Genomic DNA, 72,089 nt, shown 5'->3' with positions numbered 1-72,089 from the left:
ATCACCAAGAGTGGAGATCTACATAAACACAGGACAGGCATGAGATGGGTCTGGCATGGGGCACAGTCTGCACCCAGCAGAATCTATCATCAGAGGGCTATGGAAACTTATCTAATACGACTCAAAGTATCAGACTGCCATAAGCTGTAAAATGTATTATTTAAAAAGTTAATTAAATTATAGGAATCCAAAAGAATGTAGTATATAAGAAATAAAATGTTTTAATTATCTATGTAATATTTTGCTTCTTATGACTCCAGAAATACATAGTTCTAATCTCTAGAAGGAAAATATTTATATTTTCCATTTCTAATTAACCCTTGCTCCAGAGTCCTCTGTTTCACAAAGATGATAAACAGTGTTGGTCAGTGATTTTTAATGTTAAGATTAATGATCAGTATATATACTATCTGACAACCAGAATATAATGATGAAGAGATCAGATTAATTCCTCTAGAATTATAAAGGTTGTGTGTCCCATTATTTAGTCCCAGTCTGGTGCAATGTCTCAACACTTTAACCATACATTGTCAGCCTAGGTTTTTGGATGACTTACCACACAGCTTCCTAGCTCCTGTGGGCTTAAGTTTATCCCATGTTATTTTAATGTAGGTTTGTGGACTCTCATTTCCTTTGAGGATTTTATAGAAATAGAATTATTACCCAAATTTATTAAAAATATTAGAATCTGCAGAATAGGTGAGGTGGTTGTCCTGAAGCCTATAAGCAACTCCTACAAAACAGGAAGCCATTAAGTGTCATGAACATATATAATTGTGGATATATTGCATGGGATATTTATATTTTCTGTTGGAGATAAGGGGTTTGGAAGTTGGTTTTCATTATAGAAATACTGACAGCAGCTGTATTCTTTTCTCTTTTTTAAGGCCTTATTAAAAAAATAGAGAGAGGGAAAAACCTATGCTTTAGGGTAAGTGGTGAAAATTTTCAGAGCTTGCAGTTTTAGAGAAGCCCACAAAACGGAAGGGGCCTCAAACAAGTTATAAATGTGTTCAAGCTTAATTGCCTTTACAGTTCTGAGATTCACAGCTAAGGCATGGTTTGTCCCTGCCTCTCCTGACCTTCACTTTTAGGAAAACAGATAAATCAATGCCAGTGCATGAAACACTGGGGATGAAACACAAGCAGCCATTGAAGAGACTTGGGAGATTTATGACTTGAAGGTGATTGGAATTTAACGTAAAGGTGAGTTAGTCACTGCAGTGCCACAGGGTTAAAGATTCTTACTAATCTGCTATGGTCAAAACACTGGCATCTGCATCCACTGCACTAATTTAACTTCCTGAATGGCCAGAAGCCAGTTAGCACTTTCCTCTGAGCTATAGCAGAAGCTTGAAGATGGCTATTCACAACCATTATCATATTATGGAAGATTACAGTTGGAACAGTACCTCTACAAGCTTGAATTTGTCATCTGTTCCCTTTCAAGGGATCCCTGAGTAAAGCAAAAAAGAAATAGAATATCAAAACTAGACTCAATTTCAAAGAAGAGAATTGGGAAGCTTAAAACAAGAGAGAATTTTTTTAAATGTATCTGAAGCTAAAAAAATCCAGAGGAAAAGTCAAGCCAAAGAAAAGACCATGTAGATCAATGAAAAGAAATATGAGATCTTTATAGACAGCCAGAGGATCATCGGGCAGTGCTGTCCTCCTGGCACATTCCGAGGTTGAGATAGCTTGTCTTTTCTTCATTAAGTTTCTATTAAGGCATTGTCAGGCTCCAGAATTTTATTAAGCATTTCTAAATTTAGAGAGCAATCAAACTAAAAAATACACAAGAAATAGTGTAAAGAAATAGCAGCCTCATGACCCCTGGAAATTTAGTGCTTGCATCCTGATTCTCTGAGCAGACAATGTATTTGTGTTTTGAAGGATGTTTGTGCTACTTGTTTAAACTAGACCTCTGTTGCATTTAATGCCACATTTCAGGGATCTTCTGGTAACTTGGAAGAGAGTGAAGAAATTGCAGTCTTGCATATATTTTGTACCCATGCTGGCAGGGTGAAGGAGAAGACAGCATTCCTCTGAGCATTCTAGGTTTGCAGTAGCTGCAGATAGGATTTAGGAAAGGAGTGATGAAACACATTGTAGCATTCAGTTCCTGTTCTCCTTATAACACTATCATGTTCAGGATCTGAGCTGTAAACCTATCTGGAATCAGAACGTCATTTTTCCAGGTCAGGCAGGAACCTTGCTTTTCTTTGTAGCATGTGTGCCTTATAAATTATCTATTGGAAGATTGGGTGGTTGCATCCAGAGGGTAGTGGTCAGTGGTTCACAGTCCCAATGGACATCAGTGACAAGTGGTGTTCCTCAGGGGTCGGTACTGGGACCAGTGTCATTCAATATCTTCATTAATGACATAGACTAAGGGACAGAGTGCACCCTCAGCAAGTCTGCGACAACACCAAGCTGAGTGGTGTGATTGACACACCTGAAGGATGGGATGCCATTCAGAGGGACCTGGACAGGCTCAAGAAATGGGTCCATGGGAATCTCATGAGGTTTAATAGGACTGAGTGCAAGGTGCTGCACCTGGAGCAGCCCCCGGCATCAATCCAGGCTGAGGGATGGACAGATGGACAACAGCCCTGCTGAGAAGGACTTGGGGGTGCAGGTGGATGAGAGGCTGGACATGACCCAGCAATTGCACTCACAGCCCAGAAAGCCAAAGGTGTCCTGGGCTGCATCCAAAGCAGCGTGGGCAGCAGAGGAGGGAGGGGATTCTGCCCCTCTGCTCCTGTGAGACCCCACCTGCAGGGCTGCATCCAGCTCTGGGACCTGAAGGACAGGGACCTGTTGGAGAGAGTCCTGAGGTGGGACACTGAATTGATCAGAGGGATGGAAAACCTCTCTTATGAGAAAAGGCTGAGAGAATTAGGATTGTTCAGCCTGAAAAAGAGAAGGCTTTAGATTGACCTAAGACCCCTTCAGGGCCTGAAGGGAGCCTAGAAGAAAGATAAACAGGGGCTATTTTCAAGGGTATTTAGTGACAGGACATGGGGGAATGGCTTCAAACTGGCAAGGAGAAATTTTAGTTTAACTATAAGAAAAAAATTTTTTATTGTGAGGGTGGTGAGGCACTGGAACAGGTCATCCAGAGAAGTTGTGGATGCCCAGTCCTTGGAAGTATTCAAGATCAGGCTGGATGGATGTCTGAGCAACCTAGTCTAGGTGAAAGGTGTTCCTGTCCATGGCAGGGTAGTTGAAATTACATTATCTTTGAGGCCCCTTGCTACCCACATCATTCTATTATTCTGTGATTCTGAAAATGTTATTCAATCCTGTCAACTCAACAAAGTGATCTGAGAGGAAATATCTTTCCTGATCTGAAACTGATACATCTACTTTTGAGGCACCTTTTCTTGTCTCTACTCCTTTCCATTACTCTTTTAACAGTGAGTCTAAGCTCCAAGTGGCTTGAATTTTAAATAATGTGGCAAAACTCTGGCAAATCCACCCTTGTGGCAGCTCCTTTTCCCAAATTTGGCTGCATTTTAAGACTGACCAAATCCATTTTAGATATTGCCACTAGATTTGCTTAGTAGTTTAGGAAAAAAATGTAGCAAAATTATGAACAAACTCCAGGTTTGCATACCCAAGCTATGTGTAATCCATCCCCTGTAAAGTCAATAAAGACAAAGATATCGTTTCTGTAGTCACTGCTCCCAAGAAGGACGGAGGAGCTGAGAGTAAACAGCTGCTGCTCCCATTGACCCTCATTTTTGGCACAGAGGAAGCACACATCAGGAAGTCTCCTCAACAGGGTGTAAAAGAAACATGAGTTTTCAACTTGAGTGTTCCTGTCCTAGTAAATATTCACAGAAGCTGCTGGTAAAATCTGTGCCTCCTCCTGTTTTGATGATGGTTCACAGAGAATGAAGCAACCTTCTCCAGCAGCTCAAGTGTTGTGCATCTTTGTACAGCACAGGGCCATTTAGGATTTACTTGCCATAATCATCCAGAGCAACAAAGCCTTCCAGTGTATGAGGCAGGAGGGAAACTAAAAATAGGAAGGAGATGGGAAGAGACAAGTCATGAGGTCCCTTCCAGTTCTTCAAAGGGAAAAAACTGACAGCATCTAGATATAATTGCCATTTTAATTTCTGTAGATTTTGTTGTCATAAGCCCAGTGAAGGAAGACAGAACCTTAAATTTGTCCTTCTTTCAGTAAAAGTAAGGTTTTCTTGAAGTATATATGTATATTGCTAAAATGGGACATGGAGACAAACTTAGGGTTCCAGTTTTATCTCCAACATGACTGTAAAGCATTTTGGACTGGGTTGACATTGCACACCAAAGGAACTTGTCACCACCAAACAGCACAGCTATTAAATTGGAATTAAACTGTGAAGTGTATCTTTCAAGTTCCACCATTACTTAATAATCCCAAGAATTAAGGGCATTTTTCCAGGTTGTATTAAATCAACCAGAGTGTCATCTATTTTCAGGTCACTTTAGAACTGGTTTTCTCGAATGTTGCTGTAAAACATACCCTGGTAGGACACTTCAGAACTAAAAGCACAAGGCTCTGTGTCCATAACGCAAGGAAAATTTGACTACAAGCCAGTAACAAAGGCCATTTTTACTCATACCTGTGCTGACTGTCCACCAAATCCAATTACCTGGCAATGGTTTACATTTTCAGGTTATGCACACACTACTAAAATGTATGAATGACTCCTTAAAAGCAGGGCACAGCATTTCTTGTTCCTAATTTATTTTCAGTACTGTCTGAAATGTCACTATTTTTTATAACATAGCTGTATATTTTGGTTGTAGGAAAGTACACCCAGAAATATCATTCCTGGAGAACACATTACTGCTGCAAATAGTCATAATTTATAGGATTTCTCACTGGTCTACATTTCAGAACAGGGATTTTGGCACTGAATAGCCTGTGTAAGCACCCAGCACTGACTCTTAGCCTTCTTATGCTTCACCACCATTTCAGCTTCATTTGTCTTGTAGCTGGGAGATCCTCAGCATAGATGGACTGTGTAGTTCATGTCAGACACAGACCCTTGAGGTAGTTGTGGCAAAGCTGATGAACGCACATGAGCAGGTTGATGTGAACACTTTCTTAGGGTGAAACAGCCTGTGGATCCAAAATGCCTTCATTGGACAGGTAAACTCTGCCATGTTCTCCCTCTGGTGTTCAAAGTCAGTTCAGGATCTGCTATTAGGTACTGTCATAGGGATAGGTACATTACTCTACATGTAATAGAACAGTGGTGGCAACAAATCCACAGCTCTTTTTTTAAAAAAACCTTCTAATCTGTTCAAAAAAACAAAGCAAATTATTTGGCCCACACAAGCAGATGATTAACCAGCAGCATTTGTTGTTCAATATTTCAAAAACCTTCATATCTTCCAATCTATTTTCCCCAGAATCTCCAGCTGAAATTGCTTCTTATGCCCCTATTTCACGAGTCACTAACACACTGGTGGCCAGGGATAGATGTGATAAAGTACAGATTTCAGTGTCTTCTGCAATGACCAATGTCTTCATACCCTGTCCTCCACTGCCACATGTAATGTTCAAGAAGAAAAAATCTTTCTTGTGGAAAACAGCATGTCTTCCATGTGGCAAGCCAAGTGGTGCTACTTTTATTTTTTAACAAAATGTTCTGTGCATGTATGTCTGTTCCACAAAGAACACTTCTCCATGCCTTCTCCAAAGGACATTGTCATCCAGTTTGTGATGTCTTATGCTGCCCTGACAGTTCTTTGGGAGAAGCCAGAGACACAACTGTGGGATAGCCTGGGTGCTGCTGGAGATGGACCACTGTTGAAGTGAGACTGATCAGAAAGGAACAATTAAGGTAAAAATAAAACCAACCATGATGTTTTGTGATGGAATAAGATTTCCTAACACTGATTGGGCTGTGATGTAACTTCAGTTTAATTAACAGCTATCTCTCCTCAAGAAGATCATTTAGAGTCTCAGTGTTGTGCTCATAGTCACTGGCTAATACTGAAGAACAGGGGGTTAATTTTTTATGTGAGTGATTCAGACTTACCCCTGTGCTTACAGAACTGACTACACAGTTAGATTAGGCTCTGTTCAGTTTGTCATCCTTTGTTACTGTTTTTGTTGTTCCGGGAAAAGCATCACAGACGTGGGAGAGCTTTGCTGCGCAGTGGGATGAGAACTCTCTTCAAAGAGAGGAACTTGGTAGGAGACAGATTTGAGGTGGTGTGGGGAAATTAGTCACTCTGTTGTCTGGAACACTTCTGTTAACTGAGATTTTACAGATCTTACTGCACAGAGGATGGAAATTTCTTGGTCTCTCAAAAGGTGATGTAGCAGGAGAGCAATGACGTTTGAGATAGCTTTCATGCAAACACCAAGACTTGGCCCTTTCCCCTTACTCATTTGCACATGGTCCAACTTTTCTCCATTCCATTAATTCCTCTACAAGACCAAAATTACTCCCTCTACTAAAAAGTCTTACCTGTGATGATCTTTTCTTATCTCTATATTTCAAATTCTGCTTCTGTATTTTTCTTTCCAGTCCCTCCAAATTTTGACTTCCAGCAGGGCTGCTCCCTGGGTAGGCTGTCAGACTGCTCACAACCCACAGAGCTGCAACACTAGGTAGGGCAAAGTACAAGGACTATCTGGACCAAGCCTGAAACATTAAGGGAAGAAGAAAGGGGTCCCCCAAGCCATCAAGTCCCCACCCACACACCTCAAAAAGGTCTGAAGTGATGGGCAGGTAAGGGGTGCTAAAGGTATTTTTTCTGGTCAGTTCAGAAAAACAAGGCTTTTAATTATCCAGTTTCACAGATACAGATTGAAAAGCAGAGCCCTGATCTCCATTTCTTCCATGTCAGAGGAGGTCCTCACCACTCATTTGGCATCTTACTCCCTCTTTTTCCTTGAACATGCAGTTGCATTATTCAGGTTAGGACAGTATTACATGCTTTGTGGGGCTCAGCTAGTTGAAAGTCCGGAAGCACAAAACTGTGTAGTATGAGTCTCTACCAAGAGAAGATCATTGAGCATCCCACAGACACACCATTACTGCCAAATTCCTCAGTTACCCTCATGCTGGCTTGCTTTTTTGTGCCATCCTTAAGCAGACATTCATTGTGTAATACATCTCTACCACATCTGAGCACCATCTCTCTTCTGGTATAAGAGGAGGCAACTGGAGGATTTTTAAGTCAACCATTATTGTCTGTTCTAATAATACCCTTCAGATTATTTCTGTGACCCAAGAACTTCACAAATATTGTTGAAAAAGTCATCTCTGTCTCTTTCATTTCAGGTACTTTCACCTGATGCAGCATCCTGATTTTATTTGATTTCTGTAATTGTTCTCTCTACCTGTCACCAGTGTTTATATATGTAGTCCTTTTTCTGCTTTTACTGCTGACTGACAAGCATACAAAGCTTACAAGAAAAGAAATTAATATCAGTCACTGGAAGTCCAGTCCCCCACATTTTCCCTTTTGGCTTTTTCTTTAGCCTTTTATTTTTGGGTTTGGTTTGGTGTTTTCATTGGTTGGTTGGTTTTGTGTTTGGTTGCTTTGGTTTTTTTTTGTTGTTGTCTTTAACTTTTTCATTCAGTGCTTAGGTTACAAATGTGAAGAACAAGTGCTTTAAAGAGCAGTAATACAATCACGAGTTTTCTGTGTTCTTATATGTTTTTATCCTCTTGCATTCTCTGTGAGGATTGCTTTTTTTCTCTTTGGTCAGCTTTGATCCCTATGACCTTAACATGACTTGGATAAAACCTGTTCATTTAAGTATCATCCAATTACAGAGGAACTGGTTATAATACAGAGCTTATGTTCAGCTGCTGAAAGTTCCTCATGAATCTTTTTCTTCTAGTCTGTTTTTTTAGATCATCATCCCATGTATGACCCATGCTGTTACCTTGAAAATTTTTGTTGTGGTTACTTGTGTTTGATTTTGGTTAAATCAAATCCATTTTTCATTCAGGAGTTAATAGTTTCAGTTGTTCACCTTAAACAACACTTCTAGTTTCTCAAGGTACTTGTTATGATTTCAGTATAAATCAGCTTTTTATTACAGTCAAGTGAGATGATTCAATTTCCTTGCTGATATACTGAATTCTTGTTATAGCAGGAAACAAACATTTTCTTGGTAAGCTAAATTCATTTTTTACAGTGATGAATGACTCACTGAGCAATTGTTCTTGAATATGGCTGCAGCCATTTTTGAATACTATTTTTCTAAGAGAGGAAGACAATGTTTAGTTTTTTTGGTTTATGGTACAGGCTAGCTTATCTATGAGTATTATTAACATTTAATATTCTCTATAAGAGAACTATGACACCCATACTAATATCACAGGATCTTATTTTATTTCCCATGACAACTAGCAGGACATTGTGATCTCTTACTAGGCAGATAAAGCATATTTGTACCAAAGTGAATTTACCAGTTCACAAAAGAAAGAGTAATACCCATACTCCATTAGCTCTGTCTTGATTACCTTGTATATACAACAGGTCTTTTCCTTCTAAGAGGATACAAGCAAATCCTTACTGTGAACAATTGTGGAGTGAATGACATGAGTTGTCTTGGACTGAAACTTCTCTACAGGGTCTTCAGTATCAATATCTTTTCTCAGAGGCTAAACATTTGGAGAAGGGTTTAAGTTTACATTTTTTATGGAGCAGATTTCCATTCTGACATTTTCTGTGCCAAGACTTGGCTCTCAGAGGAGTCATCCATGCCCCTAAAATGTAAAGCTAATAGCACAGATGCTGACAGATCCTCATTTGTCCCACTACTCTCCTTATACTTTTCCTTATGCATGTGCCAACATGTGCTAAGGCTGAACAGAGCGGGGGAAAAAAGATTCTGCAGCCTAAAAAGATTATACTTGAGAGGTTCTTTCCATGCAAACACATGCATCACTATATGATCTATACACCACAAATGTTTCCATAACTATTTGTAGGATCAGAGCTGTAGAGTCTGGCCGTGATGTTTCAGGAGCACCTGTCAATTTGAAATTACTCAGTTTTAGATTGTTCCTCTCCAGATCTCTTGAATAGAGCTGAGAGGCATACAGTCAGACATGACTTCAAGCAGCTGGGCTGAAATAGCCCAGAGGTGAAGTTTCAAAACTCTCCAGTTGCCACTGTGTATCTAACACAAATGTGACTCAGGTGGAGCTTGCCACATCTCCAAATTTGAAGAACGATGAGCAGCTTTTATTTTAGTAGACAATTTTCAAAACACCAAATACCACTCACTGAAAGAAGTGGCAAGAGGATAGCAGCCATGACATCAGGACAGAGAGAGAAAGGGAAATTTGAACTGTTTGAACCCAGGACAGAAGAACAAGACTGAAGTCTGAGACTGAATGAGGAGGAAGTTAAAAAGGGGACCTAAAAGTAAGGAGATAGAGTTATATGCAGCATGGAGAGAGAAAGAGGAGAAAGGGGCAGCAGAAGTGGGATTTAGACTGGAAATCAGTGGACAAAAAGGCCTTTGTCAACAGGCTTGTCTTCTGCTCCAAAGCCTAAAAGGGCATCTTTCCCCTGTTGTCACAGAAACATAGTTCTTAAGCAAAAATTTCATCCCTATCAAAGCTAATTTTCAGAGAAAATTACATATTTCATACCCTGACAGCCTGGTACCATTTATTCTATTCATTCCAGAGGCTCTGGTTCCATATCCATTTGCATCAAATTCCATGGGATAATGGCATCTGAAGGGAAGCTGAGCAGGTTTGCAATGGGCATTATAGATGTTATCTCTCATCATGGCCCAGTGAACTTTCACATCATTGACTTGTGCAGCAAACACTTCTGTGTATGTAGATGTGACTTGCCCCTGCAATTACAGTACATGTGGAAGTGTCTTTACCATTTTACCAGTTTATTCAAACCTTCTTCTCTGTATCCTTCTCAAGCCCGTCCCCTCTGTCACAGTCTCCAAATCTGAGAATAGGCAAATTCTTATTGTTGAGCTAAAGGAATGACACAAGCACACTGTTGTAGCAATATCAGACATCTCAAAAATAGCCAACAACTCAATTCTAAAAACAGTATGCAAGTCTTTGCCTTATTCAGAGTTTTATCTTGTGTGATTGTATGTCAAAACTGGCAAGGATAATCTTTGTGTGGGAGTATTGTGGGGGTTTTGAATTAAATCATATGAATTCCTTCTTTTTTCTTTTCACATTATTTTTATTTTCCAGAAGAGTAAGTGGAGAGACAGTCAAGCTGGATGGAAAAGGTGTTACTGACTCATAAGGATGAGAAACAGCCAGCCTTAAGAAGGCATTCTGGATTTATGCTTGCTGATTCATAACTTCCTACATACATGTGGGGAAAAAAGTGTGGATTTTGCCCTGAGCTATATTCTGCAGGAAACCCGCCTTCCCTTCACTAAGTGAGAAAATAGTTTCAAAACTGTAGGACTTAACTTCAACTCCCAAAAGATGTTCCCTTGAAAAATGTTTAGAATAAAGAACTGAAAACATTATCTCCAACCACCAAGACCAATTTTCTCTGCTTTCACTGAGAAATTCAAAACTAGTTAAAGCTCAAATTTTCCCATTAAAATATCAGGTAAACCAGATGTACCAATCAAACAAATAGAGCAGAAGAGAGTTGCATAAGGAGCCTTCCTTAGGGTTTAAGGGTTAAACCCTTTTCCTTAGGGTTTAAGGGTTAAACCCATTTCTCCACAAACCCATTAAAGGGTTTGTGGAGAAATACTTTTCCTTTTCCATGCAAATGCTACTAGATCAATATGTCCCAAGCAATTAAATAATATAAGAATATAAACAAAAGCAAGAATAATAAGATAGCAATTAAATAAGTTGTTGCAAATAGAGTTTCATTTCAAAGAGACTTAAAACTCTACTTATATCCAAACAGTTTATTGATTACTTGTGTTTTGTAAAAAGACCCAATTCACAGAGAGTCCAGGTTAAAGTTTTGATTGTAACAACTTTTTATGTCATTGTTCTACCAAGGAGCCCAAAAGAATCTGCCTGTCTCCATAGAATTGGATGACGGAATTAATTGGCTTAGTGAGCAGGGTCTTGGGCTTAGAATGTTGACTGATTCCCCTGCTAAATGGTATCTATTGCAAAAGGGTTTTATGGAAAATGCTTGGCAAGATCCTAAGTGAGATAAGGAGTGACTAAGAGCAATAAGCCACAATCTGGAAGCCTTAGTGAATGAATTAAGTAATTAGAATGATATGTGTAAAATAAAAACAAAAGAGAGGAAGGGATGTGCTGCCTGTTAGCTGCAATGTGGAAAATTGAGAACTAAGGGGCTGAAAGGTTAAAAGAAGAAATTCAAAAAGGAAAGAGTAAATTTTCAACAAATGATTGAGAACTAAAAGTAAATTAAAGGCTGGCAGCAAGTCTGGGAAAAGAGTATATTTAAAAAAAAAAAAAAACAAAACAAAAAACTCCACCAAATAAAATTAGTGCCACAGGATACACAGGATATAAAGAAACCAAGAAAACACTGACAAACTGAATTACTGAAGGTAGCAATCTAGGCCTCTTAAAAATCTGCACAGATATGTATGATACCAACTGAGATGGAGATATTTGGCTAGATGTGCTAATAAGGAAGCCAGTAAAGTCAGTGACTCCGTACCAAACCTGATTAAACAAGAAATCATTACTGATGGCATATTTGGAAATGAACCAGAGAGATAGAATATCACTAAAGTTCATTATTTTAATACAGATGCTCTGTGAGAAATACAAATAACCTGGGGAATCAATCAATGGTTGTACCAACTGTGATGCGAGAGGGCAGAAAGAGCATCTATTTGGTGACAGAGGCAGAAGATTTAGACCTAGATCTTGCAAATTTCCTCAGCCTCCACGAAAATGCTATTCAAATGTTATTGACTCCACCCATTAGATGGCTAAGAGCAAGACTGGGGTGAGGAGTCCATGTTGCCTAGGCAGGGCCTGACAAATTGCAGGGAGAATGTTACAAGTGGCTGTCCTAGCACTGCACTGAGCAACAACCGAATATAATGAACCTAATCCTTGGGACATTTCTGCTACCTCCCCCAAAGTGAGATCTGTTGGAAAAGGGAATGTGAGGATAGGAAAATTAGTTTTCATACATCTATATCATTAAATACCTGTGGAAATCCCCTTTCTGCAAGTGCTCCCACAAACTATTTTGCAAATGCAAGAAACTAAGCCCTGACACTTAAGACTCTGAGTGGTGCCAGGTCTTTATCATTTTGGCCTGACCCAGAAGTTGTGTTCCATGAGACCAATGAACTAATACCATCAAATAAAACAAGACTGTTAGAGGAGTTACCAACCTAACTGAGAAAAAGCACCTGTCAAGATCAGGGGTGCCCTAGCAACTTACTTCATGTTATAAATGGCAGGACAAGAGAGAAAGGCCTCAGGATGCCTCAAAAATCCTTCAGACTGGATAGTAAGAAAAATTTCTTCACTGAAAGCATTGTGTAGACATGGTGCTTAAGGATATGGTTTCATGGTGGACATCTCAACTTGCCAGTGTCAGGTTAATGGTTGGATCTCATGATCTAAATGGTTGGACTTCATGATTTTCCAGCCTATATGATTCCATGAATACAAGTACAGAAGATTTTTTTGTCAAATTCTGGTTTTAATTGCATCTATGTAAATCTGTTATTCACAATCTCTGCCTGCAAGCTAACTGAATCAGGTCATGATTGGCTTGTGGGAATTTATTATTTATTGCTGTGAAGCCTGCTATAAGTTCTGCTGGTGCCTTTGAAGTCTCCAAGGGACTGCATTTTTCTCATGGAGTCTGATAGAGGCTTGGCTCCCATCACCATTTTTGTGAGTAATCTTTTCCCATATGTGGTTACTCTTGGAGCAGCTAGAACAGAAATGATGTTAACGCCATTGAATGGCTTCATGAATGAAGACAGGGAAAAGGATCTGCAATACCACTTCTGTTCCACAGTTTCTCAGAACAGCATTGTCCTTTACAAAGGAGGAAGGAGGAAGATCAGAGGAAAAATGCAAGTTACAGATCAGGTTTGCAAGTTGCCACAATATCTGGGATTGTTCAAAGACGAAGTTTTCTTTCAGGCACCTCTGGCTAAGGAATTATCTTGCTTACTTTCAACACCCCCAATGTCAACAAAGTAATTTTGATGTTTAGTGATTAGCTTGAAAGATGTACAGTGTGCCAACAAAACATTTGAAGTGAACACAGTCTGTTTCAAAAATAGACATGCATCAGTAGTGCCAGATTTCATTAAGAAAACAATTCCTTTATTATGTTAGGAAAAGCATGGTAGTTTCATTTGTAATAAAAGAAAGACTGCCTTAGAGTTTAAAGCTTAATGTATTAGTGTTTATATTACTCCTAAGGAATTGATATTTAGGTCTTTTTCTTGGCTTTATCATAGTTGCTAGGTAACAGAGATGCCTGTGACATGATAATCTTTAGGGATCAAGATGGAAAAAAATTTATCCAACAAAGTATGTGTGAATGATTGCCTTTTTCTCAGCCCCACTCTAGGAAAAAGAGGAGCTGGAACTTTTAACTGTTCTTGGAAGAATGCTGTCAAGGCTATGAACAATTCTTCCTGGTCCCCTCTACTAAAGTTTTAACATCAGTGGAAGTCATTGGAAGAATCAAATTCTTTTCTCATATTCCTTCAAAGTAACTGAAAGCAGCACAAAGGCAAATGACCATCCCATTTGTCTCTCTGTAGTAAGCCCTGGGCTCATGGTCCCCTGTTGTTCCAGCTTTTTTCCAGTCTCAATGGCCTTGTCCCTCTTGCCCACAGCAGTTTCTGAAGTTCCTCCTCTCCTTTGACCATGGGGAAGAAGAAAGCACCAAGGTCAGAGGTCAGGTGGCATGGCTGCATTTGTGCTCCCTGGTATCCAGCTGACAGTTTAGCTTTCAGATTTACAGGTGAGGCAGGCAGCAGAGGGATGCTCTTTTTCCACTGTGCTCTGGTGACCTGTCAGTCACCCATCTAAGCTGATGAAACAGTGCTAGAAGCAGGTTTTAATATCATCAAGCACAAGCCATTAGCCTTAACTAGACAAGAAGAACAGCCTTCAGGGACCCATTGTTATCTCTAAAGGAGAAAGAGGAAATGAAAATGTAGCATGTCTCTGTGGGGGCTGTAGAGATCTGAGTTCATTTCTTTTAGTGCCTTAGGAAAAGAAAACAAGGATGGATTTCAGCTTTTAGTGCTTTGCTACTAAGACTAATGGCTTCTAGTGCTCGTAACAACTATATTATTCTTGTAACAATAAGAATTATTATCTAATAGTTTTTGCATTGCTCTCCCCTTGTGCTTGAAGCTCTGGTATATCTGTCACATGCTTGGTAGAAGCAAGGATAATGTATGGTTTACTTGACAAATTTCAAATTTCAGCTGGCAAAGAGCAAATTCAGCTGGCAAAGAGCAGGTAAAGGGGTAAACCCAGCATTTGGAGGGCTATCCTACTTGTGTTGATTCTGAATTATGTTGTTCCTGCCCCTTGTTCACATGGTTTTCAAAGGTTTTCACAAAGGCAAACTGATTTCAGCAGACATTTCACCACTTAATTTGCAAAGAGATATCAGCAAAATGATCAGACCAAGGCCATCTCAGAACAGTTTCTTGAAAATACTGAAATGTGGATTCCATCATGTCCTTGTAACAGGGAACAGAAGTCAAGTGTATCACTTTTGTTCCACAGAAATAGCAGCGCAACTGCAAGAATTACATTACAGTAACAAAGATTATTCTAATTCAGGTAAAAAGAATTGTATCATTATTATTTTAAAACATCCCTCTAGTGAGGATGTACGTGAGGATAAATGCCCATTTCTTTTGTTACAGTATACAAAAGAAATGGGGCGGGAGGGCTGAAGCCAAATATTTTTGTATTTATACAAATTTTGCTAAGAACCTTGGCTAAATATATATTCTTCTCCTCTAGATCCCCAAAAGTTTTGCTGAAAACACAAAAACAGCTGTGCACATGTGGTTTACAGGAGCTCCAGTCAAGGCACTGCTGGGGAGATATCTCCAATGCTGGATGGCCCACGTGCCTAGGGAATTAAGTGGATGTAGGGCTGCCTCTGCCAAGGTTGCTGGAGGCAGACCTGTAGGCACCAAAATACCTTCTGAGTACAAACCCCAAGGGTTTGCCCTGTAATTTTAAATGCTAATCCAAGTCACTTGACCTCCTGACAGCAAGATGGCAATTTGGGGTTTCATAAACTTTTATCTACATTCTAAACAGTCACAGGGTAACACTGGATGTGGATCTTTGTTTTGTATCTAATAAGTACTGCTGGGGTCTTGGGAGGATTTGAATAAATTTAAATAGGTTCTCAAAAAGTTTGAAGTCAAGAAACTAGGAATATATCTTTATTGTTTCCAAATAAGGCTAAAAATACACAAAATTGTTCCTGTTTGTAAAATATTACTACAGGGTTTTAATTTCTTCCTAGATTAATATAAAAGGATATTCAGTTTAAAATTTCCTATGTGCAATGTTTTATACTTTACCATTAGAAAAGATGGAGCAGTTTTTTTGTATGTGATTTATAATATATTTTTATGCATGTATGGCCCAACAGGATATACTAATAAATATACAGCATGAATCACACATGCACAAGCCACTACTTTTTCCAGTCATAAATATATATTCCCTTTGGGACTACTATTTACTGTCCCCAAACAAAATTTTGTTTTGCATTTGAAAATTCAAATTTTCTATACGTCATCAGAATGACATGGAGTGAAATCCTGAATGATTTAACAAACTGCATAGAGCCATTCAATCTTATTCTCCAGTGTACACCACAAATGTTATCAAATGAAGGTGACAGAAATCATAACTCAAGTTCTTTATGCTTGGCTTGTGGAAAATGATTGTTCAAAGTGGAAAGTCAAAGACATTTGGCTTTTGGCAGAATCAAGAACTTGGCAAGGACTTTGTTTTTTAGGCCCATTATGATATTGAGAAACATATACTATCTCCACAATTGCATCTGGTGATTCAACAAGAGCTGAAATGAACAATAAGGATGTCATTTTGCATCATCTAGAGCTGCAAGAAATGTCACATTTAAGGGTCTGGGTGTTTTCTAAGTATGGAATAGGAGAAGGTATACTCCTGTAACACATTTCAAGGGGTGACTTACACACTACATTTCTCTTGTTTCAATGATGATTTCCCATTTATATCTGCATTATATTTGAGCTATACAGCCACTGTAATTTATTAATTTTATAAAATGTACATTTATCTATGTATCTGCCCAGATATAAAAATATATCTTTCTATCTAGAAGTGTTTCTCTGTGCACAGATAGATAGCCACAGCATCTACAGGATGGCATGCAAACATGTCTATCTTGAGGCAGGCTGAACCATACACATTTTCTCAAACATTCAGATTAAACATCAGAAACCTTGTAGTCTGGAATCTATGGGAACATTCAGTATTTCAAGCTTATAAGAACGCATGGTGACACCAGATCACCAAAGCTTTGACTTACAATTTTTTACTTTACTTTTCATTTGAAATGATTTATCAAAAATATTCAGCACTTTTTAACAATAGGTGTAACAGGTTGGTTTTATTGTTATTAAAAATTGTTCACACTATCTAGTGCAAATACAAACAGTGACACTAAAACCAGATTGGCCTGCTTATATCTTACCCTCATTTTTGCAGGGGACTGGGCATTTCTTACCTAAGGAAGCTGTTAAACAATTCTATATTTGTCAGTGTTATAGGAGACCAGTAATGCCTACGAAAGCTGTTAAACAATTTTATATTCGTCAGTGTTATAGGAGACCAGTAATGCTGGCTGATGGCATTATTCTAAGGGCTGCTGAACCAAGCTATTCAAACCTCCATTCACGGTGGTTGATATCAAAAATGCAATGTTTCAGCTCTATTTGTAATAATTAGTAAACTTTCTGCAATCTTTTTCTTTGGTCTAAATCTTGTTTTCCAATTTTGCACTTTCATGAGCATTTAATACTGGTCCTCATTTTTCTTCCAGGCAATTGAGACCAGTGATAAATTTGCTTTAAGGTTTGCTCTTAAAATCTTACACCTCTTTTTCTTGGGTCTAGAAGAGTCCCAGTGTAGGCTAGATTGCCATACTGGAGTTAAATAGGGACCTGAGGAAAAAAAAGTAATTTTATAGAAAGCAGTGTTGTCTGAAGTAGCACAGGGGTCAGTTACTGAGCATCATACTGACCAATATACTGAGCAATGCTCATCCCAGAAGAGTTGCCTTAGACTCACTTAGTCCCTGCATTGCAGATTAGTGAAGCATAGCAGGCGTGGTAGGTGCTATACCCTAACCTGTGGTAATATTTTACCATGATTTGAAAGACTAGATTATTTCCTGAATTGATCAGAAAAGGCTTTTGTTATCACCTGAGATGCTTTTGTGCATCCATAAGCTACCCTCCTCACAAGGGTACGTTCCCACCTGCAGCTCCATGTGCGGTTCTGTAGCTTTGTGTGTTCTCTGCAATGCATGAAGGGCGTGAAACTATTGGAGTCCAGAGACAAAGGTGATCAGGAGGCTGGAGCACCTCCCCTGTGATGACAGGCTGAGGAAGTCAGGGCTGTTCAGCCTGGAGAGGAGAAGCTTGAGGGGAGACCTCATGGCAACATTCCAGTGTCTGAAGGAGCCTGCAGGGAAGCCTGAGAGGGACTCACATCAGGAACTGTAGTGATGGGACAAGGATTAATGGGTACAAACTGAAAAGGGGAAAATTTAGGCTACATATCTAGAAAAAATTCTTTACTGAGAGCATGCTAAGGTACTGGAACAGGTTGCTCAGGGAGGTTGTGGATAACTCAACCCTGGCAGGGTTTAAGGCCTGGTTGGATAAGGCCTTGAGCAACTTGGTCTAGTGGAAGGTATCTCTGCCCATGGCAAGGGGACTCTGACTAGATTATCTTTAAGGTCCCTTCCAATCCTTAACATTCTATGATTCTATGACCTGGATGGAGGAGACTTTCCTCTTAGACATAATGCTCTTGTTATTGTTCTTTGGTGATTAGTGACAAACTTGTCAATTTGACTTCTTAAGTACCTAATAACAACAGGTCAGCATTCATATGTGATACTGGGCAAAATAAAATTCAGTAAGAAACCAGAAGAGTTTCCATGTTCCTAAGTGGGGAATTATTTTAAGCATTCTGGAAAGTACTTTCACCTTTTCCTTTTCACTTGCTCTAACTGATTTTGTGACTTTCGTTCTCCTAATGATGACCAGAGGCAAAAGCAGATGACAGAAGATTCTCATGTCAGACAGAGCAGGTTCTACTGATCACAGAAGAGAGATATAATTAAAGCCTTATCACTTATAATGGTGCTGCTATTTGTCACACAGGAGAGATTCTTCAACACAGAAAGATTTGTACAGTCCGTTTGTCTGTGTTCAGGGACAAATACTCAACTGTGCATCTGCAGGCAATTTTCACAGCAAGTGTTGATGTCAATTGAAATATGAATGCACCAATCAATAAACTAGCAAAGTCTTGCTGCCAACAGAGAGAAATTTCTGGCTTGAAGGAAGAGAAAAATTATAAATTCTAGGTTATCTGATCCTGGAATTATTTTTATAACTTGCCTGTGATGTTGTAACTTAGGTTATCATTTTCTGATGAAGAATGAGATCGTTCCCACTCTCTCAAGTGTGAGCTTCAAATTAATTCTTGAATTTAAGTAATCCTGCAACTAGTTTTAAGTTTTCTTTGAATTTTACAGGTTTACTACAGTAATGTATTTGACACCAGTTTTAGCCAGCAAGTTCAGAACCTGGAACAGTCAAAAGTTTCTGTTTTGGAGTGGTGGCTTTTGGAGTTTGACTTGCTCAACTTATAAAACTTGCATAGCAAGTCTGTTTAATACATTGTTCTAGTTACCATGACTACATCTAATAAATGTTTGTATACCTCACCAGTGTCTACATCCACTTAAAACCCCTTTACTGACATTTGCTTCCTGCTGCATTTGGCACAATAAACTGAAGTCAGGAACAATTATGATTTTAAAGGAAACAGATATTCCATGTTCACACTTTTGAACCTGTTTTTTCAAAATCCCAGGTGGTTAGAGTAGCACATACACAGTTAGGGCATCCACAATTATTTCAGTCATTTATGGAGCAGCTGGTAGGAGGGCTGATGGCTGATTTGTACCCACAAATGCATGCTCAGGCGAGATTCAGTATCCAGCTTGGTAGTGTTAATTGTGTTAAAGTACAGATTCCTGTCAACCTGGAGCACAAAAGGTTTTATAAGTTCTACATCACATCTAATTATTTTCCCTGGAAATATCACAGTAATGGATACAAATTGAGGCTGACTCTAAGGAAAATCTTCTTTGCAAGAAGGGCAGTGAAGTACTAGAGAAAGGCTGCTCACAGGAATGTGGGCTCTTCATCCCTGGTGGTTTTCAGGAGTTAGCTAAATAGTCATGGCTGACCTGGTCTGGTGGTTGCAACACACAACCACAATGGGAAGGAATACACATGGACCATCAAATCCTCTTCTAAGCAACATTTTAATGGCTTTTTGGCTTTCAAACTTAAGATGGTCTATGGTATGCATTGGATGCTGTAAGTTTAATATTCCAGTACTCTTACATATGCCTGTATGCACATAAGTATGTGTATACATATTAAAATTGCCTGTAGAAACACAACCTGTACTTTTAAAAACACTGGCTATGCATGCATTTTCATTCAAACCTCTGCAGACATGTAGGTCCCAAAACAGGACTTCTAAATATCCGCTTGACGTATGTGTGTGTATTAATTTTGCTCAAATTGTGGTTGTGGCCTCCTCTGGGGTTTGCGAGATGACTCAGGGAAGGGAGGATTGCAAAACACAGAGTGCAGCTGTCAGCAGCAGCTCAGGTCCTCCAGGGTGGAGGCATGAGCATAACCAGCTGCAGCACACATTTTAGCTGGTCCTTCCTCTCCTGCCCAGAAGGAACTAAACATCTGCTGGCTCAGGCGATGGCACAAAGTTAAGATAAGATAAAAGTGTGACACATTTTCTGGGGTTTTGAGAGGTACTGATGCTATCTGTCTCTTGAAATGCAAGACCTTTAAGTTTTAATGTTAGATGCATTGGATATATTTATTAGCACTGGATTCCAAGCCTCCCTCCATGAGGGTAGGATGGTTTTTACAACAAGACTAGATTGTGAGTAGTAGGGAATGCCCAAAAAGGAGCAGCTCATTTAAGCAGCACCAATAAATCTTTGGGTATCTGGAATGCCATGAGAAGGGGAGTGAGCCTCTGTGGAACAAGACAAATCTTCCATTAAGTGAATTTTGCTGACCTGTGTTGATGCCAATTTGTAGAGCACATTTTGATGGGAAGAAATCAACATTTTAAATGAAGAGTTGGTTTTGCTGAAAGTTTTCAGGTACTGCAATGCCACTTGCAGATAATTAACCTTTGAACCACTTGTTCTTTAGTCAAAATCAAATACTGCTGAAAGTTTGATAAAGTCTACTTTAGGAAGCACAAGGAACAGACAGAATTCTGCTTTCAGAATTTCCACTTTCAGAAATATTTACAAGTCTCTAAAGATACTTTTTAGAAAATTTACAGTAAATGAAACAATAACATTTAGCACACTCACTAGTCACCATATTTATGGCCACTGTGTCTATTTAAGGACAAGTTTTGGACTTTTCTTATGCAGAACTCTTCCAGCTGCCAAGTAAACAGAAGTGCAATGCAGCATAAATTTTTTCAAACAATTTCTAGCATTTATTCTTGTAACTAAACTGTAACACTAGACAGAAATATATTGTAAATATATTTGTAAAATTCAGAATTTACTTCCATTGTTCTAAATACTATTTGTTCCCATCTCTAATTCCTTCCTCACAAATCCTTCTGTTTCCTGTGCTCTACTCTCAGCCAAGACATCCCTTGCAAAAGTGAAGCTTGGCCTCTCTGGTGCACACCAAATCACACACCTTTTTGTTCACCTCTCCCTGATCCCTGTTATGTCTGGCTCACTGCCCAGAGCCTGCTCTTTCCCAGAGCTCGGTTTTTCCAATACATCTCACCTACCTCAGCTGGTTTTTGGCAGAAGAGGGACAGTGGGAACAGACAGCTGGCAAATAGCAGCTCCCAGCAGATGCACAGTGCAGGGAAGGAAGGAAATTCTGTAGCAAATGGTGCAGATGGAGCCTGACCTTATTGTGTTCACATGGCCCTGCCATTCAATGAAAAAATCCTTCCCTTAGTCCTGAGCAGCTCTTTCTGTGGTTGCTGCAGACCCAAGGCTAGTCAACATCTCATTGCACAGCTGAACACTAAAATTTGCTTTCTTAAATGTAAGGCTTGCCACAGGTTTAATATGTCATGAGAAAAAATACCTTCTGCATGTGCGAAGAAGTCACCCATAGAAACAGTAAAATAATGTGAAATTGCTAAGATTTACTTTAACAAGTTAGGTAGGAAAGCATTTCAGATGAAGATGCCTGAACATCTCTTTTTTGTTTGTTTTGGTTTTTTAATTAACACTAATTGTTCATTTTTTAATTAGCACTAATTTTTTAATTGCACTAATTTTTTAGTTAACCTTATTGCCACAGATGCTGACAAGCAAGGCACACAAGAGTATGCAACAAATTGTGATAGTAAGTAAAAAAACCATCCAAAATCTATCTTTAAAAAACATGTTGCATCTTCACAAAATTCCCTCTAGGACAATTTATTAAATTATATTTTCTATTCAGTCTCAGCCTACAACTTCCTGTTTACTTGGAATTGTAGTGTGTGATTTATTTCAAGTCTTGGGTTTGTTTTCTTTTCTATTTCTTTTTTTTTCCAAATTGTTTCAATTACTTGTAAAAGCTGATACAGAAGTTCATTCCAAGACTGAAGTTAATGAAGGCAGCAGATCTTGATTCCTTACAAAATTAGAAAGCTGTGACTATGGAAACAAAAAGAGAAGTAAAACCTGAGATTCTGGTTTTCTTCTCTGCTCTATGATGTGATGAGAAATAATCAGTTGAGTGATATCTGAGGACAAATATTTTGTTGTAGCAATTCCAAGACATGAGGTGCCAGGAAACGAGCATCAGACAAGCCCCAAAAGATGACACACACTGAAAAGTAACACCTGCCACTTCCCCAACTTATGTGTCTTGGAGTGCAGCCTTCCAGCAAGTAGCCCTAAGCCATCTATCTGTAGGTTTGTAACTATTGCTTCAGCACAAAACCCAAAATTGGTTTCGGTACTGGCTCATGGAAATACGTCATGACAGCCCTTTAGGCCACAAGTTAATGCATTACCACAACTTATTAGTGTTGCTATTGTCCCAAGCTAGGTTTGGGACTTCATCTCCCTCACACAGCTACTTACATGTTACTTATTGAGATCTAGAAGGTGCCAGCACATTTTGTGATGATACGTCAGCAAGCCTGAACTAGGGTGGCTTTTTTCACCAGCTATGCTTTTATGTTCACAGATTCTTTCATTTTCTATTGAAAACTATGGGCACATACTAGTTTCCGGTGTCCAAAGAACATTATATTTATAGTACATATTTTTTTAAAAATTGTTTAAAGAAACATCATCTCTTAATAGGATAACTCCTCTCGCTCACTTCCCTCCAACATGACTCTCAAAAGCCTTGTAGCATTTCTTACTCTTTATTTGGAAACATCAGCCTCTCATCCTTCTACTTTTCCCTAGAGAACACAGACTTTCTTTCCCTACTCTTTTTTTAATAGGTTGGTTTTTCTGTATTGCTTTTGGAGGAGTCTCCTGTCTCTGTTGCCACAGATAGAAGTCAGCCTCCTCATCTTTAAACCCATAAAAGTTTATATCTATTTGGTAAAGTTGGAGGAATGGTTTAACAGATGAAGTCACAGCTATAAAAGATGAGTCACACAGAGGTGAAATACAGCCCCCACCTCCCCCACATATACCCATGCACACTGGTCATGAACAGAGCAGTTACTAAAAATTAAGCCTCATCACCTACTGCAGGTATGGCTTTGCTCTCCAAACTTCAAGTTCTTCCGAGCTGGGATGGCAGAAACAAACAGCCCAAACCGGATTTTGATCAGTAACTCAGACTCCACAAGACAACGACACAGCTACTGGTTTTTTCTCTATTTTTTTCAGCTAGTCCACCCAGTCCACCCATTCATTCCCTCTTTCCTTCCATCAGCTGTCTTGGTACCTCCTATAAAAGCAACTCTGCCTGTTTCAAATACAGAGTCCATTTATCTAGCTCTACTCTATGAATGCCACTCCAGCAATTTTTTGAAGTCTGACTGACTATACCTCAGAATAACTGGAACAACTTGATGATGAAGTAGAAGTCCAGCAAATGGTCAGCACAAGAACAGCAATAATGTCTTCTCTGGTTTAAAAATCAATTTTTTAGCTTGAGCTATCTTGGAAAAATGCCTGTACTTCATCTTAGTCTAAAAAAAATCCCTAAAGCTGAATCTAGAACTGACAAGACAACAGAAATATCTTCTAAGAACACAGAAAAAAATCTCTGTACATGCTATGTCAGTGATTAATTTCCTTAGCATAGACTTCAACATTTTTCATCCCCCCCACTCCCCAAAAAAAGAGACAAATACTTGTCTTGTAGCAAGAACATACTTTGCTAAAAATGGCCCATAATCATACATTTTCCATTCTTAAAGAGTTTACCTTTTAGATATCTTTGGGATATCTTCTACATGAAGTCCTTTAATAGAAATTACCCAAACACTTCTTCACACTATTTGAACATATTTAATTTCTATCCTTAGAGGGTCATTACCTTAATTGCAGTGTCAGTGATATCTGGAGGGGGCTAAACAGCACACCTCCCTAACTGGAAGCAGCACTGTATGTTAGGGTACTGCAAGGCTCCCCTTGGGCTAATTAACTCTGATTCAGGAGCACAACAGTGTGCTAATAGCTGTGCTGCTGATGGGGTGCCCAAGTAAGGCATACAGAGCAGGTTATGAACCTGTGCTCTCTGGACAAATCTGTAGCATAATTTTTCACTCACACTCCAAAGAAAACTTTTTAGAAGTCTAGGATTGTGAAGTCCTTGGCTTTCCTTTAAAATTCTTTCTCACAATTCCTCCATTTAGTCATGTGTCTTCATATTTAATAGCTACAAATAATTCATAATTTATCCTGTTCTTTAACTGTGATCTATAGGACCAGTTTAGCTTTTCCTAGATAGTATGGTTTCTCCAGTTAATACTTTCCTCATTATTCCATAAAAGCAACTCACATGGTAAAATAAAGAGTAACTTCTGTACAGCATTGAAACATCTTTCTTTTGAAAGAGTTGGCAAAGTATTTAAACTTGTTTCTTTGCCTGAGGACAAGAAGAAGTCTTTCTGGTAAAAGAGCTTTATTTCTCCTAGTTAATTGTTTTTTTCAGCTTGCTTCTGGTAACATCTCAATTTTTTTATTTTCTTTCCTTCTTCCTATGGAGGAAAAAAATCCTATATCTACCCCTTTATTTTCCCTTATATGGTGAAAATTGCTGTAATGTTTTAGCAATGTCTTTACAAACAAAGACATTGCCACCTTTTGGAACCTTGATAGTCTCTTTCAGATGTTTCCTGTTTTCCTATAATAAAAATGACTTGATGTGTTTTTGATTCCTGTGCAGTCTTGTTTTCTGTTAGCACCACCTGGTTTACAGCTACACCACCATGTCATTCCTGAAGTGACAGTCTGCTTGGGCTGACTGGTAGGGCTGAAGTACAAACAGACCACACACAGAGTACCAAAGGCTAAACGCACTGCAAACTTAACTGTGACTACTCAGGGAAGTCCACTCACAGCACATCCACTACCTTAATCCACAGATCATGCTTTCCTTGTACCATTGCTCTTTTTCATTTTTCTATCTTTACGGTCATTCCAGAAAAATTTCAGTGCCTTCCTTTATCCTTTAACATTTGGTTCCTAAGTTGTGATTACAACAATCTGAAAATCAATTTTCAAATTTAGCATTGTTCATAATTTTCAGCAAAGGTACCAAGAACATAGAATGTGGAGTAAAAACAAGACAAGTCTTCTTTGCCTTAATTTTTGCCTTTTTTCTTTTTTAAAATCTTGTTAGCTTTTTAAAATTCATTACAAATTATTAATCCTTTTCTGCCCCAGTTGCCTGAAATGGGTCTTCTCTAACTTCTTTTCTTATCCTGGACAATTTTGCTGCTTTTAAAGTTCTCTTTCATTTATTTTTCCCCACCCTTGAACAAAATTAACAGTGTTAAGTTAGAGGCTAATAGTATTAAGTTAGAGATTTGCTTAGCCATGATTATCTGCTGTAGTCTTGGTTTATTGGGATATTCTTGATCAAAGTCCATATTTTAGCTTTCCTGATGACTTCACTAATATCCAATTATCTATCTAACTGTTTAGAAACAAGTCATTATGTTATCAGCTTGAATGACACTTATTTCCTAGTGTCATAAGTTTTTTTATGGTGGGACTCTGTCTTTCAGTTTTCAGTCTGCTGTTTTTCCACATTTTCTTTGCCACTTATAAAAACATTGTCTGGATGAAGCTGTTTCTTTGGCAGACAAAGAATAGAACATTACAGTGTAAGAAGTGATGTACTTTGGTTATTCAAAAGTTAACCAAGCCCAATTTACCAATCATCATAATGCATAGCAAAAGTTGTTTAAGAATAGCAGAAGCATATGCAATTAATTCAGTGATCTTTCCCAAGGTATCCAGCGTGCTTCTGACAGTCAGCTTATGGGTTTCCTGAGCCAGAGGTTCCATCTAGTAGACAAGACTCTTCTGCAAGGATTTGTCTGATTCTTTTTAGAACTCTTGCAAGCGTTTGCCTTTCAGAGTATCCTGTGGCAATGAGTTCCACTATGCATGCATGTGTTGTCGAGAAACAACATGGCGTGGGAAAAAATCCTTTTTGTGTGTGTTTCAAACCCAGTCACTTAACTGGGTATGCTCTCATTTCCAAATTGCTACACATTTTGAATTACAGTCCCAAGTTTTTCTTCCCTTTGCCATGTATGATATTTGAACTTTGTCCATAAGCTCCAGCTCCTTTTTAAACTCAAACCTTCATCCATTTAATCTTCCTTTATCTGGGAGGAGGTGAATAACCATTTCCAAAAGGCATCCAGGAACACCTCAAGTGAACCTACAGAGACTTTGATCTGGGGACCAATGCTCAGGTTCCAAACACTACCTCAGCTGTAAGACAGATAGTGGTGCCCTGCATCACTCTCTGGCCACCTGTATGGCTCACTTTTAGACTTCTTACCAGCTCAAAAGAGTGGGGTTGCTTTTCAGCTTACCCTGTCAGAGGAGACTTGCAGCTTTAAGCTGTAAATCAGAACCTTTAGCAAAAATTTAATGCAGCACAAGGCAAGGTCCTTCAGATACAGGACATCATTGGAGAGTAAGCAGCCAAGCAAACACTTACATAGTACTCAGCCATCCTCTACTGCCACATTGCTAAAGAAAAACGTGCAATTACTCCAGCAAGCAGTTTTACATGATATGTAGGCAGACTGTCTGTGCTACGCTTTAACAGCCTCTAGCTATAAATAACATTATTAGGAAAGCACATTGCCTTAGAAGGAGAGAACAGAGATAATCACCTTTCTAACTGTCTAGAAACATATTTAGATTTCATGTTTAAGATTAAAAATAGACTCAACAAATGTATTCAGTTTTTGACACTGGGTTAAGCTTCTTAGCCAAATGATACAATTGACACGATAATGCCAAGAGTTTATGACAAGTTTTAAAACCCATTAAAATGCTAGTCAAAAATCTGAAACCTGAAAAGGCTTTTTAATTAAAAGGTGAAAATTAGGGCCATGACACATTTGTCCCAAGAGATAAAACACAGGTGGCTGACATGGCTACTCCCCTGTTGTGTACACATACCACTCTCTCAATGGACACCACAGCCCTGAGCCTCAGACAGCTCAACTACCACAGATTTCAGCCTGGGTTTCCACCCAATATTGAGAATAGTTTATGTAAAATGTCAGCCTGCAAATTCTGTCTGACCTCAAGGGGAACATTCTGCACAAGTCCCTGCCACATCAGGGGTCTTATGGGCTGAAGTCATGTCCCTGCTGTGTCCAAGGATCGGATGGTGCGGTTACTTGGTATGTGCTGCACTGTCCTCTTTCTGAAGCAAAATAGAGAAGCAGTGGCTGCAGCCTAACTCTCACATCTTTCTTGCTGTCACACCTTCAGTTCTTCCTTAACATGGTAGAAAGAAAAACCCTGAGCCGTGTGGCTCTGTTTTTGCACCACTGTGCCACTTCACCCCTGTTCAAACACCACTGGCCCATGGACATGCTGGCCTGCTGTAAAGGCCAAGTGTCTCCCCTGGCAGAGCCTAACCTGGAAAGCCTGACAGCCATTTGGTTATCAGGCATTTCCCCAGGAAGCTGTGTAACCACACAGCATGCAGCTCCCTATGGATAGCCACTGTAGCATACATTCTGACCCAAGAAACTGGATATAGCTTTGTGGTAAGCTAAATGAGCAAGTGTTCACTGAATCCTCATTAACCCAGCCACTCTCCTCTTGCAGTGTGTGGATATTGATGCCACAGCCTTCATCAGTATTGTTAGGATGCACAGAAATCTTGTGACATACGCCATTGAGGCCATTATAGCCCTTTATGTTGTTTCTTTCTTGTTTGGTCCATCATAGCTCCATGTAGCCTCAGAAACAGCAGCATTGCTTCAAAGCCTGCCAGCCAAAACCAGCAGCAGGTGGTCAGGAGGAATTTGGCCAGGCAGATATGCATACCTCTGTGGAAAAACTTCATTGGCCAGAGTTATTGAACTAGTGAAGTACCTATAAAACTAGGTCAACTAGGTTGGACTTCCACTTTCTGTTTGTAGAAATGCAAATAAACAAATGCACACACTGAGCCCTATCACTTTAGGAAATTACAAGACAAGGATGCAACTGGGCTCCAGCCCACACAGGGTATTCATTCACACAGGATACCTGTATTGAACACTCCTTGCTATAAATTTGTTTTGGTTGTTTTCTTGACAGAAGGTTAATCCCACACCCAGGCACTCCCTGTATGTTCTCAGCAAAGCTGTAAAACAAGCTCTCTGACTCAGGAGTTACACACTGAGAGTAAATACACCCAAAGCAATACATCCTACAAGGATATCTGGTGAGGGACTTCATTGGCATGCATGCCCTTGTGTAAGTGCCAAATCCAGGTGAGATCTCCAATGTGGGATACTTTTATAATCTATAAGGAGTATAAAAAAGGTATAACAATCTTTATTTTTGTCTTTATAATTTGATTCCACTGAAATCAAATATTTACGCTTTCTGTTGATTATCACACACTTGCCTTTGCCAATTCACCTACTCAGACCAACTGGTTCTTGACTTTTGTACCTTTCCAAACTTTATAGTAGCTGACCTATTATGGTATTTTATCTCAATTATTTCAAGGAAAGAATGTCCACAAATACAGATGTGTCTAAACAGAAACACTGAAGACATAAAGCATCACCTTTATGTTAATGACTATTTCACATATCTACATTACTGAGTAGTTGAGAATACAAGTAGCATCCAAGTTAAAAACAAAGCTTCATTACAAACTGAGCAGTAAACAGACAGCTGGCTTTTAAAGGATATTATACTTCCTGCTCCTTTCTACATACGTAATGTTTATTTTAAATTTCTGTGGGCTTATGCAAACTGGACAGCTCTACAAACTTCTGATTAGATTGTTTAACTTTCTGGTGAGTGAGCGGTACAAATCTCTCTTTGTGACAAAACCCAGAAGTTAAACATATTGCAGACTCCTGCCATAGAGATTTGGCACCTTAATTTGTACTGTAGCAGCCCAAGGTCCTGGTGTGATGGTGAAGAAAGAATCATCATCCTTTCTTACACACAACATTCAGCCAGTGGATAATATTTGCTCTGTTTAATTTTTGCTCCTATGATTCTCAAAACATCTACTTTGCAATTACTAAACAAGGAAACTAGACGTTTCATAGCAAGACTTTTCTTTAGTTAAACCAATTTCTCTCCAGATGATGAGATCATTTTGATAAAACACAGTCTGCTAAAGCAAGGTGGGATACACAGTGGTTTTTAGCATGAGCATTTCTAATAGTATTTTTAAATTAGTTTTAATTGCTATTCAATTCTATGAATATTTCTGACCTAATCTCCTTTCTCATCTGAGGTGTGATCCAACACTCACCAAAACAGATGAGGACCTTTACATTAATTTCAGTGGGAACTAAAGTGATCCCTAAAGATCAGTTAGAAAATCATTGTTTAGTTATGTGTGAAGTTCTTCTGGGATGGATTTTACAACTATTTTGTTGAAGCCACCCAGAAAGTGGAGATTTGTTTCCTGTAATTCATGGCCCCATTGGGCAATGAAATAGAATGCATTATGAGTGCTAATGTGAACACTAATATCTAGACAAATATCTTGTTTATTCAATGCCATCAGGGCTCTTGAAAATAACACCCCATAAATTCCTAATGATAAGTACCTAAAATAAGAGTCACTGAGACACACTGGATCAGAGCAGAAAGCAAGCACAGTATTGTATTCTGAGATCTTTAGAGCAGTGTTTCATTATTATACCTGAAGAGAGTTCTTTCCTTTAAAGGTGATATTTACATAGATCATAACATAAAGTCACCCAAATAGAGTAGATATAGGAAAGACAGTGCAGGGAAAAGGTTGTCTCATTTTTTTGTACTGCCTCCCAGCACAGGAAGTTAAACACATTCCAGCAGCTGGATAATCGACCTTTGTCTAGAACCAACTACCAACATTCAATCAGCAATAGTATCTAAATAGTATTTTGAAGAAATATTGTTAGCTATGTGGGGAAAAACAAAGAAGTCAAGTAAGGCACAGCATATGTTCACCATGCCAGTCTACTCAGATATCTTTACTTGATAACTGTCTTTCAGGATGAATGAAGGGTGGGTAAATTATTAGAGGAGTGTCACTGGGAAACTCTTAATTCAACAAAGAGAAAATGGGTAGTGCTAAATGGCTAGAGGACAACTAACAAAGGAGTTTCTAAAAGATCAGTCAGGCCCTTCTAAAAGGGCCTATCTTCTTCAATACCGTCATCAGAGAATTTGGCACAGAAATAGAAATGAGCTATTGAAAGCTAGTGACAATACTTATTTGAATGTATTTGTCATTACAGTGAGGGAACAGGCTTTTTAAAGGAAGAGCTGGACAACTTAGAGGGTGAGAGTATTAGAAATGGCATAAAATGCAATATTATTATTGCAAAGCATTTCAATTACTAATGAGATTTTCTTTTTCTTAAACACACTATTTGGAAATAAATGAGACCAAGAAATAACTGAGAGCACCAGTTGCTCACAGGATGATTATGATCCATCAGTGTGATCTGACTCTGAAGAAGGCAATCCCCATAAATCTTTTTTTCCAAGACAGATAAGAAACCATTAATGTCTTTGCACTTGTGAAACCTCCTCTGTATGTAGTTCTGACTGCTTCGTGTTCAAGAAAGTTGAATGCAAGCTGAAAGAAATATAGTGAACAAAGTAGTGATGAGCAACTGAAAGCATTTAACTTTTCTAACAAAACAAGAACTGTGACACGTTTGCTGAACCTCAGGGGTTAAACAGAGGAAAGAGAGAAAAGTATTAGAGCTAGACAATGTCGGGATGATTAAGATCAAGTGCAAACCAGCCATGGGTGAATATAGCCTAGAAATTAGGAAAAAATTTGTAACCGTGAGAATGTTATGACCTGGAAGAGCTTTTTCATAGAAGTGTGGAGCCATGCTTTTGCAGTGGATCTTCAAGAGTCTATAAAGAAGAGAATATAATGTGGCCACCTGAGGTAGCAGAGATTTGCACTTCCTTGCTAAAGTTTTATATACATTGATTTCGCTCTTCCCTTCACTTAAAATCTCCTGGAGTGATTTTGATGAGTAGTTAGGGGAATCTGGGTCATTCATGGGCCCAGCTGTAGTTTTACCACCAGCCCTTGAGGCTGATGACTTGTTATAGCAAGTTCAAGAAGAGATTAGCAATCAGACTGTGAGCCAGAGGTGGGATGAATGTAACTTTTGCTGGAATATTTTTGTTTGCTGCAACACCATAGAGAATGAACTGCATTGAACAGATGGAACAAATACTTTTTTCTTATTTACCTTCATAAGCATAGCCCATTACATGGACTGATGCATAAGTATTTTCAAAGGAGAGAAACAGGGTAATTCATACTCTCAATTTTTTCCTGCTAACAGATGAACCTCAATTATTTTCTGTGAATATGAAAAAATGCTTACAAAGGTAGAAACTGTAGTGATAATGGTGTTTTTTCAATAAACTCTTCTTGGTATCACCAATACTTCAGATCTACAGTTTTGCTGGGGTTCTGTGTGGTTTACCTGTAAAAGCAAAACATCTCACAGGTTGTTGGAAGGATTCAGATACCAGCAGTAATTTTTGTACATTTTGCATTCATTAGCAGACTTCTCTTTTGCTGACCTTTATGTCATGTGCCATTCATGGTGTTGTGTGAAGTATTATTGCCTTTGTTTTACCCAAGGACTATATGAGTTACTGAAAAAAAAAAGGACATAAACACTGTGAAGAGATCACAAGCAAGATCTCCCAAGTCCTGAATAGCATTTCAGCCATTGAATAAACCTTCACTTTCATCCTAGAAAACTTCAGCTGAGGCTACCAGGGGTTCCTGCATGTAAATACCAATGAGATTCATGCCTGGAATAGAAAGTACACCTTATAATTTCTCACCTGTGCAGCTGAAATGACAAACAAAAAGCCATCAGTACTTCCTACAACATAGAAGAGATGTAGCTACAGAAGGACTCTTGGCACTGAAGCCTGTTAATTTTGGTTTTCTGAATAAAGGCTTGGGCTGTTGTACAAAAAAAAGTATTCTGTTTCTGTTGTAAAAGGAACCATATAAAAAAGGACCCAGGCAAATACACAAGAGAGCTTAAAAAAGGAAACCTCTTAGGCACTATGTGTTTCAGATCTTTATCAACAATTTAACTTCTTTGTGGCAAGGAGCTGTTGTTTATAGACCTCATGTTCCTTTCTGATTATTAATTTGGGCTGTGTTGATTTATAAAGTGAACGGTCCACCTATGTTTTTGAGTTATCTGCTTTGCTACTTGCCCTGTAGAAATCACCAATAAGTATTTCCATTGAGATACTCTCTGCCATCTCCCAAGCTTTGGCTTAAGTCCTTTGTTCAGGCTTAAGCACCTATTAGAAATATGGGATAAGGTTGCACTCAAGCTCCTTTTAGGGACATGAGTCTGTAAGATGTCTGAATGTCCAGGACCAGCTGCTAGAGCTACACACCTCTGACAGGGAATCTAAACAGCCCACTTACTGAGCCAGTCATTTAAAGTTAATTATTAAGAAACAATGAAATTATTGTAGTAGCCAGGCTGTCCCTTATAGGAGAGCTTTGCAAAGTGACCATCATGAAGCCATTGCAGTCCTGGTCCCTTGCCGAACAGTGGCATCACTGACAGAACTGAAGGATCTTCTTGTGGATGGGATTTAAAATCTCTAATGCTGAGACATGCTCCAGATCTTCTAGAGAGGAAATGTAAGCCATTACAGAAAGGCTGGACACCTATATCTCTAGATTTTCAGCAAAAGGGGCCAACACTGTTTTCTGAAAGCCTTTATGCTACCAGAGTATATTTATGAGCATGAGAGTCTTACGAGGAACTTAGATCATAGAACAGCTACTGCTGGTCTCAGATGAGACTTCTGAGCCATTTTCTCCAATGAGATAGCTGTGAAAAAGCACAAGCATATAACTCTAACCACCAGGAAAATTTCAGGTTAAAGAGATAAGAACATACCAACAGCATTTTTTCTACCAACAGGACTTTCTATCAAGATTTTAAGTTAACTTCCTCAGAGGAACTTTGTGCCAGAGAAGTTTTAATCCTAAAGAAGGAACAAAGATTTTGGTCCAGGCATTGCATTAGCTGTAATGTCCAATACCAAAAAATAAACATAAATTGTCAGCTTTGTCCAAAGAAAAAGTGCAAACACAAAAGGTCTCTGGAGGGTGTTCCTCTGGATATGCACTGTGTTAGATTTTGGACCCTGCTGACTTCAGACAGACGCACATAACTGATACCAAATCTTCACCACATGCATGTAAATGGCTTTGCTTTATATGCATTATCATCAGTTAACTCACCTCAGGTGACTTAAGTATTGAAGGCATAAGTGGAGCTAAAGTGGTGGATAACTTCTGGCTACCCAAAAAGCCTCTTGGCTTAACTATTTGAACTGGGCCCATGGGTACTGGGGATGTCACAGTATGGGTTTCTCCTGGACACTGTGGTGACATTCATTGTGAATACACAAACCTGATAAGAAGGCATAAAGAAATCACACTTAGAGGAACTTCCATTTCACCTTGGTCACACTACACTTTTGAGAAAAACTGGCAGAAACCAGCTTTGAGAAGCATCTTTGCCATTTTTGGCACCTGTGTTATCTGCCAGCTGCCAGTAGAGATCCAAAGTGATTTCACCATCACCTTCTTTATAGCCTCATTTCCTGAGGAACTTGAGCTTCTCTATCATCCTGTCTTCCCATTTATATTTCAGTTTGCTTGTCATTTGCCTCCTACCCCAGCAGCTTTTAAATCTGACAACTGCTCACAATCACGTTGGGCAAAAAGGGAGAATTTCCAATGGAATACGAGTTCCTACAAGTCTCGTGAAAGCCAGCAGGTGGGTAGAGGAAAGCAACTAATACAAATTGGAGAATGGAGATCCAGAGAAAAGTTTCAATATGAGAGCCCCAAGACCTTCTGCCTGGACAATCACCTTGCATGTGTCTGCTTTCTGCTCAGTGTGCAGATGGGTCACAGCATCTGCGGCACTGTGCTACCTCAGCCCATAGTTAAGGGACAGGGGCCTGAAATGAGGTGAAGAAAAAATAGGGAGATGGAGGAAATGGATTAATGTGAGGATGTGTGGCAGGCATGAGGGAACTGGGGAAGTCTTACAGACTTTTGACAGAAACTGTGATTACCATGGGAAGGTCAGATGAAACTCCATAGGAAGTTGGGCTTCCTTGTTCTGCTTTTCATGAAACAGGATATGGGGCATATTTAGGACTGAACTCACTCAAAGTACAGTAACAAAAATGCAGACTTTCAAAGTACGGCCAAGCTATACTTTCATTACTATCTTCATTCCAGATTAGGCCAAATTTGACAACAGATGTAGCTGCCCCTGTGGAGTAACCATACTCGAAATGAAAGGGACATGCAGCTAAGCTTCCAATAAAGGGCCTTGCTAAGTAGCTCCACTGCTGAAAACTGAGTATCTGAGCTTAAACTAAGGAAATGTTGGCTGCATCAAGTACTGAATGTGGGTTACTTTCAAGCATAAATTATACCCTTGCCATAGTTGAAACAGACTCCTGTCAAAGATCAACAGATGTCTCAAGAGTCACATACTTCAGCTCCCTGTTTGCTGCCAGCATCTGATCCACTAATCATTCATGCTGCATATATGCCCACTCCCTCCCAGGCTCCCTTCTGAAGCAAAATGACTAGTTTCTTGGAGAGGAAGTCTGGACACAGTTAACAGAATAGCTTGCTCCAGGCTCCACTCCAGACAGACAAAATGGACTTGAACTGCAGCAAGTTTAACTCCCTCAGTCCAGTTGTCTGATCTTAGTCCAATAGGCCTTGTGTCCTCAAATTCCCTACACACTGTCCTGGGATAGCATAAGCAGGCAATACATGCTTTGAATTAGTAAATCACAACTGCTTAATAATTAGCTTGCATAGTAATATGGGACCAGCAGAGACCTGGGCCAAATACTACCCCAAATCTGGCCATGCTGACCTAAAGAGAATAGTTACTTCTGAGCCATGTGGACAGGAGCTGTCCTGCACCACCTGGTCTGGGTCAGAGATTAGCCTTGGGGCAGCTGCTCTGGTAGCACAGTCATGGCCCATGAGAAGGCCAGGGCAGAGGCCAGAGCTCTCAACACAAGGACTTTGCTTCCAGGCTTACAGCTGGAATTTGAACTATTCACACTGATAGGTGCCACCCCTCACCATCAGCTCTTACCCGGCAGACTAGCGTGGCCCCTCCAACCTTTTTCCTCAGAGGCTAGTTAAAATATTCTCTGAAAATAGATAATGAGGTAATAATTTTATTTTCCTAGTTGCTTAAGGCGAGTGTTAGAAGAGTTAATCCAGGGATCAAAGGTCTTTGTTAGCAGAGAGACTTTTGAATCCCATGTGTGCTGGTCACAGAAATAACAGTGAAAGTGTACAGACCTGGAAATGACAGCCAGGATGAAAACCAAATCTGCCACAACCTTCTAATGGCACTTAGTGTCTTTTAAATGTTTGGGTCAAGTGTGATTTTGCTGGTTTATGTAGTCTGTTGTGAGATTTAGCCAGCTGTTGTAGCTTTTCATGCGAGTAAAACTTTCCAAAAGGGCCTTAAACTCTAGTGACTGAATACAGTTATTTGTATGTCAACTGCAGCTTCTATTTATAGGATGATGAAAATATCCCCCAATCAGTAACTCTCTAAGAGACAGGCATTTCATAAAAATAGATTATAGAATACAAACAAAGATGAAGGCATGTTTTAGGTTAATCAAAACACTCATATTCCAAACTCTCCTCATCACCCATATATTTAAGACATTGGTAAATTCAGATAGTAAACCCGTTCAGACACAAACACACCAACTTTACATAGGATAAGGAATTTGGCTATTCAGGGAAAAGGAATATTAATATATCCTACAGTGAATTAACTCAATAATAAATGGAGAGGTTTAATGACTCAAAATTAAGTTAACCGTTTTCTGTGATACCCAGTAGAGCTTGCATGAAGGCACTTACCAGAGGTGAATGTGCTTTTAAAGGATGTTAATTTAAGACCAGAATTGTTTGAAGATTGACTTGAAAGAATTTCAAAGGACGTAGCTTAATTAAAAATATTCCAAACTTTGCATTCCTGGCAAAACCTTTTGACCTCCCACGACATTTAATGCTCAAATGTGAGGAGTTGACTGACTGCTACTCACTTCACTAAAGGCACTCGGGATCCTTCCCCCCATGCCACAACCATCATTAATTGTTGATAGGTGCTCATTACACTGACCTAAGCCAGAACCAGAGAAGCAGCAGATCAGGAAGTGCAGGCACCCAACTGCAGCACCAGGGGTACTTTTCCTGGCTGTGCGTCAAACACGACTCATCCTTTCAAAAAGCCTCAAGAGCAGAGAGCATACTGGAAGCTCTGCTCGCTGCAGCCACGCACAGGCTGGCATTCCCAGCAGCAGAAGGATCAGATGGAGCTGCTATCCGTAGCAGGCTGGCTAGGAAGCCTTGGAGAGGCTGCTCCGAGGCCCAGTGCCTGTGGTGACGAATGGCCTGCTGTCACCCGCGCCGAGGGGCCTCTGCCGCGCAGCCTGTTTGCATTCAGTCAACACTTGGCTTTTATAGGCCTGTGGAGCCAAAGATTGCTAGACTTTTGAACCCCGGGCTAACTTCTGTCTGGCTACAGCCTCATTTTCTGGAGCCAAAATCTTTTTTAACAACTACACAATAACAAGTAATTAGGGTAAAGTCTGCTAATCTTCTCCTTTGGGCCTGGAGGTTGTGTATTCAAAACCCGTTGAAGGTAGAATTACTGCCATCAAAGCCTGAGGTTACTTTGTGAAAGGGGTTGAACTCTAGGTCAAGGAAATGTTAACTGGACAAAGGGAGATCAGGCAGATAGTGTTAAAATTAAAACTGCCCTACTGAGATAATGCAGAATTGACTGCTTTTGCTCTGAAAACTAGCTGAATGAACAACGTGAAGGGAAGGCTAGAGCAGTTCTTTCAAAAGGTGAAAACATAGCAAATAAAGGATTTATTGACTTTTTTTCATTTGGGAATTTATTTGTAGTCTCTTTATTCAGTAAGACAAAGTAAAATATCTTTTATTATTTTATGTGGCATTGCGCTTGAGCCACCCTGTTTCCTAAATCTGTTTGATTTACTAAATTGAATAAGTACTTATTATTAGATTGAATATTTCTTATATATCTTCTCTCTCCCCTCTAAAAGCCCCTATGCAAAAATTCATTAGAAATTGAAAGGTTTCTGCTCTTGACTTAAGAGTCCTGGGAACAAATGGAATTTGCTGGGCAATAGGAAGGATAAACAAGCACAGACACACACATATGAGAAGAAAACATGCTCCAGAAGAGACTGGTGTCCATGAAGTGCCCTGGATAGGGTACAAGGGTGGATTTTGTGTCTCTGGTACTTGTATATAACATAGGTCAGGGAGAGACTCCAGTTTTTCAAGGGATTAAAGCCCAACCACTTAAAATCTTCAAACGTTCAAAATAAAATCACAGATTTTGTCTGGAAATTCGTCACAGAGCAGGACAGCTTTCATTCCCCCACATGGAGTCATTCCAAAATTAAATCCACACACTGCTGTCAAGGGTAACAAATACATGGCTGTCCCCTCACCAGTATCAAAGCTGACAGCTCCAACAGGACCAGAAGCACTTTGCTCTCCCCCAGTGCTGTGGGGAGGCTCTTCCCTGCTGCTGCCAGTGGATTTTCAGTCCATATGTGGGAGTGGAAGGGCAGAAATGTTGAAGCCAGCTATTTCCCATGCCAGGTTCTACTGGGCTCTGTCACAGCACCACTGCTAGCTCCCTAACTTTTGGGAAATGGATAGAAATACTTCAGCTGACACAGGCAAGGGGCATCTTTGGAAATGTGATGGCAATTACCACAGCAGTGGAATTACCTTACAGGTCAATTCTCAGGGCAAGATGTATTTAATGGTATTGCAATTGCCAGCTGGATTAAGCCAAGCACAGGAAAGTGGACACAGCTTTTTGCTTCCAAGCAGAGCTATCAGAAGAATTCTCTTGTGGGACTACTTCAAACCTGAAGGCTCCCAGAGCAGCTGGTACAGCTGCCATCATGGGAAGAAAAAGTGTTTTGCAGAAGACCAGTGGTAGCAAAAATAATCCTCATCTCTGAGGTGGGACACTTCAATACATGGGCAGAGACATCTCCAGCCCCCATTTTGCTCCCAAGGAGGTAGCATCCTAGAGCTCTCCCCTGAGTGGTGGGCAGAAGGAGAGTTTCCAGCCTCTCCAGGGAAAAAGCAATAGCCAGTGTTGCTCAGTGCCCATTTTATTTGCGTTTCCCAGGGGTCTTAGAAACACCAGGTTGCCATTACCTTCATGAAAATACAAACTTTCTCCATACATGAGCTATAAGACACAGGCTCATCAACATTAGCTTTCTTTCACAATGTGTAGGTTTTGCATGTATTTTCCTTTACTTATATCAGAACAAAATAAATTAGTGGTAATGACTAATCATGGCACAAAGCTTTTTTTCTTTGAAGTGTTCTTCTACTTTCTGGAGACAGAAAATGACAAGTGCATTTTTATGTTAATTATGGCCATGTGAATTACCCCAGATGACACAACATCAGTGTTAAATGCACCAAAGTGAAGCCTGACTTTTTTTCTAAAACATAGCACAGGAGCAGTACAAGAGGCATTGGAATATATCTCTTCATGTTTCAGATTAGAAATAATTATTCTCTGCTGCACTAGCAACAGTACCAAAACTAGTTTAATGTTGCCTGGTTTAAATGCTTCACAGATTAAACTAACCAGTGTATCTGTACCCTGAAGCAATCCTGTATTTGTGCAAATATAAAAAATTGGTCTTTAGTCAGCTATTTCTCAGACTAAAGTGCAAGTCTGTTTCCTAATGCAAATACCTCCATCCACACTCTTTTCTGTTTCAACTCTGTGAAATGAAATTTTGTGGCCACTATTGAAAACTGCCCATCAAAATACCAGATAATAGTGCTTCAATTAGGACAGCTTTTTGTTTTAGGATAAGATATATAGGAACATTGTGGCTGTTTCACAAAATTCTGTTCAAAATGGGAAGAAATAGTAGACAGAAAATGATGCTGCAGAATAAAAACCTGGCCACTTTCTGTGAGGAACTTGTAGATTTGCACATGGATGTTACCCTGTTGGACAGCTGGAAAGCTGGTTTGGGAATCTTCCTGGCTTCTTTCCTTTAGGAAAGAAATCAAGTGTGTGAGTCAGGTGCACACTCTGGTACCATTCCTTCTTAATTCTAAAAGATTTTTTCCATGAACCAAACAGAAGCAGACATCAGGAAGCACTTTACTTCCCCACACCCCCCCCAGTCTCTTTCCAATTCTATGCTCAGACATTGGGGCCATGGTTGGGTTTTGTAGCTATGCCAATCACAGTTCAAACAAATGCCAAACGATTCAGTTCTATCCATTATTGCCATTAACTGCATCCTCCTCTTCCCGACATTGCACTGTGTCTGATGCTTTTCTGACCTCATGGTTTGCTGTGCCAGGGCTAGATCACCAGAAGAAATATTGATATATTTCACAGAGCTTTGCAGACAAGCAAGTGCTTAAAGGAAAGGAAGAAACTAGAGTACATAAATGAAAACAAAGAAGGAGAAAGCAAATAGACTGTCTTTTCAGAGGCAGCTGGTCATCTGATTGCTTGGCCTAGCCTTAGACTGTGCACTCCACCCTGACTGTCTGCTCCATCTCAGTGTGATGACCATGACTTTCTTTCCCTTCTAGGCTGGTGACTTTTTCCTTTTCTGTACAAACAACAGCTTGCCCATCGTGCTCTTGTTTTTGCATGCACAGACCAAGTATTTTAGTACCACTCAAGCTTTGTGTCATGCACTCCTTGCCTTGGGCCATAACCCACATCTGCTTCCTACCATCACTGTATGAAAGTGCATTTATTAAATTCTCTGGTACTGAGCCTGAAAGAAACAAACCCATTGTCTTTATCCAGGTCTGTGATTATCAACAGTTTAAAGATTTGCCTGACAAAAACTGAGACTTCTAGGTAGACACACAAGACACGAAACCAACCAGAAGCTTCTCCAGAGAATGAATCAATCTTCAGCCTCACTGTAGGCAGAAGGTGCAAGGAACAGAATCATCTGACATTCACTTTGAAATAATACAGGTTCATTTCTATGTTTCTTGACTAACAGTATTCACATTTACAGGAATACATTAGAAAGTCAATTTTTCTTTTTTTCCCTAAAGTAATGGCACTCACATGCACAGCTCCTGGGCCTGATTCATTGCTGCATTACTTCAGCTTTATTTCAGGAACTACATTTATAGTGCAACAACTACATGAACCATGAGTCCTGTCCGTGACGCTCTCAAAAGCAAAAGTGTAGGATGGTCTTTTAAGTGGCTCATGATATAGGATTCCCTTGCCCCAGTTCCCTGTTTGATTCTCCTCTGTGGAACCAACTCACAAGGTTGTGAGGGCTCTGCACCTCCCAAAAAACCTGCTGCTTCTTCCCTTATACTGAGCCAGAACAAAAGAGCATTTAGCTCCTCAGTTAATTCAGAAATCTCTAATAATGTGAGAAATTCACCTGCCCAAGAATCCCCAGCTTCTTCAATCATTAGTGGATATTATCAATTATTATGCAGCCAATGGTGTGCAGTGAGTTTTCACATGCCCCAGCATTTGATTTTGCCAATGGTTAAACACTTGAGTAACTTTGTTAACCAGGATTAGCTCACTAAAGTCTGCTGTAAGACCCAGCAATCCAAGTATGTAGACCAGTAATTATGGAATATAGCAACATGCCCTTTGTATAAGTCAACTTGCACACTGCACCTGGCTGTGCAGGACTCAGGGAAAAAGGAAATTTTCTTTTGACCTCAGATAACTATTATGTTTATTATTAACATCACAATAATATCCCATAGTTGTAGCCAGTTCATATTAGCCAAGGCACTGTATAAAGGTACCAGATTGATTAAATCCCTGCCAAATGAAGCTTACACGCACCTACCAAAAAAAAAAAAAAAAAAGGAAACCTGTTAATTTTATTTCACCATAATTGGCAGAGTCTTTTAAAACCTTAATACTGTAATAACAAACACCTCTTGAGTGTGATCTCTGCTACTCTTGTGTAAAGCCATAGGAATGTCATTCATTTATATCTCAACAGAGAAGTTGAAATATTATTGCTGGCAAAAAACAAAAACACTATTAAAAGAATATTATTAAGGTTGTAATGTCAAGCAATTTGAATTTTACAGAAGAATGTATAGACCTAGCTGCCACTTGACACACTTCAACACATACAAAATTTAACTGACAATGAACTGACAATGTAGTTGTAGAAACAACTACATTTTCTCATCTCTTGCCTTTCCAGCAACATCACCAAGGTGCTCTGCTTTCTGTCAGTTGATATGTGTTTTCTTCTCTGCCTAACACCAGAATTGTTCTTAGTTGACTGGCCCCATTAATATTTGGTTCAGGGAAAACAGGGATACAAGGAGTATTTATACTGCACAGTGCAGGGATGCTGGAGGCAGATGTGATTGGTACTGCTCAGGTACAGAAGTACAGTACATGTCTCCAATCAAACCTACCAATTTTGGGGCAGACTTACTGCACAATCTTCCACCTCACAGACACAGCATCACAAATCCCATCCCTCCTCAGAGTGTGCTATGCTGTCCTGCTTGGCAGGCCTGGCAACTCAGCACCAATTCAGCTTAATTTTATCACTGCTAACTTATAAAGAAAGTTGCTCACGAAGATTCAGTTTCTTGGCATGTTCAAACCACAGTCTTCCAACAGCTCAAATCTTGGGCAAGAGGAGCTATTCAGGGGAGCAGCACCAGGCACATCTCAACACACCCTGACAGATTTCGAGTTCCTTCCTTCAGGCACAGAAAGCTGAGGATGTTCAAGGAAACAGTAACAGATTTTGTTACATAGACAAAAAACAAGGGATTTTCTTCAGAAAAAAAGGGCCAAGTCTTTTAGGATGACATATTCAGAGGGATATTAATTTCTTTTCATCTTTTTAGACTAGCCTGAGGCATTTATATTCAAGTCCAAACAAAGTCTAGCAAAGCTGTAAACCTCTGAGAAGTTTCTTTCAAGAAGAATTGGTGCACATTAATAATAGGCATTTTCTACTCTCTGCTCTGAGAGCAATTTGCAAATATAAAAAACATTTTCTTCACATACAGAAGCCTGCAAAATTTCACTGAATCAAAAAAAACTTAAGTGAAGGACTGTAAAGGTGTGTGAAAGCCTAATTTGTTGTACCTGATTTGTATTTAAAAAATCAGACACATTTAGTCTTTATTTATAACAAAAACATCATGTACAGAACCCAAGTGTTACTCAGCTCCTAATGCTTAAATAGAATATCAGCTCAGTGCTGGGCTGAATTTCAGACTAGATGAGAGGTGCCGTGCTATGTTTCTTCACAGAGAGCCAGGCTGGCCTAGAAACCTCTCAAATAAATTCATTTGGTAGAAATACTGGCACAAAAAATGCAATTCAGACCACTGATAACACAGGAAATCCTAATCAATCAAGCAATAGTTGAAATCTCAGGGGTCATAAATTTTTTTTTTTTTTTAATGTGAGTAGGTCCCCCGGACACTAAAATTCTCTTTTTTTATAAATAAGGAAAAAAGTTTTCTCTCATCACATTGAGATATCTTGACTTTCTAGCTCTATATCTATAACATTACTGTATGCAGGGAAAAAAGGAACTAAAAATCCCATTACAACAAGGGGTTCAAAAGTGTTACGAACACTAGTCTGTGGCAAAGCCTAACCAGTAGTCTCCACTGTTACACTGACTCATATCATTTGGTTGTCCAATGTACCTACTAAACAACTAACATGATTTCACAAATACTGAATACTAGTGCTTCCAGTCTGGTTTTTCCCAAAAACTGCCACCTTCAAACTCTAAAGAACTTACACCTTGTTTGAACTGTCAGCCAGCAACGTTTTTCAGATGACTTCATTTGCAGATGGGAATTCATTTCCTACAGAGTTGAGATCAGCAAGAAAAAAAAGATGAAAAAACAGATTTCCATAATGCCCCAAAACACGGTTTTAACAGAAAAACAGAAAATTAAACAGAAAAATTATTAAAATAAAAGTCTGGAAGTTAAGCAAGGACTTTTGGGAAGATGGAAGATCTTGGGACAACTCTGCAAAACACTTGTGTCTCTGGCAAAATGAGCAAAGTGCTTCACAATGGTCTTCACATTATGGTAAACAGACCTCCCATGTAGCATCATTTTGTGTGCTGGTATCTACAGTGCTAGAACAGCTTAGGGACAGGAGAGCGCCAGCATTTTCCTGCGCATCCTGTGTCCTGGGGATCGCAGCTGTGAAGGAGAGCAGGGAGCACTTTCTGTTGCATCTCTCAAATATAGTCCTGAATGCAACATCTGTCATTAAGAAATATTTCTTAGGCAGACTCCATACCCCCCTTTTCCATCTGATAATCATCTCCTTGTGTTTGTGGTAAGTCAACATCCTTCATCTTTGCCTTATGAGGAAAAGCTATGGCTGCAAGCACTGCAAAATTCCCTCAGCGCTTGCAGATCCCTACGATAACAAACAACAGAAAGGATCTAACAGGGTTTTTTCCTTTCCTTACAGAGACAAGCACTTCGCTCAAAAGAAGGCAGCTCCCATACCAGCCTTCTGTCCGTACTATCTGCTAAGTTCCAGCACATGCTTATCTCTCAAATTTGGCAATGAAGAAAGGAGACATATGATGCTGCACTCTTCATTTCTGGCTGTTGCAGGGGCAGGAAAGGGCAGAGTTTGTATAACCTAAGTCATCACACACCATGGATTAACACTAACGGGTAGCCCTTATTTCCTTTTGGCTATGAGGTGTTTGGAGCAAACTCAGAGACCTTTCTTGACTGCAGCATCTCACTGAAGTCCCAGTGTCCCATATGTGCTGTTGCACAATGGAGGGGGCTGGCCCCATACTTGTGCTCCTGGGGTAACTGAGCAATGCTGAGCACGCACACCCAAGGTCTAGGGGGGCACAGAATTGAGCTCAGCAATTTGTTCCACCATCTTCACTCAGGCAAAGCTTTCAGTGATTTATAGGAGTGTGGAGAGAGGGCTTAAGCTGTAGCTTTGTTTAAACGTTCACATACAATTGTTTTTCCTGGAGCTCTGAATAAAGTGTCACCATGCTTCTCAACAGGGAAAAATTTTTGGATAAGCTTTTCAGAGAAGCTGAAGAAACGTTATCCAGACACAATTATTAAACCTGGCTTCAGTTTTGGTAGCAGAGCTGCCTTTGTTGGACACATCTTCTGTCTTTCCCACTTTCCTCACCACTCCCCTCTCTTCAAATGGGGAGTTGGTGCCCTCTGACATTGGATAGGCCCAAAGGAAATGCTGCTTCCTCATGCCTGCCTTCTCTGTTAACAGCAGCTACAGAGAGAACCCAGGGAAGCCATGTGGGGCCAAATCTACACAGAGACAGGGCACAGAGATGAGAAATAATGTCATCTGCTAGGAAGTGGCAAGAGGACAGCAGTAGTGTTTTCTTACTTTTTCCTCTAAAATATACCTTTCCTATAGCTCACTATAACTGACTGACCATAACACTCATTCTGTTTTTCACTGTGAAAACAAAGAGGAGCAGGCAGGCTTAAAGCTGGCAGAAAGATAAGTTGATTTAGGAAATATGAGGAAAACAGTGAGAGAATAACAGAGAAAGAGAGGGTAAGAATATAAAGGAAAAGTTGGAACTATGGAGCTTAGAAAAAGACCTGTGGAAAATTAGAAGGCATAGGAGGAAGAGCAGCATTAAAAAAACAAAAGAAAGAATAGGGGAAAATTATGGCTACTACAGCAAAAAACAGAGAGAGTTAAGACATTTTGAAAGGAGGTATAGAGCAGTTTGAAAGGGTGTGAATGGGAAAGAGGAAATGCAAGAAAGGGAACCAATACAATGTTACCTGTTGCTGTTGCACAGAAAATGAAAAGTGTGTACACAAACACAAATGGAAACCTTGACCTTATCAGAGCAAATAGGACAGGGTGTCACAGGACACAATTTCATCCTTTGTATCAAAGGTAGATGGGTCATGTGAGAAAGCTCTGATCATTCCTAAGAGAACAGTTTTCCTTCCTAGAATCTCTACAGCTTTGAAGCATTTCCTTACCTCACATTACTACGTTATAATATGAAGAGGCAGGCTGTGATTTTGTTAGCTGCAAAGGGCAGACATTTCTCCTCTTTCCTCCTCTACACACCAGGCCTGTCCCTACAGGCACAAAGGATTTATTCTTCCCTTCACAAATTACTTTACCAGCTGAGGAACTGTAATAGCTGCCAAACCCCTCAGAAGTCTGAGACCTCTGCCCCATCCCAGCAAGGACTGAAATGAAGCAGGGGACAGAGGAAGTGAATTATTTTGAAACAAGTGCTGGGGAGGGGATAGATGGACTAACCAGGACATGCACTGCAGAAGCAAGCAGAACCCAGGCTGAGAAAAGCTGGCAAGGGCTGATGTAGGATGAGCCATTCCCTGCACCATGCTCAGACATAGTTTTTTGGGAACCTCTGTTGCAAGGGTGAACATTGCAGGTTAGAGGTCTCATCACTTTTCTTCCTAACTCCTGTAATTCGGAGTCAGCCTATGGCTGCCAACACTCCCAGCAAAATCAGACATTGAACCAGGTTTTGGGTTGGCTCCACTTGTAATTTGGGGTTGCCTGTGACCAAAGTTGCTGTCACACAGTCTGGTTCGAGTTCAGCCAAGGGTCTGAAACAGCCCTGCTTTGGGCCTCACTCAAGGAAAAATCTGGAACAGGTTTTCAGCCTGACTGCTCTGTGTGTGTGTGTGTGTGTGTGTGTGTGAGCAAAGCTCCTCTGTGCTTGCTTGTCGCAAAAAATGATGAATTGCAGAAGTACCCATTTGGTGTTAGTCATTTGGTGCAGCAGGAAGGAAGCAGGAAGCCCTTGTGAGCATTAACTTTTCAAAGCAGTTTGCAGAAAAAGCCAAAGCTCTCCTCCCCTGGGCTACACAGCCACATACTGATCTTTACCTCCTCACCTCGAGGGGCACCTAGTCACAGCTAACATTCGCAGCTCCTTCAGCGGAAGTATTTGCCCGGTGCAAACAGCTGAGGCATTTGGTGCCAGCCCTTTCCCTGTGCAAGGCGTGTTCAAAAGGGGGGAGGGAAGAGGAGCCTTACACTTGCCAAACGGGAGAGGTCTGATTGCACTCAACAGGTTCAGTTCACGCTGTGACCCTGCCCGGCTTCCTGCTATTCAGATGTGTTACTTCCCCTTTGTGGTAATGGCCTGTGGCAGCCGGCCAGAAAACACTATTAATTTCAGAAGTGGCCTGACAACAAACCCATAGCGAAACGAGAGGAAGTGGCGGGGAGGCCATCTGTTAACTTCAGCAGAACAGTAGGGACACAGCTATGTAGGTTCTACAAGGAAAGCAGATTAATAATCCACAAAGAGGAAACTGGCTAAAATTATCCACAGACCATATTAAAAAAAAAAAAAAAAAAAAAAAAAACCAAACCAAAAAAACCAAACAAGGGAGTCACTTGAGCTGCAGCTGGACAGGAAATTGCTAGAGCTGCTTGCAAATCTCCACTTTGAACAGAACAGCATAGGGAATGCCAAGAGCGGAAACCGTTCAAAACTGGATTAGCACAAGCCAAGTTTAACTGCAACCCACTTCTACTTTCACAGTTTATGCACTCAATCTAGGCCACTGCATGAGACACTGACTCACTTTTTTCCCATGTTTTGTTTGCATTTCATTTCACACACTTGCAGTTTCTAAAATTACTTCAAATGTGCTTTGGCTGCCAGGAGTTCTGCAGTACCTCAGCCGACAGCCCCAGCCCCTCGCTGTGGTACTGCACACAGATTTTTGCACCACCCTGCCTTGGGCCAGTTATCATCAGGAAGGATGTTAATGAATATAAGTTGCAGCAGGAAGTTTTGCAATTGCTGTAATCCCCCTTTTTCCTTCTGCAGAGACAGAACTGCTCAAAGGGTCCAAAGAGGAAATGAGGTGACTAAGGGTATATATAGACTTTTCCTCCTTGCCTTCATTAAGTTGCAAGGTGGCTGAATGGCAGCAGAAAAATCATTTACAGGCTGCAGACTGTTGATGAATCTCTGTGAAATGAGTTCCTGCCAGACAGCTAAGCAGAGCATGAACCCATCTCCTGGCATCTGTAATAGAGTGACCAGAATTCATAAACAAAGCCAGAAAACAACACCTACTTACTCTTAGTAATAATGAGGAAAAAAAAAATTATGGCCCAAAGTCAGGTGCATCCCTAGTATAGCAAAGAGATGCTGGAGTATTTTGCAAGTAACCTACAGGCCTTCAAAAGCATTCCCTTCACCAAAGCAAAATGAGAATCTAGCACATTCACTGTTTATTCATTTAGGCACCAGTGGACCAAAGGGAAAATGAAGGTTTTATTGTCTTAGGGGGATGCACAAAAGCTATTGAGAGCAATTATTGCCTTTAAACATAACCATATGGGTATGTGCAATTAACCACAACTACACTGAGGGGAAAGGGGGAATAAACCAGCCAGCTTCTCCATAGCCAAAAATAGTTATTTATTTATTAATAATTTAAGGTTTTACATTCTTATAATAAATTCCATCTTAAAACTTTTACACTGTAGATTAGACTCTCCCTTATTGGCAACCATGTGCAGGTTCACTGTGCGTACACACAGGTACAAATGCTCGCACATACTTCCAGTTTTATACAAAAAAAAAAAAAGACGCAAAATATTGCATTTGAGGTGAAGCTCCCTGAAGAATTTGTACAGAGGTAATGCACTGTTTAGCACATCTGAAAGTTTTAAAAAGTCATCAAAAATCTTTCGCATTCAAAGACAAACCTCCTCCCAGATGATCTATTTACAAAAGGTAAGGCAAAAAATTAATTTAATTTAAATATATATATATATGTGTATATATATATATATATCATATGGAACCTACATCAAAAGCATGTGGAAAAAAAAATCACCACAAGGAAAAGAAAGATATATGAAAGAAGAGACTCCCTCACAAAACCTGATCTGCAAACTTCTCACCATTGCCATTTCTCCCTCATGGAAAGCTTGCTTCAATGAAATTCAGCATGCTACAAATATATTCTTTGCAATTAAAACAAACAAAGAAACAAAGCAAATTTATGAAAAGAACAAAAACACAGGTGTCCCTTGGATTGATTTCTTGAGTACATGTGAATTAAGAAAAAAAAGCAAATAAATTTAAGGTTAAATATTTACATTGATCAAGTAAAATACTACCAAGCTCCTAGCAAACAAGTACTCCAAATACACTAAGCTGAAATCTCTTTCTTTGGCTCCTCTAAATTAAAACAAACAAACAAACAAAGATAACCAGTCTTCATTGAAGACAAAGATGTGTGTCACAGATCTGAGAGCAGAGGGCAGAAGGGACAGTTCCAGCCTCTAGAGAACACGTGCCCAGCCTGTCCAGCCTCACCCCAGCACACAGCAAGTCCTCGGACCCGGCTACTGCCCAAGCAGGGATGGACACACTGCCCACCTGCTGCCCGGGGGGCACCACGGTGCTGCCCCACGTCCCCTCCCTTTGCAAGAGCCGATTCCACACTGTGTAACCTTTCGTTGCCTGCACTGGCAGCTGCCTGTTAACAGCAGAGGCCAGAAAAAGAGAAAGCTGCATTTCTTTATCACTGCCAAAGAGAAACCATTGAGGAGTGATCCCATGAAATGGACAGGAGAAGGGAGGTGGTGGGAGCTCACGTGGACTGCAAGGAATCCACCTGGAAGACGTTCTGGTTGGAAGGGGTGGTGAAGTACAGCTGCTGGTTCGGCACTCGGTTGTCACAGGGGCTGCTCAGTCCCAGAGTCCGCTCAAAGTCCAGCAGCTGACCCATGAAGTTGAAGTTGGGTGAAATGTTGGACTTCTTCATCTTGACAATATCATAGGCATCATTCATGGACAAGTTCAGCTTCTGCATGAGGTAGGCCACCGTCACTGTGACCGAGCGGCTGATCCCTGCTAGGCAATGCACCAGGACGCCGCAGTTCTTCCCCCGTGCTTCATCTGTACAAAGAGGCAGAGAAGGACACGTAAGACAGAGGGTTGGTAACTGATCTCTCAACACAAATGAGGTTAGTATCAAGTAGGAAGAAAGTAGAGTTCTGGTCCCAGTGGCCAGCAGTGCAACTCAAGAGTTAACTTTAGCGGCTTAAAACCAGGACAAGAGAGGAATCCACTCCCCCTACTACCCAAGTCCAAGAGCTGAGAAAACTAAGAATGAGACAAAGGGAGCAGGACACGCTGCATGACACTGTTTTAAAAGCCAGGTTTAAAAGACAGGCTTTTTGCCTGGAGATTTGCCTTTAAATTCTTACAGTCCCCTTGCCCCAGCATGGAAATCCTGCAATATGTCACTGAAAGGCTTTATACAGATCAGCAGACTGCAAAGGTCTATTAAATTATTCTCCAACTGTTGTGCAGCTAACAATGGAGGTATTCAGGCATTTTAAAAGAATGAGGGAAGTCACAGGGGACAGCCCATTAGGAGGAACAGGATGTCAACATTGGTTGAAAATGGGTTCCTTTGTAATAGGAAATGCATTACAATGCCTGGAGATTAGTTTCTTTGTGGCTTCTAGCCCACATTTCTTCCTGCTAGGCTCAGATTACCTACATTCTCCCCTATTACCGGTATCATTCAACCGGATTACAGCACAGCTTCTCAACAGATAATGCAATGCCCACCCCATCGCACCCCGATGGGGCAATTTGAGTCCTCCCCAAAACGAAGGAGAGTGCAGATTTTCACCAGAACTCCTTGGGCCCAAGGGTACGGATTTCCGTCTGAGGGCCGGCTGACCGAGGCACCGAGCCCGAGAGGTATATCATTATTACCACGAGATTTAAATTAAACTCTGGCAATATATTTGCCAGGGACACCGCTTATTCATAACTTGCATTAAAAAGCTAAATTCCCAGATTGTTTCTTTTTATTATACTGCTCTTCAGTAACCTCAAGGAAAAAGGAAAAAAAACCCCAAGTACCCAAAAGCAAACAACCCCAAAACCATCAACAAAGAAAGCGATCGAATAAGCTATCGACCCCAGGTTCATTTGCCCCCCACCCGCCAGGAAATGGTTTAAGAAGATCCCCCAACATGCGCAGAGCTCAGTCCCCAGCTCCAACACAAATGACTCAAGGAGGAATTCCACAGCCAGACAAATCAGGTATGCCTGTGCAACCCTGCAAAGGTCGCTTACACTTCACCGGGACTTCTCAATAACCCCCCCAAGCAGTCCCCGACAGTCGCTCAACTTAAGCCAGCTTTAAAATCAGAGAACGGGGCATGCCCCAGAGACGGCCATAAATGCTGCTACCGCTTCTCGCCCGAAATTCACGAATTCTGCAAGATATAACGAATTCTGCCTCTTGACATGCAGATGTTAGCAAGTAACCGGGTCTTACCTATAAATGAGATGGCCTCAGGAAAGAACTGAGACAGATTTTGGCTCCAGTGGTCAGAGATCGGGATCTGTTTGTACTTGAATTCACCGGCGTTTTCGAAGAGATTAGGCAGGTTAGGAGTAACATTCAAGATGTATTTAATGCCGAACTCTTCTAAAACATCCAAATTAGTGGAGTCCTTGGCACAGCCTAAGTAGAGGTAGGGTAAAATCTCCACCGGAAAGGAAGGCTGGTTGTTGGAAAGAGGGCTGCCATCGGAGTCGGTGGCACTATTGGGGTCTCTGTCAATGTCAGATTCAATGTCGGATGATGAATCGGAGCTGATTCGGAGGCCTCCCAAGCCCAGGACTGGCAAAGGAGGAGAGCTGCTGCTACACGAACTGTCTAGGTTAGTTTCACAGTGCAAGGCGAACTCGGCCTGGAACTTGCTAAAACCACCTGGAGAGAAAAGCAAAGAGGAGAAAATGCAACCTGATATAAGATGGCATGTCGACTTCCCTGGTACAGCCCTGCCTGCAAAGGAGCGTCTACTTTGCACCCTCTCGAGCTCCGGCAAAAAGAAGAAAAAGCATGTCACACTCTCAACGCAGACAGACTAACTTAAAGGAAGGGTTAAGAAAATCGTCCGCTGCGGTGGAGGGCTCAGCACATTCAAGATTAAAGCTCTGTACCGCTTTGCCCTGCGGGGACCGCTGGAGAGGTATCTCGGCGGCAATTCCTCCTGCCAGGCTCATGCCGGAATACCCGTTAGCCCTGTCCTCCCCACGCTGCCATAGTGATTTCAGACATCAAGCTTTCTTTAAACAATGCGAGGATAAGGATAGGGGGACGGAGGGGGGGAGAGGTGTGGAGTAGGGGGAAAGCCCCCTTCCCAGGTCGGTGCTCTCCTGGAGCATCAATCCACTGCCCGGGAACGCTGCAGACCGCTTCGCCCCCTCCCTCTTACCCGGGCAGAGATCTCTCCCCCAACCCTTGGCGGCCCTTCTCACCTTCCAGATAAAATGCCTTGCAGCCTTCATCTTTGAGGCGCTTGAGGAGCAGCCCTAGCACGGACTCGCCGCCCGTGTTCTCGTTCCAGTCGCGGCTGTGCTCGTCGTACAGCACTACGGTGTCGGTGCCGCACCGGCGGGCGAAGCGCTCCCGGTCCTCCTCGCTGCTGGCGACGAGGGACCGCAGGGGCAGGTTGCCCTTCTGCAGCCGCCGCAGCATGATGCCGGGGATGGCCACATTGATGGCCGACTCGATGTGGGACGACTCGTACAACTCCTGCGGCCGACAGTCCATCAGCAGTAGCCGGTCGTTGCCCATCTCCAGCTGCTCGTTCAGCCACGCCACGGATTTACTAATCGCCATTTCCGACGCGAAAGGGACGGGTCTGAACGTATCTAGCATGAGGAAGGACGGGGGGAGCGGAGCGTACTCTGGAAGCGCCCCTCTCTCTCACAGAGGCATGCGGCTGGCTGGGCGGGCGGGCTGCACCCCTCTAACTCCGCACAACTTATCTCCCTCCGCCCCAGGAAAATGAATCACGCAGCTCCCCCCGCGCCGCTTCCCCCGCGCCGGGCGGCGGTGGAATCACGGGGAGGGAGAAGCAGCCCTGGCCCCGGCGTGTGTGTGAGCGTGAGAGCGTGTGTGTGTGTGTGTGTGCCTGCGTGCGCGCAGCCAGCCTGCCCTGTCTCCTCTTTTTTCTGTCAATGAATCCCTGAATGAACCTGCCTAATCGCCGCTGCAGCCCGAGCCCTTGGGCTTTTCCTCCGCTGCGAGTGAATGAAATCCAATTAACGCGCCGCCGAGCGGGGCTCCCCGGCTCAGCATGGAAGCGCTGCGGCGGTGGCGGCGGTGCCCCTTGCCTCGCGTTCCCCTCCTTGGCTGTGCCGTGCGGCGCTGCCCCTGGGCCGCCCGCAGCGCCCCTGGGCCGCGGCCCCGCGCAGCCGGCGGCTCCTCAATGGGCACCAGCGCGGCTCCGCTCAATGGATACATTCTCCGCCGCAGCCAATGGGGGCGCGCGGAAGGGGCTGTTGCCGCGGCGACGGGCCGGCTGGAACAGGTTGTGTTGATGAATCGTTAATGAGTTTGTCATTCACAAAAACGGAAAGGAATTTCCGCTCCGGATAAGCCGAGTGCAAACAAGCGGCAGCCGCGGCGCGGCGGGCGGGGGCGGCGGGGGCAGGTGAGGGGGCGCGGCCCGGCGCTCCCCCCTTCTCTCCGCCGGCACCAGCCGCGGGGCGGCCGTCGCTGCCGGCGGAACAAATGGCACTTTTTCTTTTCTCTCCCTCCCTTCTCCATATTTTCGCTCCCTAAGTCATACCCCGCGGGGGCCGGCCGTGTTCCCCCCAGTTCCCCCGAGCTGATCGTGGCCCGGCTTTTCACTAGGGCGTTCTGCGAATCCCATTTTTAGGGAGGGGGGTAGGCTCTGTCCTCGGTTGATCCCTACGGGGGTGAAGAGTAAACCCCGAGTTAATCTCTTCCTACGCGGCCCGGCTTTATTCGCTGCACGCAGCGCAGCCGGGGAGCCGGCCCCTCCGCAGGGACAGCCCGCAGGCGCTCCTGCTGCAGCCCGGGCGGGCCACCCCGCAAACGTGAGCAGGGAAAGTGGCCCGGCCGGCTCCTCCGGGCAGCCTGTGACTGGACCGCGCTCGCCCGGCCGCGGCTGAGCCCGCCGCCAGCAAGGAGCCCGCAGCCGCTCGGGGGGCGCCGGGGCCGCCGCCAGCACGGCGGGGTGCGGAGCGGCCCCTCGCACCTGGCAGCGCCCGCGCTGGCCGCCCCGGCCGCCGCACCGGCTCCTCCTGCGGGTGGGGCCCCGCCGGCAGCGTCCTGCGCTTCCCCCGGGCCGGCCGGGCGGAAGGGCGCCGCGGCCCCGCCGCACCCGGAGGCCGAGGGGGGAAGGGCCGCGGTGCCCGTCGGAGCGGCGCCGGGGAGCAGGGGACGGGGGCGACCTGGGGCCGTGGGGTGGGGGCGCCGCGGGGCCGGAGGCTGAGCCGGGAGTGGTGGTTCCAAGGTGCGGGTTAGCAAATGGGTAAGAGAAAAGCGAGAGGCGACAATAAATCAGGAGAAGCCTGGCCTAAATGCTAATCCTGCCACCAACATCTGCTTTGAAGTAAAATTGTTCGGGAGAAGCTAATCTCTCTTGCACTACTACTGCCCTTCAGGGCTCACTGTTTTTAACCCCAGCTGAAGGAGGTTCTTTAGGTAGTGAGTGGCTGGAGAGTGTGACCCTGGGAACAGATAGTTGCATGGGCTGTCCTGTGTGTTCCACAAAGAAAATACCCGTGATGTTAATTAAGGTTGGCACATCAGTCGCTGCAGTTTCCAGCAAGGCTGACACCCAGATGGCATTAACGACGTCCTCCCCAGCAGGGATTTTGAGAGGATCCCTTCTTGCTGCCTTTTTCAGAGGCTTGAAAGTGGGACTGAAATATTACACAAACCTTGCCTCGCCCCTTAGTAATGAGATTTCCTTGAACTGATATTCACCTCACTGGGCACATCACACACCATATCCCAAGGCTCAGCAAGGGCAACTTGTCCAGCTCACCTTGCCCACTATGGACCTGTCCTCTCCCGTTAAAGACTTTCCACCCTGTTCTTACCAGGTGCTTCATTTGCTGCTCTGATATGTTCAGAGTATAATGTTTAAATGTCCAGAGCAGTGGCAGAGCAAACTAGAAAGCAGAAGCCTTTGGTTTTATTTATTTAAGCATTTTTTGTGTGAGATACCTGCCTAGTAGTATAAAAACACTATTACAATAAGTAATGATAGCATTTAAAGATATTTTTTACCATTAGTACTCTCAGTTTTGATGAAAATACTATGAATGTTCAAGGGTAAGTGTATGAAGGCATTAAGATGTTAGATGAAGCATACTCCAGAGAGTTGTATTTCCGAAGTGGAGCTGGAGACAAACTTGTAGTGGTGGTAGCCATAGCCTGCTCATTGCATGGCATCAGTCTGAGGGTTGCATTTGGTCATCTGGGACCCAGGCAGGAGATTTTGCACTGCAGCAGAGATAAATCAATGAAATAGAAACACCTCCCTCAGCACACACCAGCTGAAGACCTCTAAAGGAGAATGAGAGCTATGTGCCACCTTGTTGTTTTTCTGTTTGCATGCATGTATGCACTTCCTTTTCTCTTTCTGTCTGAACCACCCTGTCCTGTCAGTCACTGAGGGATGCTGGAGCAGATTCAGTTAACCATGCTACCATCTGATGCTTTGTCAGAGACCAGATGTACAACCCAAGCTTCACCAGGAGACCAATTATCCTTCAACTTCCAGAAGTTTTTGTAGTACCTGAGAGTGAGAAGAGCCTATTCCTGTCAGCCATGATCCCTTCATTCACCCAGCCTCTAGCAGTTAGGTTTTCAACTCTGAAATGTTTATTTTTGGATGGGGAGGGACATGTGTTTATTTAATTTTTTTTATTTTTGTTTTTGTTTTTTCACTTCCTTGTCAGTAAATAAGACTTCTTCAGTCCAGCTCGAAGCTTATTAGTAACAAATAGCCTATTTTTCTGGCATTTAGGCCACTTTCCTCATTTGTAGCATGTGAGTTTAGACCACTTTCCTCATTTGTAGCACTTTCCTCATTTGTAGCATCTCCATGAGTGCCTATGACCTGAGCTTCTCTTGGCCAGACATGTCAGACAAGAGCATTGCATGGATGACAATGATTAAAATTTTGTTTTGCTCAATTCTGTCATTTCTCTCCCTGTAATAGAAGCCCTGGCCCTGAATTAGACAGACAGGCTATCTACATAGTGTAATGGGAGAGAGAAGTACCAAAAAGGCAGGTATCTATGACATTTTGAAACCAGGCCAACTGGGTCACTCTGAGACACTTCACAGTCTGGAATACTAAGGCAGGAATGTAGAGGCATCCTCAGAAGACAAGGAATTGATGAAGTTTCTTATTGCATTAGACATCAGGGATGAGACTTTTTTTTTTTTTTAATAGGGGCCTTCTTCCTCTAAAGATTTAGCTTCATGCTTCTCTTCTACTTAATTGGAGCAGAATTTTACGGAGTCTGTCTTTCTATGACAAGATGGGGCATAAAATATATAGGAAAGGGTTTTCTGCTTCTTTGTTCACTCCTTTCCCATATTGCATTAATCAATATTTACGAGAGCAGGGACTCCAGCCTTCATTGTCCACGTCCCACTGATGATCTGAATCCAAATAGCAGAGACACCTTCTGTATCTGCAGTGTTTAACTTCAGGCAAGCAAAGAACATTCTGGGACTGCCTGCTGGAGAAGGCCAAGGAGCATAACACATGCTGGCATCAGGATTTTGGGTGAGATGCCAATTCAACTCAACTCTGGAAGTGCAAGAGCTTGGAAAATGTAGTCAAGAGAGGTTTCTCCACTGGCAGGTCATACTTAGGTATGGATTTTGAGGATCATGACTCTCAGCTTTGACTGAACCAGCAAATGACTGTGATTCAGCTAAAAAGTCATTCAGCCTTAGATACTGGAAGTTAGAGGTTCACATTTTAACCTACTTTTTCTCTCATTTACCACTTTCAGAAGGTCTTCAGAGAGGGCAAACTGCACTCTCGAACTGCTCAGTTCCCTTTGCTGTCTCTAAATTGTGCCTGGTGGAACTTGTAATTGTTTTAGGTGGAACATAAAAGCCTGTACTTTTACATGCTTACCTTGCAATCTGATTTTCACCTTCAGGTTTATCTCTAAGTCCTTTATACAGCTCCTTTAGTTTCAGTAAAAGTGAAAAATCAATGTATGCCTGTGTTGGTTTCTGTGAATGATCTGTTTGAAAATAGAAATACACAAATCATCCCAGACCAAATTGTCTATAAAGTGGAGTACCATTGGTGTAAGAGTGGTTAGTGCAAGGTGCCTCAAAGAGAGAACAAAAGTGTCCTATAAAACATTTTATTTATGTAAAGCACAAACAATTTATGGAAATGACATTAACTGGTTATTCAATGTCCAATTATTCATATCTAAAATAATCCCTGAAGTTAGAGAAATAAAACACTTGAATGACTCCATTTAGGAAATCCTTTTGACTCAAGTGCTTTCCTTGAAACAGCAAATAGGTGGATGACTTCAAGCACATATTTAATTGTGCCTTGTAATAAAGTAATGTAATTAGCAATTACTTAGGAATGATGCTTTAAAATACTTAACAGCTACCACAGACATGCATTTTTTTAGGAGGACTCCTTGTGGTATAAACAAGGCTCCCTTCTGAATGCAGCTCGTGAGTTCTCCAAATTGTTCCTTAGGGTGTGCAAAGGTGAGCAGTTCTGTTTGACAACAGATCACTGCTGGCTGTTGGATTCTCTTCTTAGAAGATAAAACTAAGCTTGTAGAGGGCAGTGCAAGGCACACATTTAGCAAGACTTGAAGTGTATTGGCCAAGCACAGAGGCAAGTGCTGTAATATTTTTTATTCTTTTTTCCCTTCCCACCACATGCTGCCATTGCTAGTGACACTTTTGGTGGCACTGACCTGTGTATCACTTCACAGTGATTTACAGTCTTCTGGCAACAGAAACATAGCACAGGTGGGCAGCTGTCTAATAAACATGAAGAGAACAGAAGGCTACGTGTCTGCACACTTTTTTATAATTACATGCTAATTTGATAGCTTTCAAATTAAAAATGGACTGTATAATAGTGGCAAAAACCAGAAGATTAAATTATAAAAGCAGACTAAATTATAATTTAGCAGACTAAATTATAAAAGTTGTCCTGTGTGTGTGATTGCATGAAAATACAGATACGCCATTATATTTGGTGGCAGTGATTAATAAATTTGCTTACTGGTTGGAATGTAGATTTATATGGTTCTGCTACCTTAGCTAAGGAATAGAGCAATTCCTATCTAAAACTCCTGATCCATGGTACAGAAATATCATGCTATTTGTATACAGACAGCAATGTGCTTATATTATTTCTTTGCCAATACCCAAGAGTTCAGTAGTGTCCAGACAGTGTTTTCATGTTGTGCAGGCTGGTGTTTCTCTCTGCTGTGGTCTGCTGCTCAGTGGCAGCCTGTATCACACTGTACTGGGCACATACATCACACCAGATGAGGCTGCTGAGGAAATGCTATAATCTCTTTAAAATGCTGCCCATTTAGATTGAAGGGCTAGCTAGGGACTAACATGTGGGCTTACCTGGGGAGGCATAGTGCTGTCACCAAAGTATGTTCCTTCAATAGCACTGTCCCATTTTCATCCTATTCACTCATCCTACAAGGAAGCAAACCTGACAGCATCAAGGAAGCGTGGAAAGCAGCTCTCTCTTCCCAATGCTAAAGATTTCTTTTCTGTGTTTGCAAAATCCCCTGCTACCAAATCTCTCTGTTCTGACCATGGGAATAAACCCTGCCCCTGGGATGACTGAAGGCTTGTTCTAGACCATGAAAAGAGTAAACAAGGGCTGCGTTTGCACAGTGCAGGGTAAATCAGCTGTGCAGAGAGCAGAGCAGGGACAGCAAATTACGTAAGAAAAAGATTTTTATCCTGGGACAGGCATATTCAGGAAAAGAAATGCTATGCAGATATCTTATATTTTGTTTCCAAAGAGAAACAATTAGGAGTTCAACCAAGGTATGAACATTCAATTTCCGCTGTCCATTTTCTATACGGCCACTGAAATGTGTCCTGGGGACCCCGTGGAGCTGAGCACACAGTTTGGCTCCAGGATGTCACAGGGGGAGACACATGGACAATTATGCATCCTGACACCTGCAAACTTCCATTTAGTACTTCTGCTTTGCTCTTCACAGATGAAAAGTCCCTCATGGGGACTTCTCCTGGGCCAGGCAGGACCTGCACCAAGCCAGATACATACACTGTCAGAAGTAGGAGTTTCCTTATTACTGAGCCTGGAGCTTTCCCTTGTGACCTGCTGCTGTCAAAAAAGGCTGGTAAAAGCTTGTTGATGGGGAAGTACCAAACTGATGGCTAGACCCAGGCATTAAAATGTCCTACTCTGTTTAAAAAAAACAAAGGGCTCAAGTCACAGGCTGAATTTGAAGTGCCCATAGTGCTGTCTTCCAGGAGGTGGAATGTGATATAAATCACACAAACATTTCTGGTTTAGTTTGCTACAATTTGCACATCCATTCCCCCAAAACAAACAAACAAACAAACAAACAAACAGACAGACAGACAGACAAACCAGAATATAAAGTTGCCAAACTCCAGTGTCCAGCCAGTCACTACAACTCCTACGTCCCACAGATCAGATAGATTATTTCGTTTGGAAGCTTGAGAGACTTTAGTTGACAGGAGAGGGAAACAAGTAGAAGGAACTTTATGTAAATAGAACAAGTGGGGAAAGGGTAATGCCCTAAATGTGGAGGAGTATTACAAATGTTTGGGGCAATGTTGGGTTGTTTACATTACTAGAAAAGTATATATTGAGGGAACAGAGTCCTTTTGAAAGGCATACATCTCAAGGGAAGCCATAAATGGGTGTGGTAGTTCTTTGGTTCAGTATTTAAGAGCTTTGCAGTATAAAATATACCTCAAAGGCTGGGTGTGTACTAGAGCAATCTCTGCAAATGTTGGCAAGACAGTTACTGTTGTCAAGTTTATTCTGGCTTTAGTATGCTTAGGTATTTATGAGGACTTAATAGCAGAAGTGTCACATCCAAATACCAGGTCATCACTGGGTATGTCAGAGCACAATGACAGGATGATTACAGTACTGTTCATGGTCACAGTTTTTGTCATTTATTTGGTACATTGGTGTCACCAACATACCACAAAGGTAAATTATATTAAAATACTGCTTTCTCTGAGTAATTTTGTAGCAGAACTGTAAAGTATGAACCAATTTTTGTAAAGTTTCCTATTCTGGCTAAATTGTGGGCACAGATCTCTGTTCAAGGGCTTGCAAGACACTGTTGTGGAGACACCTACAGCCCTGTGCTCCCCAGTGGTACACTGGAACCTCCCTGTTCTTTCTTAGAGTTTTTTTTCTGGTAATCATTGTATATATTGGTTGGTAATTGTCCTTTTGCTTCTAGTCCCAGTTTGCAGCAATCTGAAGTGCTTAACTTCTCTGATCTGATGGGACTGCTTCATTTCATGTGGCAGTCCCATCAGATCAGAGAAGTTAAGCACTTCTGGATCACAATAGAATTTGAATGGAAATAAGAAAAGTGCAGAAAGCAGCATTCAGTGGTTACCTGCTCCATTTTTAGTCTGCACCAGATTAGTGCTTTATCACAGGGTTATGATGAGCTGCATGGAGCCATGCATGCATGCACTTTTCTTCAGATAAGAAGGTTTATGGCTAGCTGTGAAAACTGGGTTCATAAAGGTGAATGTTACGTGGCAAGGAGGTTGAAACTAAGTGTGTTGTAGGTACAATTGCTACTGTATCATGTTTCAACAAGGAGAATCCTGCAGACCATGGCCAGATGCATCTAATCCCAGCCTTGCCCTTGTATGGGGCTCAGGCAAGTCTTTGGAGAGTAGACACTGCCTGCAGTGCTGCCATTTTTGGCTGCTTCCTCTGTGATTGGTGGGCAGGATCCTGAAGATGTGGAGGGGTTTGGGTTTTCTTCCCTGAGTGAAGTGTAACTTTATTTAATCAGGGAAATCACATTAGGATTATGCTATGGATGATGTATCCTAGATGGTTAGGTCTTCAATACGTAGATGAACACTCAGTGAGTCAGCCCTGCAATTTTTGGTAGAGTAGGTCTATTCCGGTGTGTGGGTGTTTGCAGAACAATTACGTAAGTGTCAGGGTAACGAGGAACTTTTGACATTTCTGGCAGCTTAACTGAGTTCTTTTCAGTCAAAAATACACTAATTGTTGTTCTCTTGCATTAAACACACATCATTGCCTTAACTGGATTTGGGAGGCTTTTTTTTTAAGCATCAGTTGTCAGGGCAAGGCACTGGAGCAGTTTTATCCTTGAGAAAAGAGGAGATTTTTCACTGTTAGAGTGAGACAAACATTTATGAGAACAATTTAAATCATGTAAGAGGGTGCGAAAGTTGATATGCCATATGCCTGGAATTTACTATGGTAAAGCTAATTGCTGCCACTGAATGCAAGAGCCCATCAGCATTTTCATTACACCCACTCTCAACACCTTGTCTTTTCTTTTTTTTTTTAATTTTTTGAGTTTTAGTTTGCCAAGGTTTTTGCTATATCATTTTTCCAATGGAGAATGATAATGCAGCCTCCAAACTGACCCTTGAAATATGTGCTATATTCAAGGTGAGTAGGTTCAGTACCCCACTGAAGAATGGTGTATTGCACTGCAAAGGCAACTGCTTTTCTACATGTATTGCAGAGGGAATGAAGAACTGGTTTGTCTGCCAAGATCAATGTAGCAAAGTCAGTCAGACCAGGTCAGCATCCAAATGACACTTGCAGAAAGGATTTCTCTCTGGAGATTAAATATGAAATAAACAAAAACTGGTAAATGTTTTCTTTCTCGTTTAATCCAAACTGTGCCTTTGCTACCAAAACCTGTAGTCCAACTAGTCAATGGGATTTTATTTTTTTTAATCTGGGTAAATATGAAATATTTCAAATTATCATAACCTTGATATACTGTCTCTTCTTCTACATGGAACAATTAATGAGCCAGATCACAGCTCTGAATGGTGCTGAGCATCCTGCTGACATGCCTGAACATCTAACAAAACAGCATTTGTCAGTGGATTTTGGAGAGCCAACTAATGTCTGCAGGATGTTTTTAATTTTAAAAAGTGTATTTCCTGAAGTCAGCAGAGAGAGGGGCTCTGTTACATGCTGTGTACAGCATGGTTCAGAGTGAGAACAACCTACCAGCTCTGTTGGTGCTTGTCCACTCTCAGTGTATTGGCTGTGTTAGCAAGTCCTTACTGAGGCTAGAGGTATGTAAGGTGAGAATTCCACCAGTGATAGTATGTGGTGAGGAGTCACCAAAGAACCTGGGTTCTTTGGGCTCAAATTAATACATTTGGGCTGGGAATTTTTCTAATTAGTGAAGACAACTTCAGCCTGGACATTCTGTCTTAATGATGGATACATTATGTGAGGGTAATAATTGGATACAGGGGAGCATGTGTGTTCAGAGGGTGTGTTGTTTATTCCTTCTCTTTGAAATAGCAGAATCAAAGTTTGAATTTGAAGTTGCTGCAACCCCATTTGTTTCCCCAAAACAGAAAATTCTAGAGGTCTGCAGCATGAACTGATTCCCTTATATTGCTTGTAGTCTGGTAGACTGAAGGGATTCATTGTTCTGATGTGTGCAGGAGGAATTGCTTGAATCCAATGAGCAAAAACAAAGGAACTCTCAGAGCCTCATTTTTCTTCCCCAGGATTTATGCAAAGAGGAACCAAGTCTTCTGCATTGAGATTTCGAGATGAGAGTGCTCTTCACTTTAGTTCAGTGCCTTCAAGTGCCACCCCTGTTGATTCATGTAGTTACTCAGAGAAAACTGGAGGCAAATAAGCATGAGTTCTTGCATTCAAAGGGCTTTCTACACTTAGTCGTAAAATTAATCTCTTTTGGATTCAGAAACAGACAAAATATTTTAAAACAATTTCTTGCATGCCTTTAAGTACAACAACTCCTGATGCTTCTGCTATTACATGTGGACAAGAACTGTTAGAAACAGGTAGGGAGAGGTCACCTACCCTCATCACTCAACTTAGAGCAACTCAGAAATGTACCACAGGGATTTTCTTTGAACCATTTTGTGAGCTGGACTTTTTATTTACTGAAAACATACAGAAGTAAATGTACAGTACTTCATTATTAGTTGGTAAAGCTAAGAGATATATTGTTATGGGAAAATACTGATTACTACCTGTTAATCATCCCTCTCTATTGAGGACATACCACCACATCATTTTGAAGCTCTTTATCTCATCTGAGTAAGACCATCAGTGGTGTTACTGCTGATTTTCAAGCTAGGTTTAGCTGACATAGCAAGACAAAAGCAATGCCTGGAGTAGGACCTATGGTGTGTGTTGATTGTCTTTTTGCTCTTAAAAGCAAAGCCTATATTGATTTTGCAACTGAGTCCCTGAAAAAAATATATTGCCTATTACTTTAGAAGGTAAATGAGGCCAAAATGGCAGAGAAATTAACCATAGACTTTTTATTCTCAGGGTTTGGAATTGATCAGTCGTTCTGATCGTCCATTAAGCCGGGTTCAGCACATTGCCTTTGGAAAGAAGGGGAAGATTAACTTCTGACCACAGAGACAGTACAGATGAGACAGGAAAAACAAGCCAGAAGGGTCAGGTCCAGCTGATTGGCAGGTTGAGGTCCAACCAGGCATTGCAAGTAAGGCAAAGATGACCCCAAAACCACCCCTATGCCAACGGCTGCCCTGTAGACTTGTACAGGTTCAGCCCCATGTCCCTTGTCTCTTGCCTCCCAAATTCCTACCTGACCTTCATACTCAGGTCTCCAAAAATGTGAGACTGCCACTATTCAGTATGGATTGAAAAGTTTGCCTGTGAGCAATTCCCAGGCATCTGAGGTGTGTCCTACATGGCCTGTTGTGAGGCACAGTGATGGGAGGGCTACGTGTCCTGGCAAGCAGGGAGCAGCACTTGCTGAGACTGCTCTTGCCTAAGGCCACCCCTTAGAGCAGGAATATGTTTGGGAGCAAACAGGAGACTTTCAGTTCACTTGGGTGGTGTGGCTGAGGATAAGGAGGAAGGAGCACGGTCTAGACAAAATGTGGCTGCCAAACTTGAGAGAACAGCTGCCCATGAAAAGTGCTGACTCTGCTCTCTCTGAGAGCAGGTTGCTCATCAGGTCTGAGCTCTTTCTCTCTTGGGGAGAAAGTGCCTTAGCTGACATATTCTTAGATAGAGACTGTTTTCTCTAGCTCTGTAATTTGCCCAGCCAGGACATTTGTTGGAACTCAAGGTGTTTGGTTTTATTTCTGCTGCTGGGTGAGAGGGCACCCCATGCTTCTTCGTGGGCATGGTCATTTGCAGGAAGTAAGAAATGCTTCTTGAGAAGTGGCAGAGGGGACTTTTTTCTGACTCCTTTCCTCCTCTCAGGTCAAAATAAGAGTTTCTAGGAAGCAATTTATTGTTGTCAGTTTTGGGGTTTTTTAGAAGACACAGCACTTCTAGGAGCTTACAGTCACTGTATACTTGGAAGAGAGAAGATGGGTGTGTCAGATAGGTGTTTCAGAAGACGGATATATTTCATTCATTCAAAATGAATTTCTAAGATTTGTATGTCAAAGATTTCCTCCAAGGATTTCCTTAGCACAAGGTGCATGTTTTCCTGAAATTTCACATATGTTGTCAGGACCTTCATAAGAACATGTGGGCTATACTTGCTATGAAGTGTCCCTTGGACCAGGGTCTATTTTACCTTCCAAAAATCAACTTCAGCTGAAGCAACTCAAAGACCATGTCAAAAAAAAGGAATTTTGCCCTGCTGTCAGTGACATTTGTGAATGATGGAAAACCATCCATATGGCTAAACAGACTATCTGCACTCCCCCACAAGTAGTCACTTAGAGGATGAAAGTAATATTCAGCCTGATCATCTGGTTTGTAACAGGATATTTATCTCAAACTTTCAGGAATGTCATTATTATTGGGGGAGGAGGGGAATGGGCAGTAAGACAGGATCTGTAATAGATTATCAATGTTGGGAAGTGAATAAGCTGGAGGGAAGGAAACCTGCCTGAACCCCATCATTCACCAGCCCTGCTTTTGCCCAGAAAGAGGGGCTGTAGGCCCATGATAATACCAGGGGAAGGAGAAGGAGGAAATTTTCCCACAGTGGTCAGTAAAGAGTTCAAGGAGACTAAGAGTTCAAGTGGGGTCTAAAAAATGGTAGAATCCTGAAAGGGAGGGGTAACACATTTAGTATGTCTGAAGAGAGGACTGGTTAAGACAGGGAATAGGGACAAATCTGTAAAACAGTTTCTGTAAGCACATCCTTGAAAGCTAATCCAGCTGCCCTGCAGGGATGCTGGCAGTACCAGAGGCTGAATCTCAGCTCAGGGCCTCTGGTGCAGTTAAGCAAATGACACAGTTCTGACTGATACTGGCACAGAGTACAACAGCCTCTGGTTGTGGCCCAGTGGTTGTGGCTGCCCAAAAACCACCTAATTTAAACTCCGTTTCTGAACTAAGGAGCATGAAAATTTCAAAGCTTTTTGCTTCCAGTGGAGACTTCCAGGGGTAGTATTAATAGCTTTGGTGAACTGTGCTCCATTGATTTAAAGCACCTGTGCTTCTGAAAGTCAGGATTTTATCAATTTTTTATCACTTACACAGGAAGCAGTGCTGGGCTTAATGCTATTTTATCCAGCTGGACATATTGACTTTGACTTAGGAGATCAAAGCATTTTGGTTAGGGATTGTGTAACATCTTCCTATAAGAACTGTCAGGGGTAAATTTACCAAAGCCTGAAACTTTGATTGATGATGGTTTTGCATGAGTGTTCAGCGTCAGGAAGCACACAATAAACCCTTTCTCTTAATGGAGGTACAGGCTATGGCCTCTTTAAACATACATATTTTGAAACACATTTCATCACCTCCCTGAACATAACAGTACACAAAACCCTGGAGGTGCACTTGAAGGTGAGCTATCCCTCAGCTCCAAGGAGGTGACCCAAGATCCTTGAGGATGCAGCTTTGTATAGAGCAAACCTGGAGCCAGTAAGGAGAGTAAGTTATTTGTCTTGGCTTTTTTTGTTTATTTTCTTGCCCTTTGCCATTGTAATAGCAACATTTTCCACTCGGAAAGAGGTTGGAAAGTGCTCCCTCAGGAGCTCAAAGGTTCAGTCCTGTGCTCCCACGAGTCCTCCTTGCAGCAGTGGCAGATAGATCCATCCCCTCCTTGAGGCTACATGAAAGAGACTTGACTTCTTGTCCCAGTTTAAGGTGGCACTTATCACCTTCTGAGAACCAACTTTCCCCAAATTTTTCTATCTGAGTGGTACTAAATACACTTGTTAAACACTTTGACATCTTTATATCACCAGTTACTGAGGAGGGATTTTTTTTAACATACTCTCACTTTTAAAGGCAGGACACTGTCCCCCTCCACTAGGGTAATGAGGAGAAACTGCAGAGAGAGGAGCTCAGCAGGGGACTCTAACTTAGGGGTGCTAGCTGCCCCCTAACAGAGAATACCTCCTGCTGCTGGCTGTAAAGGGAAGCATGAACAGTGATCTCCCACCTCTGTCTCACATGAAGCCATGCTAAATATCTGTCCCAGCCTAAATGAACATGAAACAGCAGTGGTCCCCTCACCACAAGAGGTGTTGTCAGCATGGATGTACTCTTTGAATAGTTGTGCTTAATACAGTAGTAGGGGGCATACACAGAATTAAAATAGATGAAATATGACAGATGGCTGCTTGAGTTTTTCTCTCAACATAAAATTAAAGCCCTATAAATAATGTAGCATTATACTGTCCTTATTGCTGTCTATCAGTGGGACTCAAAGCTATGCAGAGCTTTGATCAGTCTGAAAATTATTGCTGATGCACAAGACAGTGTTACTCCTTTTTTTCTCTAGGTGCTCAGACTGCAGATTGGGCCTGAAAGATGGGCCAGCCCTGCCATGGCCCAGCACATCCTCTGCTGTGCCCTGCAGGTCTGCTCCAGGGCTAGGTGTGGCTGTCAGAGCCCTGCTGGCTGGCACTTACCCGTGATCCAGGCACCTGCAGGCAGCTTGCTCCTGAGCAGCAAGGCATTCTGAGTGATGGAGAAGTTTTTGTGTGATGGTCAAGTTGCTGCTGCCACTGTTTTGTCTGATAGTCACAGCCTTTGTCCTGAGTGTGCCACAGCCTATGAGCAGCTGTCCTGTGCCACTGCAGTGCTCAGGGGTCTCCTGTCTTGCAGAAGGAAATGTTCTCTGGGCTTTTCCTTTATTTTCCTTTTTGTTTTTAGCTACAAACAAACAGTAAATATTTTGAGTGTGGATCTCATGGCTCAAGGACTCAGGATGATTAAAAGCAGGAGACCTACAGAGACATCCAGAAATTATTGTTTTTAACAAGACAGGAACTTTGTCTGAAAACAGGATGACCTGCTGCAAAAGACGCCGACAAATCCCTGTAGAGCTTTAGAAAAAACAAGCAGGCGCCTGAGTGTGCTTTAAAAAAAAAAAAAAATCCTGCCTAGTAATAAAAAGGGATGTGAGGGTAAACAGGAAAAGAACACTCCACACTGCAAGCAGCCCAGAGGAGGAGAGGCTGGGAAGAGCACTGATCTGAAAACCTGATATGGAAACTAAAGGGAAAGATTTCTTACTATTCCTCAGGACAAATTCCTTGAAAAAGCCTTGATGCAGCTTTAGTGGCAGCTGCCCACTGGTTCCTGTGTGCCTTTGTTCTGGTACTACAGAGGGTGTGGGAGGGTAGCACATGCCCCACAGGTTTTGTTGGCTGGATTCTGTGGCTGTAAAGAAGTGTCAGTTGTGAATTGCCTGAAATGCAGGCTTAAGAGACAGTTCTACTGCATAACTGTGTTTCCTGAGAATGAAGTGACTGCAGTTCTGCACACCTGTGCAGTTATGCTGCAGTACAACTCACTTTTCTAATTTTAGTGTGAATCTCGTGACATATGTTGTTTTCTGCTAAGCCCCAGCTCCTCAAGTTTTGCAGTTTCATGACAGTCTCACTTTCCATGAATCTGAATGCAGTCTTTCTAGCCTTCATGCCTAAGAAAGAAAAATCCTGAAATCAAAGGGACCGTAGCATAACGCGTTAAGAAAAAATCCTATTATTGCTATGTTTTGGATGGTGATTTTTAAAATCAACAACTACTTTGAGAAATTAGTATATTGATATCTGGGCTTGATCACATTACCTCTCCTGCTTTTTGGCAGAATTTTCAGACTCAAGTGCTCAGCAGGTTTTCCATTGGAACAGGCATACTGTTAGTGGGACACCTCTAGAGATAAAGGGGATGGGATAGGTATGCAGCAGCAGGTACAGGCCCAGGTACACCAGAATCATAGGATGGGTTGGGTTGGAATCAACCTTAAATATAATCTAGTTCCAATATCCTTGCCATGGGCAGAGATGCCACCCACTAGATTAGGTTGCCCAGGGTGCCATCCAACTTGGCCAACTTGCAGGAATGGGGCATCCACAATTTCTCTGGGAAACATGTTCCAGGGCATCACCACCCATTGAGTAAGGAATTTCTTCCTCATATCTCATTTAAATCTCTCCTCTTTTAGTTTAAAGCTGTTTCCCCTGGTCCTCTTGTCCATATATTCACTCTCTCTCTTTTTTATAATTCCCATCCAGTAAGTACTGGATAGCCACAATGAATGCCAAAATTCTTTGCAACAAATTTCTGCTGCTCCAAAGTCAAACACTTCCTCAGAACTGAAATAACACCTTAGTGGCCAAAGAGGGATTCAGGGGGACATAAAATGCACTGACAGTAAAAGATTCATCGCCTCAAATGTAGGCCCTAGTACCTACCAAAATGAGATTCATCCCCTCAAATGTAGGCCCCAGTACCTACCAAAATGCAGGTGAGGGGTTTGGGCTGGTGCCCATGGTTTGGCACATCCCAGCTGAGGCTGTTAGGATGGAAGTCACTCCTCTCTGAGCACCAGAGAGTTGACATGGTCAGCTCTGCCACAGCAGCCGTGCTCCTACTGTCGCTGAAAGAGCACAGCTTTTCTCTTTCATTGGGTCCTGTGGAAAATACACCAGTTCAGACAAATGCCTGTGACCTTACAGGCACTGTTGGGAGCCACAGAGAAGCCTTTGGATCATCTCCCATGGATGCAGCCCTAAATCCCTGGGGATGAATATCAGGTCCTCAGGCGCTCCTTTGTCTCCCTGTGGGTGCTTACCAGCCCTGGCCTGGGAGTGCCTCTGTGTTCCTCTGTTACAAGGCTGTTTTCCAGAGAGTGGCAGGGAGCAGGGAAGCAACACTTGTTTGTGAGCTTTTCTGATAATGGAAAATACATTAGTCTCCACCCTTTTCTGGGTATTGCTTAGAGGCAGACAAAGAACAGCTTCTCCTTGCCCTGGAGGAGAACAGGTGCTGGAAGAGCTCAGCACAGGGGCTGCCATGAAGCTGGGCATCTCAGACTGGGGGCCACTCTGCAGCTGGTCACAGGGGTGACAGCTATCCCTGCACTTCCTCATCCCTGATGCCAAACACCTCCTACTCTGGAGTTGTTTGGTTTCAATCTGCAGTCGGTTCACCAGCAGCATTTGGTTTTGCACTGGCTTTCTCAGGGAGCCCAGTACCTTGGGCAGGGGTTTTTATCCACTCACTTTTTTATTATATAATGGACTTGGGGTTTTTTTCTTTGCTTTAGTATAAATGAAGGGTGATTTGCTACTCTTAATGTATGTGGCTGCCCATAGATCAAACACTTACCTGTAACCTGCACCCTCCAGCACTGCACTGCTCAAGACTGAGTTACATAGTAGAAACTATGATCAGAGAAATTTCCAATTTCCAAGAAATGAAATTAAAGCCAAACAAATTTTTATCTCCTCAAAATGAATAGAAATACCAGCTGCTTAGTCCACTGATTACCTCATTATTTGATACTCATATGCATGCTCACAAGAGCACAGCTATAGCAGCATGCTCCAGTTTGCCTCTCTAACTTCCAAATTCACAATGAATACAGAGTACAAAAACCTACTGGCAGGGTGTAGATAAGCATGTCTGTGTAAGGATTTTGAGAATTTTATTTTTACAAGATGTTCTTGTCCTCCTCAGACAAGCAAAGACATGATATCATTTGTATTAGCAAAGAAAAAATAATTCTAAGTAGACATGCCAACATGATGACAGCTTGATTCACAAATGTTTGTAAAATGAGTGTGGAAGGTACTGAATTACATCATTAGGGGGGGAAAAAAAGGTAATTCCTTCTCCACAAGCAAGAGATACTTAAACTTTGCCCTACAATTAATCCAAATTTAGTATGATGTCCCAGGTTCCAAATTCAACTCACAAGTTGCCAAAAGAGCACAGCAGAAGCAGCATTTCTGAAGATCTAACATAGCAAAAGATCTCTCATTTCTGTTAAAAAATTGTGAGTTCAGGGCAGCTGCTTATCTCTCTGCATTTTTTTTTCCATAGCTCTGTCCTAAGTCAGACCTACTGACTCCTGTTTGTCAATTTTTATTTGAAAAGTGGATGTTACATGCTCTTTTTTCTAGTGTTTGCATCTGAGGACATTTTAAGTCTTGCAAATGAGTGGCTCATCTCAGCCTCTTGGAAGGGAGTCTTCGAAGACTGATGCCATTAGTGCAGGATTATTTTTAGGCTATTCACTCTTTAATGGGCTATGAAGTAATTGGCTATTTTGGTGCTGCCCAGCAGGGTTTCTGGCTTGGCCCAGTGCTGCTCCCTCAATGGCTGCCATGCCTGCACCCCACCACAAATGCTTGGAAGAACAGACTTTCTTCACTGACAAAAAAAGCCATTCAAACCAGCCATTTTTCTATAGAGAAAGCTCCCTGCTTTGGGTAGTGAAAACACAGCCTTGTTGCAGTACCACCTCTCCCCAGGGGGACAAGGCCATTGCAAGAGCCAGCCCGGCAGCAGGAAGGGGGTGCTGGTCACAGAGAGGAGCAGCCCAAGGCAGGCTCGGGGCAGGGGACAGTGGTGACTCCCACGGTGTCACCTGAGCTCTCTGTGGCAAGGGACATCCTGGGGAGAAGACAGCAAGGAAGAGAGCAGCGGGGAGGCACTCTGTGATAAGGGTGTGGAGGAAAAGGGGCATTTGAGCAATAGGACAAGGCTGGCAGGGAGCTCTGGAGACCATCCAGTCCAAGTCCCCTGCTCAGAGCAGGGCCAGCCAGAGCAGGATGCCCAGAGCCAGATTCTGCGCCTTTAGCTCTGAGTGTGAAGTTGGAAGCCTTGAAGGGGAAGTTTGGCACAGCACAGCTTATGCCAGACTCGTGCTGAGAGGTTCTGAGCTATGTGGGATGATGCTCTAAAAAGATCATTTCAATGAAGTTCTTTTTCTTTGTATTCCAATCAGCCACATATTATTTTTTTCTTCTTGCTCCAGATATTGTTTTGCATCATCCTTGCCATATGGAAGAAAGGAATGGTGCTGTTCTGATCTGCTGCCATAAAAATATGAAATGTTTCATAAAAATATGAAATGTGTGATCTTCAGGGTAGATTAAAACTGGGAATTCTGACTTAAAGGGGATTTTCAACATGTTGAATTTTATTTTCCTTTTAATCTAGCAAGCTATAGTACAGTCAAGTTTTCCTAAAAGTTAGAAGTCTCACCAGAAATGGATCTGTACATGTTTTATTAGTCTTTATAAAAACTGCTTCAAATTAAGACATTAACTGGTAATTTCCTTTTATTATTTCAGATATTTCAATTTATAAAAGTCAAATTTGATTTTTTTGGCCATCTAGATGCTGAAAATATTCAGTGAAGAAAGATTCTCAGAGACAGCATTACCGCTCCCTCTGAAGTCCTCCTGGACTTCTGGAAACAGAACATGACAAGAATATGAGTGCTTTTAGCAAATCCAACACTGAAGGATGCTATTTAGCACAAGGAGTTAAAAAAGAAACACTGTGCAGATGGGAGCTGCAGGTAAGCATCTCTCCAGTGATCATCCATGCTCTGGTTTAGTGGTGAACACTGCTTTTGGTTTAATGGTTGGGCTCAATAATCTTGGAGGTCTTTTCCAGCTTCAGTGATTCTATGATCAGCTGCACCTGAGCTGTGAGGCACGGTGATGGAGGAGCCAGTGCAAGGGTTACTCTGCTGTCTGTTTGCCTAACATTATAAAATGGCACGTGGATTTCCTTTGCTACTCCTGGGAATGGGAATAATGCAGGTTATACCTAATTCCCACAGAGGGCTTAGGTATCCTGTCCTACCTTCCCAGTACTCTGGTTTCTGAAGAAATTGGGTGGCTGTGGTGGCAGTGAGCCAGTGGTCCCCAGGCTGGTTCTCTGCTCCAGCTAAGAAATCCTTTGGGAACCAGGCTAGCAGCACAACCTAGTGAGCTGGCACTTCAGTGGCTTGAAGAAAAGCTGGCCTAGGTGTATGGTTCATACGCCACTGGAGTCACACTGGAGACAGCCTGAGTCTCTCTTTTCTGTCTCAGGAGGTGATATTCTCATGTCCCAGCCAGCTCTGTGTGAGCTGATGGGTTTGGGCTTGTCCCCATGGGGACACAGCCACCCCACTTCAGGCTTCATCTCTGGCAGCAGTACAGGCACGGCTGTGTTGTGCTTCCTACAAGCCAGGAATCCTGGCTGCTTTACACCATCATCCTGATGGCACTGCTTGTCCCCCAGACAGCTCAGCAGCCTGGACACTGGGGTGGAATCAGATTTGAGACCAGCTGTCATCATTATACCCCTGTAAGAATGAGACAAATTTGTTATTCTTAGGGGGCCACTTAGAGTACAGGGGAGATTGGACTTTGCATCACTGCATTGACATGCTGTGGCTGGTACTGTGGCAGCCAACTCCCACATGGGGATGGATTCTCACTCTTCCCATCTTCATTTCTTAATCAGACAGAAGAAAAGATGCAAAGCAAAATATAAAATTATTTAATAGGGTATGTTATACCAGTGTTTAAAAACAATGCAGCAAAAACTACAAATAGCATAGAATTTTATCCCCATGTATTTTGGATAAGATTTTAT

General features: G+C 41.8%; 1 protein-coding gene across 1 annotated transcript; it reads right to left on the bottom strand.

Annotated features, from left to right (window-relative positions):
- Nucleotides 1-47,562: 47,562 nt before the first annotated feature.
- On the bottom strand, nt 47,563-52,471 carry DUSP6 (dual specificity phosphatase 6). The gene is made up of 3 exons (XM_054631861.2): nt 51,469-52,471; nt 50,480-50,917; nt 47,563-49,077 (listed from the first exon to the last, which is right to left on the bottom strand). Exons 1-3 carry the CDS (start codon nt 51,869-51,871, stop codon nt 48,770-48,772), a joined length of 1,149 nt encoding a protein of 382 aa, XP_054487836.1. The 5' UTR covers nt 51,872-52,471; the 3' UTR covers nt 47,563-48,769.
- Nucleotides 52,472-72,089: the final 19,618 nt, after the last annotated feature.

Source organism: Agelaius phoeniceus, chromosome 5 (genome assembly GCF_051311805.1).
Source record: "Agelaius phoeniceus isolate bAgePho1 chromosome 5, bAgePho1.hap1, whole genome shotgun sequence".
In the NCBI taxonomy this organism is placed as follows: domain Eukaryota; kingdom Metazoa; phylum Chordata; class Aves; order Passeriformes; family Icteridae; genus Agelaius; species Agelaius phoeniceus.
This window is presented reverse-complemented; position numbering and strand designations above follow the sequence as displayed.

Coding starts and splice junctions, on each gene's coding strand:
- DUSP6 (XM_054631861.2), bottom strand. CDS start 51,871: ATGCTAGATACGTTCAGACCCGTCCCTTTCGCGTCGGAAATGGCGATT. Junction 50,918..51,468: donor CAAGGCATTTTATCTGGAAG/GTGAGAAGGGCC, acceptor TTTTCTCTCCAG/GTGGTTTTAGCAAGTTCCAG. Junction 49,078..50,479: donor TGAGGCCATCTCATTTATAG/GTAAGACCCGGT, acceptor CTCTTTGTACAG/ATGAAGCACGGGGGAAGAAC.